General features: G+C 36.5%; 5 protein-coding genes and 2 long non-coding RNA genes across 10 annotated transcripts; 5 read left to right on the top strand and 2 right to left on the bottom strand.

Moving 5' to 3' along the window:
• Window positions 1-3,196: 3,196 nt before the first annotated feature.
• LOC145143524 (katanin p60 ATPase-containing subunit A1-like) lies at window positions 3,197-6,561 on the top strand. The gene is made up of 7 exons (XM_079074808.1): window positions 3,197-3,561; window positions 3,947-4,439; window positions 4,538-4,735; window positions 4,922-5,166; window positions 5,260-5,418; window positions 5,511-5,598; window positions 6,142-6,561. Exons 1-7 carry the CDS (start codon window positions 3,440-3,442, stop codon window positions 6,421-6,423), a joined length of 1,587 nt encoding a protein of 528 aa, XP_078930934.1. The 5' UTR covers window positions 3,197-3,439; the 3' UTR covers window positions 6,424-6,561.
• A 2,405-nt stretch (window positions 6,562-8,966) lies between these two features.
• On the top strand, window positions 8,967-10,245 carry LOC145104966 (uncharacterized). The gene is made up of 5 exons (XM_079042119.1): window positions 8,967-9,100; window positions 9,224-9,298; window positions 9,392-9,520; window positions 9,623-9,706; window positions 9,946-10,245. Exons 1-5 carry the CDS (start codon window positions 9,070-9,072, stop codon window positions 10,029-10,031), a joined length of 405 nt encoding a protein of 134 aa, XP_078898245.1. The 5' UTR covers window positions 8,967-9,069; the 3' UTR covers window positions 10,032-10,245.
• A 2,533-nt stretch (window positions 10,246-12,778) lies between these two features.
• Window positions 12,779-15,805, top strand: LOC145143503 (uncharacterized). 3 transcript variants are annotated; one of them, XR_013724545.1, is made up of 7 exons: window positions 12,779-13,251; window positions 13,335-13,895; window positions 14,008-14,099; window positions 14,184-14,260; window positions 14,805-14,841; window positions 15,176-15,455; window positions 15,527-15,805. It is a non-coding gene; the product is annotated as an uncharacterized LOC145143503 (long non-coding RNA). The 3 variants fall into 3 exon arrangements; XR_013724551.1 differs by having other exon boundaries at window positions 12,781-13,251; window positions 13,415-13,895; XR_013724539.1 differs by having other exon boundaries at window positions 12,786-13,895.
• A 1,535-nt stretch (window positions 15,806-17,340) lies between these two features.
• Window positions 17,341-21,371, bottom strand: LOC145104962 (uncharacterized). The gene is made up of 3 exons (XR_013707198.1): window positions 21,125-21,371; window positions 17,706-17,774; window positions 17,341-17,574 (listed from the first exon to the last, which is right to left on the bottom strand). It is a non-coding gene; the product is annotated as an uncharacterized LOC145104962 (long non-coding RNA).
• On the top strand, window positions 19,017-20,410 carry LOC145143411 (gibberellin 3-beta-dioxygenase 1-like). The gene is made up of 2 exons (XM_079074797.1): window positions 19,017-19,562; window positions 19,654-20,410. The coding sequence occupies exons 1-2, from the start codon at window positions 19,114-19,116 to the stop codon at window positions 20,294-20,296; spliced, it is 1,092 nt and encodes a 363-aa protein (XP_078930923.1). The 5' UTR covers window positions 19,017-19,113; the 3' UTR covers window positions 20,297-20,410.
• Window positions 21,372-25,452: 4,081 nt separating the features above from the next.
• On the top strand, window positions 25,453-27,601 carry LOC145114654 (protein FAR1-RELATED SEQUENCE 7-like). The gene is made up of 4 exons (XM_079050713.1): window positions 25,453-25,679; window positions 25,766-26,591; window positions 26,678-26,927; window positions 26,994-27,601. Exons 1-4 carry the CDS (start codon window positions 25,453-25,455, stop codon window positions 27,599-27,601), a joined length of 1,911 nt encoding a protein of 636 aa, XP_078906839.1.
• Window positions 27,602-28,975: 1,374 nt separating this feature from the next.
• On the bottom strand, window positions 28,976-36,974 carry LOC145143135 (pleiotropic drug resistance protein 1-like). 2 transcript variants are annotated; one of them, XM_079074796.1, is made up of 20 exons: window positions 36,316-36,974; window positions 35,175-35,295; window positions 34,736-34,824; window positions 34,524-34,608; window positions 33,943-34,102; window positions 33,770-33,846; window positions 33,640-33,693; window positions 33,166-33,558; window positions 32,789-33,070; window positions 32,368-32,684; window positions 32,108-32,268; window positions 31,913-32,016; window positions 31,665-31,815; window positions 31,398-31,573; window positions 30,971-31,303; window positions 30,604-30,894; window positions 30,061-30,506; window positions 29,804-29,975; window positions 29,476-29,730; window positions 28,976-29,400 (listed from the first exon to the last, which is right to left on the bottom strand). In XM_079074796.1, exons 1-20 carry the CDS (start codon window positions 36,684-36,686, stop codon window positions 29,143-29,145), a joined length of 4,296 nt encoding a protein of 1,431 aa, XP_078930922.1. In that variant the 5' UTR covers window positions 36,687-36,974; the 3' UTR covers window positions 28,976-29,142. The 2 variants fall into 2 exon arrangements, with proteins under 2 accessions (XP_078930922.1, XP_078930921.1); XM_079074795.1 differs by having other exon boundaries at window positions 28,976-29,730.
• Window positions 36,975-71,545: the final 34,571 nt, after the last annotated feature.

Below are 71,545 nucleotides of genomic sequence, written 5' to 3'. Positions count from 1 at the left end.
TCTGACAGAATAAACATACAAGAACATGACTTTACTCATGATCAATCTACGAAAACTAATTCTTACATAATGGATCGTTTATGTCTCTCTTATTCGCCGATGTTGCTACCAAAAATGTATTGTCATTGAATTTTTTAAGAATGATAAACAAAGAATCTAGACTGCCTTCTTTCTCTTTGTTTAATCAAGTTGTAGGTGGGTATCCTCCAAGACTAAGAACAACCGAACAAGAAGACAAGTTACTTAGGTGACAAACTCCATAAAATTTGGATTGTTAGTGATAAATATTGAGAAAAAACGATCAGTTTATCATCAATATGGACTGTATGATTGAAAAAAACCAGGAAATTGAACGTAATATTTGCAAGCATCTCCAAAGCAGAGGAGGACACTTCACCAGTTTCTACATCTTCCCAAACAAAAAAAATAGACACTTATGAAAACAGAAGATTGAGCCAAAGGCAAACACTGATATACAAAAATGAAGTGCTTGTACCTTAAAAAAGACATGAGATAAAGTTTCTCAATTTCAATACATTTGAATAACCACACAATTTTATAAATAAATTACTGATTTGTAATTCATAACATTATTTAATTGAATTATTATTCATAAAAAACTAAAAGATTTTAACATAAAGCTTCATAGAAACATCACAGAAAAAAAAGGAAAAAAAAAGTTTATTATCATCATATTCATGTGTAAATAGTGATAGTAAATCTTCTTTGACAATTTCTTCAATTTGATTCAAAGTCATAGAAATTTAATAATAAAAATGTATGTTATCATATTGAAAAAGATACACACATAACACAACTAAAGTACCTGCATCATGGCGGTGTAATCATTTGCATTTTAAATTGCGACGGCATCTAATTAGTGAAATATGTTAGCATTCAAACCCCGATAAAACAACTGAATCGAAAGATGGAGCCGGCATCAGTTGGAGGATTTCGTGGACGAGAGCGAATACTATATCATGAGTAGCTACAATCTAAATAATCTTTGACCTCTTCTTAACAAATGACAAAACTGTAGGACAAGGGTCGATTTGTTGATCCCTAAAATTCCATGATGGGTTGTTATGGACAGAGTCTTCATTGAAATTGTTCATCAACTATTTTAATCGAGGAATGAGAAAGGATAAGGATATAGAAGATGATGAGGTTGGGATGTTGAAGAAAAAGGTGGCGGAACGACCGGTGGAGGACCGACATTTGAGGAATCGACAGGAGGCATGAACGATGTCTCTGATTGAGTTTTTAGGGCTTCCTATGATTAAAAGATCATATATATAACGATTAAAAGTTGGATTTTTTTTTTCATTTGAAATTAATTGTTTCCATAAAAAATGGGATTATAATTAAGGATATTATTTAGAGTAAATTACTCGAATGGTCCCTATGGTTTGTGGTAATTTGCACGTTTGGTCCCTAATTTATTTTTTTAACTCGGAAGGTCCCTACAGTTTGTTTTTGTTGCGCGCTTGGTCCCTGTCTTACCTAAAAAGACTATTTTGCCCTTGATTTTTAATTTATTTAAATAAAGTGGGGTAGGTAAGGTAAGGTAAGGTAATGTGAGATGGAAGTGGGGTTGGGGTGTATTTATTTAAATAAAATAAAAAATCAAGGGCAAAGTAGTCTTTTTAGATAAGACAGAGACCAAGCGCGCAACAAAAACAAACAGTAGGGACCTTCCGAGTCAAAAAAATAAGTTAGAGATCAAACGTGCAAATTACTCCAAACCATAGGGACTATTCGTGTAATTTACTCTATTATTTACTAAATATATAAGATTACTATTATACCGTTATCTATTAAATAAACTTAAAATTAACTAAATTTGAAATTGTTGGTCCACAATGATTCCTACAACCATACAATAATTAGTTAGAATACTTGAACCTCTCTCTCTCTCTCTCTCTCTCTCTCTATATATATATATATATATATATATATATATATATATATATATATATGAGACGAAAATTGAGTTTTTAATCCAAAATGCAAGGTCCGGAATGTGTCTCCGGGACGGGAGTCTAGAACGAACCACTAGAAATAGGAGTGGTGGATTTGAACTCCGAAATTATAGAACTTTTGGAACTCCGGGATGGGAGTCAATACAAACATGCTTGAGTTTTTAATCTGAAATTTTTTCTGTTTTGGATCAGAAGTCCGGAACGAATACCGCCACTCCGTAATGATATGTTTTGGAGCATGTGGTCATTTTACCAAAAAAAAATGATAGTTATTATTATATATATATTAAAGTTATGAAAGATTTTAACAGTAAAGTGACACATTTTTTGTCAATTTTGGTCCTCCAACTTACAACATTGACCCTTCATCTTTATGCTTTTGTTCACAAACAACCCCTTCACTTTGGTTTGAATTTTTCATAACCCTCGCCTTTTATTACATATTATTAGTATTTTGTCTTTTGGCAGAAATGGTCCCTCATCATTATTATTATTATTGTTATACAAAATTACACGATTGGTCCCTGTGATTTACCAGATTTAACATTCTCTTTTTGGTTTTAATATATATATATTAAAGTTATGAAAGATTTTAACAGTAAAGTGACACCTTTTTTGTCAATTTTGGTCCTCCAACTTACAACATTGACCCTTCATCTTTATGCTTTTGTTCACAAACAACCCTTTCACTTTGGTTTGAATTTTTCATAACCCTCGCCTTTTATTACATGTTATTAGTATTTTGTCTTTTGGCAGAAATGGTCCCTCATCATTATTATTATTATTGTTAGACAAAATTACACGATTGGTCCCTGTGGTTTACCAGATTTAACATTCTCTTTTTGGTTTTAAATTAATGTTTTATTTATTAGAAAATACTCACCCAATACCATAAACCCACCCACCATCTACCATCACCACCACCACCACCGCCGCCAAAATTACATAAATGGTCCATATGGTTTACCCATTGTGACAAATTCAGTCCCTACTATCTGAAAAGACCAAATTACCCTCACATTAACGGACAAAAAGCAACCACCATGCTACTTTACTTTACAAAGCAATACCTTCCGACCCCGGCAACGTCGGAGAATCTTTTCTAGTTTTTATTAAAATGGTCTTTTATAAGGGTTAGATTCCTTAATTTCCTATTTATATATACTTTGCTAAGACACGTGGACAACTAACCACAAAGGACCGGATTGAGAAAGCGCATCTAATATTTGCCCGTTTCTCGGCCGTTTAAACGTCGCCCTCATCTTCCACAAACTCTTCTTCTTCACTCAAGTTTCTTGGATAACTTTACATTCAAATGGAGATTTGAATTTTGTTCCCGTTCATTTCAAGATCTTTGAAGTATTCTTGCTTTAATTTGAATCGATTCCTTTGAGAACTTTATCAAAAAAAACCCTAGGATATAACTTTTTGTGTGACAGCATCGCGGTTGATTATACATGGCAGGGGCGTCGCTTGCAGGATTACAAGACCATTTGAAACTAGCGAGAGAATATGCACTTGAAGGTCTCTACGATACTTCCGTTATCTTCTTCGATGGCGCAATCGCTCAGATCAACAAGTATCTACTTCTCTCTTGTTATTTAGCTCAAATATAGACTCAACAGCACGCACATTGTCGTTAGATCTTATAAAAGAGTTAGTAGGTATTAGCTATGTGAAGAATCAGAAGGTTTGTAGTTGAAATAGAACGAACTGTTGGATTTGCTTGACCGAATCGAGATGTTTTCACTTCATTTCTTTGTGGTTGAAATATGAGTTTATGCATTTTGTTTGATTTATTACATGATTAGTGTTTGTCATAGAAATTATGATTTCCACATTAGGTACTTGATCTTCTGTGACGCTTCTGTAACTTATATGCTCGAGATTTTTGTCTACTGCTTTCCTAATTTGAAACTAATCATTTGGTTGTGATTAAAAGATGTTTTTGGTTCATGTCTTAGGCACTTGAGCTCCCTTGATGATCCTCTGGTTCGATCAAAGTGGATGAATGTAAAAAAAGCTCTTTCAGAGGAGACAGAAGTTGTGAAGCAATTGGATTCTGAGAAGAGATCTTTCAAGGAGACTTCAATGGGTAGAAGGGCGTCTTCACCTCCTATATCTACCAATAAATCATCATTTGTGTTTGAACCACTGGATGAGTATCCAACTTCTTCTGGTGCTCCAATGGATGATCATGATCCTGATGTGTGGAGACCACCCAGTCGAGACACATCAAATAGAAGATCTGCAAAAGTTGGAGTAGGGGGTGCAAGGAAATCACCACAAGATGGAGCTTGGGCTCGGGGTTCTACTAGTACTACCAGAGGTGGAGCCACTGCTCGTGGAGGAAAAGCTGGTGCTTCTAGTAGGGTTAACTCAGGAGTTCGTGCATCAACTACTGGGAAAAAAGGTAGTGGCTCAGGGAAGCCAAATTCTTCAAAGGATGATTCCATGGTAAGTTTCACATTTCACTGCATAATAATTAACATTGTTGGTTTCAGTAATATTTGTTAGTGCTCTCTCTCTTATGCACATTATCTTGCAAACATCAGAATGGAGATGGTGAAGAGCACACATCAAAACGAGGGCAGTATGAGGGGCCTGATCATGACTTGGCTGCAATGCTTGAAAGGGATGTCTTAGAGAACACCCCTGGAGTAAGATTTGAAGATGTTGCAGGTTTGAACGAAGCAAAAAGACTTCTAGAGGAAGCTGTGGTTCTACCTTTATTGATGCCTGATTACTTTCAGGTATGTGATATTGTTGGATTAAGCTCTAGTAGTTGCTTTGAATGTCGTATTTTTTTTTTTTACCCTTTTAGAGTACGTACATGTCCTTGCACATAATAGTAACGCACTTACATTTGTTTACATTATAATCATAGATTCCTTGTGCTTATGTGTGGTATTTCCATTGATTGTTACTTGGAATTTTAGGGGATTAGGAGACCATGGAAAGGTGTTCTTATGTTTGGTCCACCTGGCACTGGGAAAACACTACTGGCTAAAGCGGTTGCTACTGAATGTGGGACCACATTTTTTAATGTTTCTTCAGCTACTTTGGCTTCAAAATGGCGTGGAGAGAGTGAGCGCATGGTCAGATGCTTGTTTGACCTGGCCAGAGCTTATGCCCCAAGCACAATTTTCATTGATGAGATTGATTCCCTTTGCACTTCTCGTGGGTAAGAGTGACAGTAAGACCTTTTTTTGACTTTTTATTTTCCCTTATTTAAAATAAAATTGGTCAAAATCTGTGAGAATCATTTTATTTTCAGGGCTTCAGGGGAACATGAGTCTTCCAGAAGGGTTAAATCTGAACTTCTAGTTCAGGTAGATGGTGTAAACAACGCAGGCACAAATGAAGATGGTAGTCGCAAAATAGTAATGGTTTTGGCTGCTACAAATTTTCCATGGGATATAGATGAAGCGCTAAGGTCTAAAGCTAATCATATACAAAATTACTTTTTTACCCTTATCCTGTCTTTTGCTTCTACAATAAGAGTTCTTTATTTTCTGGGGGTTTCAGGCGGCGTTTGGAAAAGCGTATATATATTCCTCTCCCAAATTTTGAGAGCAGAAAAGAGCTTATAAAGATTAATTTGAAAACCGTTGAGGTAATGTCATTTCTGTGTGTGCAAAAAAACCGAAACCAAGCTAAAAAGTGAAAAAAAAACCCAAACTGAACTGAAATACAATTATGTTTTGTATATATAAGTCTAATTGATTAAGTATGTTAAAGAACACACAATACTAAAAAGCACACAAAACACCGAAAAATGAATATGTGTAAAAGTTGTCATGTTTTATTATTAGTAAAATTATTAGTTTTTGTAAATTTTATCAACATGGTAAAAAGAAAACACAAAAAACCAAAAAAAAAAAAAAAAACGGACAGAACAGAAGTACCTAAACCTATATCGTTTTATGTATAAGTTTAATTGATTTAAGTGTATGTTAAAAATTAAAATAATTAGCTTTACAGTTTTCATTAAAAAAGTTAAAACAATAAACATGCGTACATGTCATCTTGGTATCAATCGTAGTAAATTATTTGTTTTTGTTAAATTTTATCAACATGGTTATTGTAAATGCATGTTTTTGGCAGAGTGACCACTGAATCCACTACTATGTTTTGTGTATATCATTGACATTATCAGGTAGCTGCTGATGTGGACATTGCTGACGTGGCACGTCGAACTGAGGGATATAGTGGTGATGATCTGACAAATGTATGCCGAGATGCTTCGTTAAATGGAATGCGGCGTAAGATAGCAGGAAAGACTCGTGAAGAAATTAAAAACATGTCTAAAGATGATATGTCAAAAGATCCAATTGCCATGTGTGATTTTGAAGAAGCCATTACCAAAGTCCAACCTAGTGTTTCTGCAGCTGATATCGAACGCCATGAAAAATGGTTTTCAGAATTCGGATCTGCCTAACAAAAAAACCAAAACCTTTTTTCGTGTGATGTGTATTGTATGTTATTGCCAATTGTGAAAAATTCTTTGGTTGCCATGTTGTGAAAAATGGTCTCTAAGTGTGGACATTACCTTTTGATCTGAGAATATTGTGATTTATTAGGGGTGACATGGTTGGGTTTTTGGCTACAACCAAAACCAAACAAAAAAAAAAAAAAATCGTTTCGAGTTTGAAGAAGCGTACATGCACAAAATTAATAGTGATTTTTTTTTTCCGTTAATTGGTGTATAACATGTGATTTAATGTTTGCAACCGATGATGTTTTTTTTTCCTGCTTTTGGTGTTTTTGTTTTTATTTTTCTGCTTTTTGATTTTTTGTGTTTTTAGTTAATAAAGTTAAAAGAAAAAGGTAACTTAATAAAGTTAAAACAAACCAAACTACAAATGCAATTGATTAACATGGGTTCATGGTTTCCATCAATAACTACAATATGTTATTATTAAGTTACCTTTTTCTTTTAATGTATTTAAATTAAATTAAAATCAAGCTAATATAAAAATTTGTTTTTTCTAACCAAAAACTAATTGAATTTAAAATTTCGATTTTTTGGGTTCGGTTGTTTTGCATGTCTCTATTATTTTTTGGGTACGCCAAATATGAAGTATTCTCCTTTTTAACCCACTAGATCTTGGTGATTGCTGTGTTTTTGGAACATCAAATTGACAAATTATATTAAAAACTAACAAGGTGCAAGTAAAAACACTAAAAAGTCAAAGAAGCAAAGGACAATCCAATTCAATCAATTTTTTGTCTATTACTAATCCAAGGTAAGAATTTGAGACAATATGAACCCACCGTTCTAAATATCATGCTATTGCTATGTTTCCAACGAGCCCAAAAAATAGTAATAATGACCACATCGAGAAATTTTCAAACTTTCTTATTGCCTCACAATATCCGCCAACTTGATCCTACTATCAACCAACCGAACTAGAATTGGGACATTGAATATCCTCCCATCTACCAGTGAGATGTCAAATATCGATGAGCGAGAGACTCAAAATGAAAAGATGAATCATGGTTTTGGAAGAATGATCACAAAGAGGGAGAAGTGAAAACTTGATCCTTAGCAAGTTTAACACGTGTGGAATTTGGTTAAGAGAAAATCTCCAAATCAATATATTCAACTTGATGGGAACATAACTATTTCATTTACTTCTCGTGATGAGAGCCTAGTGGTTGAGATGTGACATTTTACATAGGAGGTTCAAGGTTCAAACCTTGACATGCTCCAAATATCGCTAGTGTTTCACAACTGATCTTACACAGTGGCGGATCTAGAGAATAATTTATTGGGGTGCATTATATAATTAATATTTTTTTTAAAAATAGATAAAAATAATAAAGCACAATAATATTTGAGGTTCTTTTCATAAATTGCTAAATAAAACAAAAAATAGTGATATACGATTATATGTATCAGTTGTTTTCTTTTTGAGATTTTTTTCAACAAAGATGAGAACAAATATGTAAAAAAATAGAAATAAAAATGAAAATGATAAGAAGAAACTCTAAAAAAAAATTCAATTTTTAGTGGGCCCAAACTTGAACTTTTTTTTCTTCTTCATTCTTATGTATAATATAGATGATTGGCCAATTCAAGTGCCACTGCTTACACGTGATTCTTGAGGCGGGTTGACATGGGCCGCTCAGATGTTTATGTTTACCAGTTTCTTACTTGTTCCCTTTCCGGTTGAAACATTAACTCACCAGAGGGATCTAAAAACCATCCAACTGATCTTGACAATCCGAAAACATAAAACTCTGCAAAAGCATTTTTAATTCAACCCATTGAAAAAAAACACACACAAAAAAATCACTGGTTCATTGCAACATCTGCCGTTAAGGTAATCTTGCTATTGGTGCATAACGTACAAATATGTGATGCAATAAAATTCCATGTGTAATGGTTCTAATGGTGGGAAACATAAACATGGAATTCTGTCTTGTTTTTTTTTTCTTTGTGAATTTGTTAATTTGTGTTTGGTTTGGAATCTTGAACTGCCTAGCTAAATGTTGTGATTATGAGAATGTCTGAATCGACATTAAAAAATCAGAAAAGTTTAAACTCATGGCTAGCCCCGCCCAAGTCCATTCTTGGTGAACCTTACAATGATGTTGTCATTATCTTTGGGTATAAAACTAATCAACAACCGGTCTTAAATCTTAATTAATGTCAATTACTTGTTGATTCAGTCTGAGAAGTAGTTACACAAGTTTGATTGTTAGTTTTATTTCGATGACCTCAAACTCAAACTCGTGTTTCTTACTTCTTTTATGCCTCTCCGCCTTCTTTTCCTACTCTCTTCAAGGTATCACCACGACTATAAATGTTTTACTCTTAAACTAATTATATATCACATAAATGTTTGAGCGTCTCAAAAACTTTATATTACGTTTTCAATGCCAACTTATCATGCTACTAATTAATATATACAAAGCAATTTTTAAATAAGGTAAGATAATGTGGTTGTGGTGTGTTTGATAAAAAACAGATGCGTGTACAAACGTAACCTGTGGAGAAGGGACGTGTGTACCTGATCTATTAGGGCTACTATTTCATTGCGACTGTAATCCTGGCTGGAAGACCATCCAAGTCGGACCTATGTCCTTTGGCGCCTGCATCATCCCTAACTGTTAGTCTCCCTCATTTACAAATAAATAAATCACTGAAATCACCTAATAATCGATCATCTCTTGTTTAGTATATGATTAATTATTGCTGATCTGATAGTTCATAAGTTTGATTTGACATGCAGGTACTCTGGACTTCTCATGCGGTGGTACACAACCTCCGACGCCGCCTTTTCCACCACCGATTAACTTCACCAGCCGTAAGCATCGATCAATTGATTCTCATCCTTCATCTTTCTATTTTCCGATGACTTTAATTAATTAATAAATCTCGACGCATGATTTGATTACAGCTTGTAACTTAGTTTGGTGTGGCGATGGCGACTGTGTGGTGAACTCAACCGGAACCGGACACTATTGTCAATGTCACGATCGTGCTGCTAATTTGTTCAACAATCCGGAATTCGTTTGCATGAAACAATGTAACCGAATAATTCCGAATCGTCATTTAATTTTCCCCCTGTTTCTATTTTTGGGATTCAAAGTCTGAAATCTGAAATTTGCTCTCGTTTTCGTTTTCGCAGGCTATTTGGATGGAGACTGTAACCGCCTCGGTCTCGGCCCACCGCCGTCGCCCCCTAGCAGTGTCGCCTCACCTGGACCTGGTGGTAAGTAGTTTTAAATGCATTTTTTTAGTAATTATAAGAAAATATTTTCACAATTATTATTGGTTGATTTTTAAAATGTTCGTAGGTTTTATTTTAAGCTAAAAAATTTATTTGACTAATTTGATATTGTAGAAATAAAACATAGTCCACGTATATATAAATAATGGGTTGGAAATATACTTTTGATGTACCACCAATTTTTCATTTTGCTACATAATAATGTGACATTTTTGTGATAGGGAAAAACGAGGCTGCGTATTCATTGGCAAAACTTCCTACAATTCTTGTTGCAATTTTCACAACATTGTTTCTATCGAGGATTTAGTGATATTCAGAAGATAAAACAGAATGATGATTTAAAGAAACAAGATAAAGATGCCAATTGTATACGTATTGCTACTGATTTAAGCTAATAAGTTGGAAGGCTTACACACGATAATGATGTCTTCTATTACGAATTATGACTGATTTAAGAATGATGTCTTCTATTACGAATTATGACTGATTTAAGGCTAATAAGTTTTAAGGTTTACAAATGATGCCTACTAGTTCTAAAAATTGAGTTATATTTTTAAACTTGGGTTGCATGTATATATTTATACTTTTATAAGCATAATGTATTTTATTATATTAATTATAGTAAATTGCACGTATAGTCAATTTCCATTTAGTAATATACTTTCAAAATCAACATCTAAATGTCTATGTTCTAATTTATAATTAATCTAGGGATATTATTCCCGCTTTATGTGGATCGTAATCTATAAATTTTCTATTAGGTAATGACCATTTTTGTAATTTTTTTTAACATTTGGACCGATTCTATAATTTTTTTTGCACAAAGATCTTGTTTGTAAATTATAGGATCAGTTTTTGTAATTTATTTTCTACAGAGGACCAAACCTTCCAACATACGAAAGAAACATATGGACCGTTTTTATAAAAAAAATCTACACAAGGACCTGTTCTGTAAATGATAGAAATAGTTTTTATAAATTATTTTTTACACATAGATCGAACTTTCAAACATACAAAAGTCTTGTTGCCAAAGACTCAAACCCAAATAGTATACCATTTATTTACAAATTGCAATTAGATATATACATAGTATAATAATAATAAGACCAACCACATCAATTAATCCAAATAGGAATGACAATAGGGCGGGAATAATTTACCAAACCCTCACCAATATCATTCAAGTATCTTATCGGGACGCCTCAATGGGTTTATGATATCTTATCGAGTTTACAAAAAGTCGTAACGAAAGCTTTATTCCGGTTCCACGTATTCAATGTCTTATAAAAAAAATTACATTATTAGCCTCCCTTTTAATAAATATTATGCATCATTTCATTAAGATAAAATGGTCATTCACATTACATTGCAAATTATTTGATGTAAGTTTAACGTAATGTTATAACATAAAAAAACCATTCACAACAGATTGTTAAAAATTAAAAAAATCGTGTTCACAGTAGGTATTTTATCTTTGAATGGTTGCAATTAACATTAAAATGATTCAAACATCATATATGTAAGAGTTCATTTGAAATGGACATACTTTTGTGAGACCGTGAGATAGGGATGAGATTTGGAACCGGAAAACCGGACTGGAACCGGAACCGTTAGAACCGGAATATATAGAACCGGTTCCGATTCCGGTTCTGGGTTTGAAAATTGACTTTATCCGGGTTTCGGGTAATCCGGGTTTGGGTCCATCGGGTTTGGGTAAACCGGGTCTAAGAACCGGAACCGGTTTTTGTGAAACGTTTAAAAAATACATATCTCATTCGTTTCAAGTCGGATTGACATGCGGTTTTTCCAACGTGTTGTTTAGAGTTTGTACATGAGTTTAGACTATAAATTTGTCATTTTTGGATTTATATTCATTGACTTACAATCCCCCGAAATCAAGATATCAAAGCTGAAATATTATAATATTCTAGTCTTGGTAAAAAATATAATATGTATAATATTCTAACATTATATGTTTTTAGAATATTTCAATGTAATATGTGTTAAAAATATTGTTTTAGAATATCATAATATTACATATATTATATTATTTTGAATAACAGAATATTATAATATTTCATTAGAAAAAAGTGGTCTCACGGTCTCAGAACATTCGACCCATCTCAAATATATATATATATATATATATATATATATATATATATATATATATATATATATATATATATATATATATAGGTTTATTTGAGACCATGTTAATTTTGTGAGACCGTGAGAAGCAATCTAAAAATAAATTTAAAATGCTAAATAAAAGGAAAAATCCGAAAATTCTTTTTTTAATTATTAATTTCGTCATTTTATTTACCTAAAAAAATAAATAAATAAATAAATAAAAATTATCGTTTTTTTTTTTTGAAAAATACGTGAAATATTCTAATAGAATATTACACTGTAAATATTTTAATGTGATTTTTAGAATGTTAGAATATTCTAATATTCTAGTAGATTTGTCAGATATATAAAATATTCTAATATTCTACTAGAATATTTCACAGATATTTCAAAAAAATGGTAATTTTATTTATTTTTTTTTTGGAAAATATAAATGACGAAAAAAATATTTAAAAACAATTTTTTTGAAAATTTTCAATTATTTTGCATTTTAAAATGTTTTTTTTATCTACAAAATGAATGGCTAGGATTGCGCCTTCCCGTCTCATAAAATACAGTGGTCTCACATGAACTTAACCATATATATATATATATATATATATATATATATATATATATATATATATATATATATATATATATATATATAAACCACCTTTCTTAAATGAAGAGGAAAGTGGGCTTTGACAATTAATCAGGGATTTTGAAAGATTTTTGAAGAATTTTAGATGAATATTGTGGAATTTTGGAGGTTTTATGTCGTCCTTTTATTGGGTTTCTGGATCATTTTACGGGTCAAGTATAAATGGTCGATATTTCATGGGTTGGGTCCAGTTGAGTCTTATTATCCCTTTATCAAATTAGATGCCAGCACATCCAACCGCCCTTGTAACCCAATCAAAAGCCATCGGCCGCCTATCTTTTCTCTTTCTCCCTTTGCCGACCGAAATTGGCGAGTCACTAATTAAACAAACGTGTCATTGCTTTGGGCGACACCTGGTCTTCCATTTCCAATACACTGCCATTGAATTCCTTCTTCCCCCGTTGACTAAAATTTATTTTCTTTTCTCTTCCTTCCCATCTCTCTCTAGAAAACAAAGGTGAATGAAATAAAGAGGACTGATCCATCTTCCTCTCATGCCACATTTCATTTTACAAAACCAACCCTTTTGCCAGTTGATTTGCTTCGGAGACGCCATTCCGGCACAGTTGACGTCCCTCCGTCGTACCCAGAATCATGAGAAATCGTTTTGTCCCTTCTGTTACCCTTCTTTTCCACTTTTTGTTTCTAGAAACACGATTTGGGCGTTTTTTCTGTGGAATCTGATTATTTTGCTATGAATTCTAGGTTTTGAGTGGTATGGCAGATTAATGTGACGAAACTGAGCAAGGAGGTGAGTCGTTTATGGAATATGGATAACAATATTCTTCTCGATTTCTAAATGAAATTAATCTCTATTCTCTTTGTGGAATTAAGGATGGTTTTTCTTCATTTTTACCCCTCAAAGAGGTTGCGTGTATCTCACTTAGGGGTTTTTTTTTTTTTGGTCGTGCAAGCCACTGTTCCTCCACTCTCACCGCCTAAATGATCCAATCCATTTGCTCCAACTCTACAGAACACGTGTATTCGTCTGCTTCTTCACCGCTAGGTCTGCCAATGGTTTTCTCCCTCCGGTTTCCTTCTTCCATTTAGACGGGTGAATCATGCGTGTAGCCTTGCCACCGTCTCATTCTAGCTGGCCACATGCATCGATACCAGAGAGATTAAACTGTTTACTTTCTTTTTTCCTTTCCCAATATACGGCCATACACGACTTTCTTTTCTTCGATCGTTTCATTCTCTCATTTCTCACCGCTTACCCCTTTTCTTTCCACTACTTCAAAGAACAAACCGATCTGCCATCCATTTTTTTTCCACAACTGGTCGTCTTTTGCATCTCTACTTTAATTTTACGGTTTTTGGGCTCTTGGCTAAAGATTGAAGAACAGTTCCATACCGTGATTAGGGGAACTAGCGATGGGTTCTTTAATCATAGAGGTAAAGTAATTTTGTGATTTCGTTTGATGGGGTTTTAGACTACTCCCTAAAGCTTCTGAACAGTTTTTACTACTTCTATCTTTTCTTTGTCTCCATTGGTTTTGTTATTTAGATTTCAAACAATGAAATGGGTCGGTCTAGAGGTGATGCAAGAAAATATGGTACCAAGTACAGTTTGATCAACACTGTATTTCATACATTGATGTAAGAAAATGTTCATTTGTCTTCTACATTCAATTTCTACTTTTATTTTTGACATTTTGATGTTTCTTTTTGGTTTCTCACAAGCTGGAAAGTCACCAAGAAGCTCCATGGTGTCTATCGCAAAAGAAGAGCTTATTTGTTTTCCTATTTTTGTTGAACAGGTCGTTTCTTTATCCATTTCACCTCTCATATTTCATTTTTTTTAGAAAATGAGGGCTTGCCAATTGTACAATGAGATTCCTAAGAAAAAAATTACAACGAAAATTGGATTTTGATGCCATTTTAAATACTTCAACTAACTAAAAGCTTGGTTATTAATGGGACCTTACGTTTTCTTCTTTGATTGTTTGTTATTTTTCTAATGAAATGATTGTTGGCCTCAAATATGGCCTCAAACATTCCTTTTAGGATAACTTTTTGACCATAAACCCACAAATGTCCAGGTACTTATCTGTTCAAAACATATATTCTTGTCGATGAACTTCTCAAGCAATATATATTCCACCACTTAAGTGCCAAAATACGTTGTTTTGCACCTCAGAAAGAGAAACAACACCTCATTAACTTTTTTTTTTCTTTCATCACTAATTACTTTTGGTTTATAACAATGCTAAAGAGTAAAGAGCATGTGCATTAGGTATCAAGTTTGAAGTTTCCTACCTTCTAACCTTCTATTTTGATTTTTTTATACTTTGTTGATTGCAGCTCACGTTATGGGTTTTTGTTCAAATTAGTTCTCAAGGTATAATCTTTTATTGAGATTTTGTTTTTATTTGATGGGTTTCGTTGTAGAGTCAACTCAGGGGGTTGTTGGTGACGATCAATTATGTGTTGTTGATGTGTATTAAGTTATTAACTAATTGAAGCTCTTATAAAAAATCTTGAAAGCCTCACTCCTTTATTCTCAACTTCTTTTAGCTCTTGAAATTAATCACCCGTTTTATTGACTATTCTCAAAAGGAAATATAGAAAAAGGCACCACTTGTAAATGCCAATTGCTAAATTTATAGCTTCTTACAAAATGATTATTTTTCAGCACCTATGCACCTGTATTTAATTTTTCTTCCTTTATTTAGTATCGAGATCCTAAAAGCACAACAAAGAAGAATGATAGCAGCAACATGGGTACCATATGTAGAAGAATCCTTAACAGATGCAATCGACTGGCTAATTGGTGGTGATCATCAAGTGATACAACCAATCAAATACCATGATGGTCTCGACTGTTGAGGACTTCTCACTTTAGGACGAATGCTGATGTCTTTCATTTCCATCTCAGGAATCATGTTCTGTTACTTCACCCACTTGGAGGCTGATGATGTTCTGCATTGTTGGTGCTTGAAGCAACATCACAAGGTTAGAGAACATTTACATTATTCTTTTTGGTAATAAAACGATGAACTGTTTTGAATTATTGACGTTTTTAGGTGCTTGAAGATGGTGTTCTTGATCCAGAAAACCCTAGGCAGTGGTGTTAATCTTTCCATCTCCAATGCATTATGTGGGTCTCACGCGCAAGCTCAGTGAAAACTAACCCCGTATTCCGAACCCGCCAGATAGTTTGGCTGCAAATGACCAACATTTTAATCAGTAATCGATGAATATTAATGATTTCAAATGATGTTTGTTTGTTCTCATTTTGCAAAGTCGTGATATTAGTATTAATTAATGGTTTTTAACCAATGAAGATGTTCAGCCATTTCAAATTCCCTGTGACCATTTTCCCATTATAATCATCATTTTGACAACTATTATCAGGAATTTTTATGCATGATCTTTTTTAGTTCAAGTGATTTAAATAGGGTAGATATGCAACAAAGTGACTTTTTTTTTGTAGCATCCTCTTTATTTATTCTTATCATCACATAACATCAAAATAACCATGTACCATGTATGTGAAAGCGTCATAATGCAACAATCAATGTTATAGGCTGGAAAATTCTTATATGATCCTTACATTAAGGGATAAATGCAACAAGTAGCAATGCACTTTTATTTTCTTGTTTATTATATTATCATATTTGCATTTTTTCCTCTAGTTATATCACTAAATTTTCATTTATTTTTTAATTAAGCCATCGTACTTTGAGTGTTATGCTCCAAATATGTACTTCTAAGAATGGAAATTGTTTGTGTTAGTAGATTTACGATCTTTAGCTATTGCCATGGGTCGTGCTTAGCACGGCCCAAAGAACCCTCCTAGGGCAGGCTGGTCACTTTATGTACTAAGATGCTCCATATTACATGGTTGTGCATATTAAAACATATCACTAGGCTAAAAAAAGACTTCATTATAAATCACTTAGTCTATATAGACATTATTTATCCATTCACTTTAGATATACAAAACATAATGAGGAAAAAAGAAACAACTTCTAAGTCGATGGCTTATGAGAATATTATTTTTGGCTTGTCATTATCGGCCAACATCGTTTTATCAAAAAAAAACATCAAAAAGTAAGAGGAAAATTCAAAAACAATTACATATGTGATAAGAAGAATATTATTTTGTCGTTCGTATGACGACAATAGGGTTTTTGGTCGCTTATAAACACCAGAAAAATAGAACCTTGGTGTCGAAAAAGAAAGCTGTGTGATCATACATAACACATCATAAGATTGAATATATATATATATATATATATATATATATATATATATATATATATATATATATATACACACACACTATTCATTATAGTTAAAGAGACATTCAAGATTAGTGTTTTTGATGCAAAAACTAGTGATTTATTTTGTAATCCAAATTTAAGTCTAATTACCTAAGAAAAATAATAACTTTGGCTATATTTATCTCTAACAAGTGAAATTGGTAAAATAGAAAAACTTACTAAAAAAGAACATGTCACTATGGTTAAAAGTTGTGAGAAGTGTATTCACATGCGCTTACAGCCTACTAGGACGTTCTAATAACAAATAAAGCTCATTTAATACATTTATTATTTACAAAATTAAAAATATAGACAAGAAAATGTTGACAGATTGACTTGACCCGACCCATTTTAACTTACTTAGAGTTATCCGTTTTGATCCATTGCCCAACTTACCGACTCACGGTTTCTGTCAAAAGTGAAGTCTAGTAGGAAAAATCCATGTATGGTTGCCTTTTGGCTCATGCAAATTATAATAAAAAAATATTTTTATTTCTTTATGAGGTGAAAGGTCATGCATCCAAATTATTATTATATTTTTAATTAATACTTGAAAGAGATGGAATAGGGCATAACATGGAAAGGGGTATGTGACAAAATAGAAATTATAAACAAGTGATAATAGGCCTTGTTTTTTCTATTGGAGGTGATTGCTAGGAGCCCACTTGGGTTATGAGACAAAAAGACTCCAATCAATCCTCTAATACCAACCAAAAAAAACTTTTTAACTTTTCATGCATATCAAGACAAGAATACCCTTACCCATATTTTCCAACTTGGTCCTATTGTCTTTGCCCACTCTTTCCCTAAAAAACAATAACATGCATGCAAGTCTTTGTTCAGATCTTATTTTTGGGCATATTCTTAATATAGTAGTGAAGGGCATGTGAAATTCACAAAATGATTATAATTACACAAGTTAAAGAGATGACCATACCTGCTACCAGGGAATCGGGTCTCATGGAAACATCCGTTTTTGGGAAGGTCAACACGCGACACAAATGATCTGAAATTATGATATAAATAAATGTTATAAGGATAAATTAACTTTTTTTAAAGATTAAAGAATCCTGTTTGAAAACAAACTCTTTGACGTACAGTACTTGGTCAAATATATTGTGATCCACGAGGAAATTATGATAAGTTAACATGCTGGATAAAGATACAAATACCAATCGGTGCTATGGAATTTCCCTTATTGCCCTTTTGACATTATTCACCCAGTTATATTATTCAAATGAATGATATGAGAAATCTAATCAGCAATGTGTGGTTGCTGTATTCCTATGACAATTTAACAATGTCATATGTCATATTCAGGATAAGAGAGAATAACGAGGAGAATTATGGATCCTCTCAATGATTAGTAGAGACATGTTTCTTTACACTAAATCACCAACCTTGTCTTGTTATAAGAGATTAAATTAAAAAACCAAAGATATGTTTCTGACTGAAGACAAGACAAAAGGCACATGAATTAAAACGAGAAGCTTTCTCATTTCAATCACAAGCTAAATTGCAATTTTGAGACTCAAGCAACTATCTTCCAGGAAAAAGGCTTTAGAATCCAATGTCTAGAATTCGGAGAAGTCATAATGGACACATGCAATTGTATATTGGATTATTTTAATCCCAATACATAAGAAGCTGTTTTCTAGTTTTTTAGCAAATAGAATTCCTGATTTTGGAAGAAAAGTTGTTAGTATTGGACTGAAATTCTAGTCATTAATATGTTTCTGTAGATGGATTTTTACTCGATGAAGGAGGTGATCTTCATGAAAGACAACAAAGGATAAGGAACAAGAGTTTTTGATGTTGTCATCACACCCTAAATCCTACAAGCCATTTGTGAGACTATGTTGACACGTAGGACTAGCTTAACACTTTAAGATTTGCTTAAGGCGATGCAGGATAATGAAATAATGGCTCAGGATGATAGCTTCTCAAATGAAAAGGTATGCTAGTCACAACGCTTTTGAAAGAAGAGAAAGAACTTAAATTCATATGGAAGATATCAAACTATGCAGGATATGAAATAATTGCCACAAAATATTGTTGTGTCGTTTTTATTATTTGTTTGTTATTGTTGTGTTGATTCCTTATCGAGGTATCCGATCACAACAAAAGTAACATAAAAATCTCTTAAAACCCATTCTACACCATTCTCTTTTTATTATATATACCCCACAATTTTTGTCCCTTTTACCCTCAATCCTTTATATATATAGCACACAATTACATATATCAAATTTCCATCACATCTTCCTCATTCTTCCATTACAAGCATTATTGATACATACTATCATTTCTCTTCTCCACACTATAGCCATTAGACACAACTCGATATGTCTTTACAACAACTAGATGCTTTCAGAGAAAAGTATTTGGACTTAAACTCAATAAAAGAACTACCCGAATCATATGCATGGTCATCAGAGAATAATTTCCCTTCCTCCAGCAGTTCAGAGCCAGTTCCAGTGATCAACCTCAAAGATTCAAACGCCATGAAGCATGTAGGCTATGCATGCAAAACATGGGGTGTGTTTCAAGTCACCAACCATGGCATCCCTACAACTCTTCTTAACAACATGGAAGCTTCTGGAAGAAAGCTATTCTCTCTTCCCTTCCAACAAAAACTAAAAGCAGCTCGCTCTCCGGATGGTGTTTCTGGATATGGTGTTGCTCGGATATCTTCTTTTTTCCCAAAACTCATGTGGTCTGAAGGCTTCACTCTAATTGACTCACCACACCAACATGCTCAGAAGCTTTGGCCCCAAGGTTCCGGAAACTTCTGGTAAGAATCTTTCAAGATTCATGCACGTAAAAGGTAAACGATTGAGTATCATAGTTGAGACTGACTGACACCCTTTTTGGTGATTTTTCAGCGATGTAATCGAAGAGTACAATAAGGAAATGAATAAATTATCCAATAGGGTGATGTGGCTAATACTTGGATCATTGGGTATAAAAAAGGGAGATATAAAATGGGCTAATCAAGAAGGAGAGATAAAAGAAGCATGTGCAGCCTTACAATTAAATTCTTACCCATCTTGTCCAGATCCGGATCGAGCCATGGGTCTTGCAGCTCATACGGATTCAACCCTCCTCACAATCCTACACCAAAGCAACACAAGTGGGTTGCAGGTTCAAAGAGGAGGAGTTGGTTGGGTTACAGTGGAACCCATAGCAGGGGCACTTGTGGTAAATGTAGGTGACTTGATCCAAATACTCTCTAATGGATTGTATTCAAGTGTTCTTCATCGAGCCATGGTTAATCGAACCCAACATCGTCTCTCTGTAGCTTATCTCTATGGCCCACCATCAAATGTTAGAATTGCACCACTATCAAAATTAACAGATAATGTTCATCCTCCTCTTTATCGCCCAGTGACATGGAGTGAATATCTTGGTACTAAGGCAAAGCACTTCAATAAGGCACTTTCGTTTGTTCGTTTGTGTGCACCTATCACTATGAGTGGTTTTGTAGATGCAAGTACTGATAATCATAACAGTGTCCTTGTTGGTTGAACATGTTTATGGATCTAATTATTTCACTTACTAATAGGTTGTTGTGTTTACATGAAAACAAAATAAGAGTGGATGAAGTTATATCACATGGTCATATCATTATCAGTCTATCACTAAGAGTATAAAGAAACAAACAAATCATTGTTGTCCTTTTTGTCTTTACCTATAGAGCTCAAGGAAGATCTTCCTAAATTTGTGGCCCAAACATGAAGGAATATCTTCCTTCAAAGAAAATGAGAGTGTTGATGAAGATAGATATGGCTAAATCGATGCATCTAATAGTCAGAAAAAGATGCATGAAAACATCACCTATTATACATGTGTATGCCTGGATAGAAATGCTAAGCTTAAGAAGAACGTATTTTGGCCAATTAATTGTGTGGATAAACCGACAAACTATCAGTAGAACTCATTAAGATGTCACTAAGTTCCCTAACAACCAACAACAGTAATGATGCCTATTAGTACCCTCCCAATTTCTTGTGAAGGATCCAAGCAATCAGTGAGTCAATTTGGTTATATATTAGCAAAAAGGAGAACTGAATCTATAGATGTGGTGTAATTTTCTCACAAATTTAATTAGATCGTTATTGTACATAATCTACTCCAAAATGGCAATGGCATGGGAACAAACAAAAAGACAAACGAATCTATTTGTTTTAATTCCAAAAAAAAAAAAATTAAATCGCCGATCCAAAATCCTCTTTGGATTCTTGTATGACTCATTACAAATGAATCATTATATTAGATTGCATATGCACAATTCTTATAATACAAACAAATTTAGGTCACAATCAGATTAAAATCCAACCACAATGACGATAGTACCTGGAAAACGAATCGACATTCGATCTCCACCGGCCACGTGTTGTTGTCTTCTACAGAAAATTTTGATTTCAAGGTATGCCCTATGATCATCACGTCACCTTCCACTATCGAAGCAATTTCTGATTTTTATTGCAGTCGGAGGCTGTGCCGGCTACAAAGGTTGGTCTCCTCCAAATCCGGCGACCAATGCGCCACCTGATTTTTTTTTCTTCCGAGTGTGACAGAACTTCATAATCGCCCGATTGACATCACCTCGCTGACAGAAACAGATAATGAGCGGCAAAAGATATCGGTTGGAAAAGGGTTAATCTCATAATCAATTTTGTCCAAATTTGAATTTTATGTCCGTTTTTACCCTAACATTTTCGAAAAAATGTTCGGTTTTACCCTTTTACCGATGATAACAGGTTTTACAGGTTACCATTATATTAAATTCGCAAAAAAAACCTTAAGTTTACCATTTTTTTTGCGTGTTTACCCTTAAGTTTATAATTTTTTTTACACTTTTAGTCTAAATATTTTTTTTTCATAATATACGTATTCATGCAGAAAAATCGTATTTATAAACAAAAAAATGTTTAATTAAATATTGTATTTTTTTTAATGTTATATATATATATATATATATATATATATATATATATATATATATATATATATATATTTGTTTGTTTGTGTGTGTGTGTTTTTGCATGGTTATATCATTTAAAAAGATAAATAATATTTTTAGAATTATAAATACGTGTTTTATAGATATAGTTTTTAGAAGTATAAATACATATTTTTACATTTTTATATATTAATATGTATCTATACTTCTAAAAATATATTATACATTAAAAAAAACATATATCAAAATACATATTTATACTTCTAAAAATATATATATATACTTATATAAACATGTTTATGATTGAACAAGTTTTTTTTTTTAATTTTATTATTGATATGTATACTTTTAAATACATAAAAATACGTATTTGTAGTTCTAAAAACATATTAATTTTTTTTACATCTTATATGGTTTATCCAAGAAAAAACCTACACACACACACACACACATATATATATATATATATATATATATATATATATATATATATATATATATATATATATATATATATATAAGAAATAACATTAAAAAATGTAAATACAATATTTAATTACATTTTTTTCGTATATAAATATGATTTTTCTGCATGAATACGTATAATATGAAAAAAAAATACATAGGGTAAAAGTGTAAAAAATCATAGACTTAAGGGAAAAAACATAAAAAAACTGTAAACTTAAGGGGTTTTTGCGAAGTTAATATGATGGTAACCTGTTATCAACGGTAAAAGGTAAAAACCGAACATTTTTTGGAAAATGTTAGGGTAAAAACGGACATAAAATTTAACTTTGGGCAAAACCGACAAAATCCTGAAAACTTAAGGGTTTTTATGACATTAGCCCGTTGGAAAAAAGATAACCCATCTTATTTCTGTGAGGGTTAAAACTTAAAAGAAGGTTATTGAATATTTGAATTTATGTCTATTTAGTCAGTAAGTTTTATTTAATTTATGAAACGTTATTTATTTATATAATTTAAAATGATAATTGAATCTATTATAAAGGTCATAAAAACCACTTTCAATAAAAAAAACATTAAGGTAATTTTTTATAATTTAAAAATAGTTTAGTGATTAAATTTTCATAAATCAATACTTTAGTATCTAATTTGAATCTTAATCTTCTGTATTTGTTACGTTTTAGATTTTTTTTCTATACATTGTAGATCATGTCGATAGTCAATGATCATATTTTTTTTAATGCGTATATATAACATTAATATATCTATTTAAACAAAACATTAACAAATTTAATAGCCGGAATGTATGTTTAAAGATTTATAAAAGAAATGGGAGAGTGTGAAAGAATGGATTATTTCATGTAGGTTTCTAGGACATGTCATTTTGTGTAGGTTTTTTAGGAAACTGTGATAATGAATCATGAATACTAATTTTTAGAAGTGTTGGTCAAAAGAAATGTGATGTCAATTGGTGAACATACAAGAAAAAAAAGTTTGATGACCAGAAAAAAAACATAAAATTAGTTGATTTTATTTTCATTTAAAGTTAAAACTTAAAACCATTAAATGTCATAGTACTTTCAGATCGACAACCTTGATCATATCTCTCCTTTTTTAACATCAACTCTTTAAATACAAAAATTGAAATATAAATAAGAATTCAAACTCGTGATCTCGATACATTGCTTTCTAAAAAACTCATGAACATTCAACATTTGAAAATTAAGAACTAGTATTTAAGTCATTCTGCGTGTTGTAGCGGAAAACTCGTTTGTAAATAATAAAAACGAAAACTACAAAAAAAAAATTATGAACTTACAGAATTTTAATACGCATGGTAACTCCTTTGCAAATCGGATATAAAATGTGAATAAAAATGTCAACAATCGCTATACAATATAGAATGACGTCGATTATATCATATTAAGTGAATCACAAAAGTATCAAAATAAAATTTTGTCAAAACAATTATGTATGGAAGATACATACGAAAATAAAGCTTGAATATGTAACAAAAACTATAAAAAAAGAAATTTAAAAAATATATAAAAAAGACAAAAAAAAAACTAGAATTTATAAAATATCAATAATTTAACTTTAAAATAAAAAATAAAAATATTATATTTATAATGGAAAATATAAATATAAAAATATACATGGGACAAAATTGCTATTTCTAAAAGGAAACTTGTTTGGCATATTGTATCATTAGAAAGGTATAATATATTCTGGTTAGACAAAATTGCAAAAATGGTCCTTGTGGTATGCATTTTTTGGGGTTTTGGTCCAATCCACGAGTTTTTAGGTTTTGTGTTCCTTTTGGACTGGTTTGTTTGTGATAATGGTCCCTATACTTAACACCCGTTAAAAAGAATCCGTTAACCCCCTCATGTGCCTTGCACGTGAGGGTATTTCTGTCTTTTTACTTATAGGGACCATTTTTGCATACGAATGTCAACGCTTCCTTCTACCTTTTATCCCTCATTTACAATCCCAAACACCCGTCAACTCCCCACCTCCCTCCTTCTTCCTTCTGCTCCATTAAACCTGCAAAAAAACATCCTTCGTTATCAAAAGAACCTAATCGAAGCAAAAGGAGACAAGGTCATACGTTAAAGTCGAAATGGTGTACGTAATGTGGCAAATCATATCAAAAAATAAAGTTGTCGACGTATCATCCTTATATGGTAAGTTGCTCTGTTTTCTTAAACATTCCTATTTTTCATTTTACCCTTGATTTATACTAAAATCCGCCAAATTTTGACTTTGTTATCATGTACAATTTTGACTTGTAGCGGGTGCACCCACATGGTTTAGTACTAAGCTTCATCATGGTGGGAAGTTTACTAAGTTACCTGATATAAAGTATACTGGAGGTGAAGTGCGTTATGTTGATTATGTGGACATAGATGAGTTTTTTGTACATGAACTTGATGCCATAATGCTTGACCCAGGTTACCCAGACCCACAGATGATTGAATTGACTGATGAATCCCCAGTGATATACTACCATTTCAGGATACCCAATGGTGACTTTCAATTTGGTCTTAGAGCTTTAGGGAATGATCAGGATGTTATCAATCTTTCTAAATTCATTCAAAATAACAAGTTGATTGAGGTGTACACAGAACATGGGAAGACAAATCTACTCACTTACTTCATGTCTCCAAATGCAAAGGGTAAAGTTGTCATTGAGGAATTACCAGAAAATGATGATCAAGGGGCTGAATATGAGGCTGAAGTTCATGTAGAATCTCCATTGAGAAATATGAACCATGTCAATGATGAGCCAATTGGTGAGTACATGTCTTTAATTCTTTTTGGGAGTAAAAGTGATGCATTCTCACAAGAGTATAGAAGGGGTAGAGTTGGGAATTCAAAAAGAGGGGAAGGTTCTTGTAGCAAGAGGCTCATTTTAGAGGATATTGATGATTTAAAAGAGAAGGAAAACACTAATGAGGGTGTTAAGGAGGTTCATGAGGCTGCAACTGTTGTTAATGTAGGGGATGAGATGATTGGGGTTCATGATAATGACCATATTGATGGATGCTACAACACCCCACTTATTAATGATGATGAACAATATAATGAGCTTTTTGATAACCTTATGGAAAATTTAATTGGAAGTGATGAGGATGTTGAAGAGTATGAAGGGGATGATGAATCTGAAGAGAGTGATGGAGAGTATGAAAAGGATGAAGGTGATGATCATGATGGGAAACAATCAGAAAATGAAGATTAAGTGGATGACATAATGGATGAGGAGAACAATATAGAAGATGTTGATGTGGACATGACAGACTTCTTTCTAAATGTTGAAAGTGATGTTGAAGGAGCATGTATTAATGATGGTCATGAACCTGAAGATATGGAAGTGATCAACAATGAGGAGTTCGAATCATTGGATGAAGGATCAGACCAAGACAGAGAAAGAAGAGCTCTTATAAAAAATTTGGGAAAAGAAAAAAGGTGTAGCCTTGGGTCAGTACATATACAATCATTCTCAGTGGGACAAAAGTTTAAAAGTAAAAAAGAATTAAAGGAGTTAATTGATGTGCATGCACTAGAAACAAGAAGGAATCTATTCTTCAAAAAAATGACAATCAAAGGCTTAGGGCACAGTGCAGAGGTGTTGTACCTGTCATCAATAAAGGTCAAGTGGGGACTCAACCTACCACTTCAAAAAGTAAGGGCAAAGAAGTAAAGACACAAAAAGAAGCATGTGGTTGGTATATACATGCATCTAGGTCAAACCCCGAATCTGACTGGTTTATAAGGACCTTAAACCAAACTCATACATGCTTACAAACAAGAAAACTCAGAGCTTGTACTGCTTCTTTAATCTGCAAGAAAATCATAGATCAAGTTGAGGCAGATCCGAAGATTCCTTTGAGAGCCATACAATATCACTTTCAAAAGACCTACCAGGTGGGTATTTCGATGGATAAGGTGTTTAGGGAAAAAGATATGGCAAGAAAGCATGTAACTGGGGACTACACAAAACAGTTTGAATTGTTGAGGGACTATGCTCTTGAACTTCAAGCTACAAACCCAGACACAACAGTCAAAATAGATGTGTGTCCTAATGGAAACCCTACATCCCCAACAAGGCAGTTTAGAAGGATTTATGTATGCTTGGGTCCACTGAAAAAAGGTTTCAAGGCATGTCTTAGAGACTTAGTAGGTTTGGATGGTGCCTTCATGAAAGGCCCATTCCCTGGTCAGGTTCTTACAGCAGTTGGTCTAGATTCCAACAATGGAATTTATCCCTTGGCCTATGCAATTGTTGAGTCTGAAAACACAGCTAGCTGGAAGTGGTTTTTAGAATACCTTGGGGATGACTTGGAGCTTGGGAGCAACTCAAACTATACTTTCATAAGTGACAGGCAAAAGGTAAATTGCAGTTCATCAATTGATCATTTAGATTGTGTTTTTTTACCAAGAAATTAATTCTAATTATTGTTTGTTGAGTCATGTAGGGATTACAAATTGCAGTTGATCAATTGTTTCCCAATGCTGAGCATAGGTATTGTATTAGACATATTCATGACAATATGAGAAAGAAGTGGGGGCAAACTGAGTACAGGGACCATTTATGGAGGTGTGCATCAGCAACCACCATTCCTGAGTTTGAGCATTTGATGAAGGAGTTTAGTGAGTATGATAAGGAGGATTGTCAATGGTTGAAGCAGATTCCTCCTGTACATTGGGCAAGGAGTCATTTCTCAGGTAATTGTATATCTTTGCATAAGGTAATGATTATCAGCATTAATTGTATGTTATTGTAATGTGCAGGAAGAGCTGTTTCTGATGTGTTGATTTCAAACATGTGTGAAGTGTTTAATGGGAAGATAGAGAAAGGCAGGGACAAACCTGTAATTTCATGTTTAGAGTTCATTAGGGAGTATCTAATGAAGAGGATATGCAATGTTATGAAGGCAATGAAGAAGGCTAAAGGTCCACTAACACCTACAGCAACAGACATCCTAGATGCAAGGAAAAAAGGTGCTTCACAATATATTGCTAGGTGGAATGGGGCAAACAAGTATCAAGTCACTAGAGCATTGCAAGATCAGCATGTGGTGAATGTTAGGAACCAAACTTGCACTTGCAGAAAGTGGGAGTTAATGGGAATACCTTGCAGGCATGCAATTGCAACTTTGAATGAAATGAGCAAAGACCCTGAGGCTGAGCTTGACATTTACAAGTGGGTACACAAGGTGTATTGGCTAGAGACATGGCAAAAAGCTTATTCATTTAAGGTGGAACCAATTAAAGGGAGACCCATGTGGCCTAAAAGTAATTGTCCAACAAAGCTAATCCCTCCTCCACATCGCACTCAGGTGGGAAGGCCTAAGAAAAAAAGAAGACAAAGTGAGGGTGAAAGGTTAAGCAAAAGGTAGAAGGCAAGTCAAGGTGATGGAGTCAATGAGATGCAAGGAGAACATTCCCAAGGGCCAACAAATGATGGAGTGCAGAAGCTATCAAGGAAACATATCAGTGTTACTTGTAGCAAATGCAAGAATAAAGGACACAACTCTAGGACATGTAAAGGGCAAGGTGGGAATCAATCCAAGAAGTGATTTTGGTTGTTTGCTTGTTGTTAAAAACTGTTTGTTTTTGAAAACTTTAGTTATGGTTTGATGATGTGGTTATGTATGGTGCACAGACACTTGTATGCTTAACTTGGTAATGGTTTTTGGTTCCACTCATGTGGTTAATGGAATGTGTATTTTGGTCAATTTATGACACGTATTTTGGTAATGTACTTTTGTTACATTTTGGTTCTATTTATGTGCTTATATTTGACAATTGATACACATTTTGAACACATTTTCACACTTGAATATCATTTATATCATTAACAACATTGGAATTCATTACAAACATAATGAAGTCAACTTACAACAAAATTATACCATTTTTACCCTGCATCACTTGATCAACAAAAACCCTGTCTAACCCTATCCCTTACATAGATCAAATACTAAATATAACAATCACAAACATAAACCAGCTTGCACATAAATACATCTTTAGCTTGAAACCTTCATCCTTCAATGCATCACACCTTGCCTCCAACATGTTGTTCCTGCTCAAAATTCCATTGCACTGTTCCTGTAACATATTGATACTTCTTACCAGCCCATTACATCTTTCCTCCAACGTATTTATGTTTCTTAGAAGACCAGGTATGATGGTTTTACTCCTAGGACACATAGGCGGGTCAAACCCACCCGATAAACCCACAAACAGAATCCTTAGTAAGGCAAGCATAAAACCTTCTTCCGGGATTCAGTGGTGTCCAAGACGTTTTCACCAAAGTGAGCTTTCCACAAAAACAAACCACCATTGTTCGATTGCAAGTCAGGAAGGAGAAATGGAAGAAAATAGCCGTTGGGGAAGAACAGTTAAGAACGTTGGGGAAGAAGATTCGTTGGGGAAGAACCTGGGAAAAGAAAACGATATATAAAGGATGTTTTATTTTTCCATATGCAAAAATGGTCCCTATAAGTAAAAAGACAGAAATACCCTCACGTGCAAGGCACACGAGGGGGTTAACGGATTCTTTTTAACGGGTGTTAAGTACAGGGACCATTCTCACAAACAAACCAGTCCAAAATGACTACAAAACCAAAAAACTCGTGGTTTGGACCAAAACCCCAAAAAATTGCATACCATATGACCATTTTTGCAATTAAGTCTTCTGGTTATAGTAAGTTTTGGTCTACATATAGTAAATCAAATTAATAGTAGTTTCTACCCGCACACCAAAGTGCAAATTAATATATGTATGTATAATGTTTCTTTGGGCCAAATAACAAATTTTTATACATACATCTTACGAGTTACGACCGTTTAAAGCAAAATCTCATTTATACCACACCTAATTTCTAACTTAAAAATTATCAAAAAGCTATCGTACATGCTTGCTCATGTGATCTTATCTCTTCTGGAAATTGAAGGATCTGATGGAGTAGGCAAAGATAAACGCGAAAAACAAAACCAGTCCGATATGCACTCCAGCGATGGCGCCCAGGAAATCATGCTTGAAACCAAAATACCGACGCAAGTAACCTTTCACGGTCTCACCACTCGTAAGCTCGGTGTCGAAGTCGCCAAACTGCGATGCAACCATGCCGTAAAGGGTCCAAGCCAATGGGTTCCCCCAGTAGTACCATCTCCACCACACCGGAATCCTCTGTAAAAAGAGCATCGAAGTTACAATTGAACAATAACGAATGTAAAACAACAATGGGGCTTTTGAGGAACTTACGGGTCGTGGGATAATGAATCCTGAAAAGAGATTGAAGAGTCCATAAAACGAGGCGGCGATGATGGCAGCGATGTTGGCGTTGGGAGTAATGGCGACCGTCATCATACCGTAGTAAGTCATGTAGAGTAAACAGCAGAACTGGAAGAACAAGTACCAGAAGAATTTGGCTGCTGTCCAATCAAACCCAATCATGGCGTACACTATAACACTGTACACCGCGCTTTGTGCAAAAACGTAAGGGACTTCAACCAGAACCTGTAAATTTTACAAGGATGTAAGAATATCTGGAAGTGTATGTATAATGAATGATGTTCGATTTAGTAAGTACCTGAGCAAAGGCGTATGGCAAAGCGGAATACATTCCGGCAGCTCGTTCTCTGTAAAAGACGGTGCGTTCTACGTCTACAACTGGTTGCACCGCCGATGCGTTTTGGACTCCGAGGAAGAGGGTTGCGGCGTACATTGAGCCCATTGCGTTTATCAGATCCCGTTGGGTCGTCCTGAAATAATGACTTCAAAATTAGTACAACAGAAGATGGGATCAATTTCATATGTTTAAGTTTAGGGAATTAATTAGGGTTTTACTTTTTGCTACCGAGATCCCAGAACATGGTACCGAATATGATGGCAATGAAGGTGGTGAAGACGAAACGGACTGCAGTGTAAGGCGGGTTTCTCCAGTACGACCAACGTTGTTTCCACAGGCAAGCCATACATTGAACAATGAACGACTGCGAGTATTGTGTCGGGAAATACAGATCGTTTGTTCCGGGACGTGGGACACTCAATTCAGCGATGAGTGCTTTGTTTCTCCTGTAAAGATCAGAGTTCCTGTAGATTTCTGTGAAATCCACTCCTAAAGCAATTTCTTGCGCTGAGGTACTGACTTCCAACATCCATGTCGCAGGGTTGTATCCGTCTTTTATCTTACTTACCCCATTGACATCCTCGAAATACTTGATCAACTCGCAAGAATGGCGACCCACGGGTCCCACGTATAATTCTTGTCCTCCTCGTTTCATCAAGAACAGCTGCAATTAAACCGATTGTTGTTTTAAGTTATGAACAACTAACCGAATAGTAATCATTTGTAATAACGAATTATGTGAACATGATTTTCTTTCTTACCTCATCAAAAGCTTCAAAGATGTCAATGCTGGGTTGATGAATGGTGCAGACGACTGTTCTTCCTGTGTCCACAGTGTTCCTAACAGTTCTCATGACAATAGCAGCAGCTCGAGCATCAAGTCCTGAAGTTGGCTCATCCATGAAGATTATAGACGGATTGGCTACAAGCTCAACAGCAATAGTCAACCGCTTTCTTTGTTCAGTCGATAGCCCATTGACACCTGGCAACCCGACCAACGCGTCTTTTAATGGGTTCAGCTCGACCAGATCCATAACCTCATCAACAAAACTCTGTAAACAACATCAAACTTTTTAAATGGAATTCAACTGAAGTATCAAGACAAAATGTATGTTGTATTATACGAACCTTTCGGGTATTTTCATTAACATCTGTAGCCAGCCTTAACCAGGCTGAATAGAGCAAAGACTCATAAACAGTGACATGTGGCGAGTGGATGTCGTTTTGCTCACAGTAACCAGAAATTCGGGCAAAAGTTTCTTGTTTCTTTGGATACCCGGAAATCCTAACATCACCTTCAATATAACCACCGGTTTTTCTTCCAGCCAAAACATCCATCAGAGTTGTTTTTCCAGCACCACTGACTCCCATGAGAGCTGTAAGAACACCAGGTCGGAAAGCTCCACTCACACCTTTAAGTAAAAGTAATCTGTCTTCACTCACCCCTTGCTCTTTCATTTCCTACAACATTTATCATCATCATATTAGTTTTATTAACACAATCACATTCCACTCAAAACAGTTTTCTGAGTGTTGATAGTAAAGGGTTCTCTACCTGTGGCATATCAACGGAGTATTTGACATCATTAAAGGTGATTGAATGTGGTTCAAATGGAAGAATCATCCCTTTCTTCTTGGTCTGAGTGGCATCATTTCCGGTTGTCATGGCTGACAATTCAACTTCTGTGTCATTATCAGCCTGTGCTGCATTCGACTGAGTTTTCCCAAATGCTGTAGGGTTTAAAAAATGTTACAAAAGAAGCATTTAAAATAATAATCTGAAAATCAAAAAGTCAAAAAAGTCCAAGATGGAGATACTCACGGCCAAGGATAGCCAGAGACAAAGCAAAACACAGGTTGAAGACAAGAATAAATCCCACCAAGGCCGCAATTGCAATCCAGTACCAATAAGCTTCCGCATAGAACCCTCCAGATGTGATAATAATTTTCCCTAATGTGGTACCATTCAATGGCTATAACACCAAAAAAGATTTATAAACATAAGCCTCAGTATACATACGTATTTATATATCAATATATAAAAACATACAAAAGCATTGTTTGACTTACTCGTTTCCATTGATTCCCAAGAAACTCGTTCACAGCAATTCCATTCATGGCGTACATCATAGGAGATGACCAGTATCCCCACAACCACCACTTCTTTACATCCTCTTTTGGAAAAAAAAAAAAAAAAAAAAAAACGTTAGTTGACCAAAAAAAAAAAAAGCCGATGGAAGGTCATGTTTTGAACTAAATTAGTACCTCGAACAAGAACAAAGCCACCCAAAGCAAAGACTAAGAGAAGTGCGAATGACCCAAATGTGTTTGCCACAATCATATTTCGACCCAATGCTCCAATGAAACGAAACAATCCTGAAGACATTTGGTTAACGAGCAAAAGCAGAAGATATTGCTTGAAGAATCTGCAAAACAAGAAAGATCCCGTAAATAAACATATGCAAATAAGAAAACATGTTTTTGAAGCTTTCAATCTGTGATTTTGAAATGTAATACGTAATTACTTTGCAATATTAGGATCGAAACCCACTACGTAATAAGTGAGAATCACCCAAACAGCAGCTTCAAGAAATGAAACAGGAATCTTGATGACCCATGAGGGTAAAGCATACGCCCATGAAGGGTAAAACAGGTAGTCTCTTTGTTTGTAGTATACGGGAAGCTTTGCAATTGTCATTGATATTTCAGACATCCCATTGAACATGATCATAACAACACCAAAGAAAAGAGCACCCACATACATCCCACCATCTTCAGTTGTACGCCTATGCATCTCGGTTCGGAAAAACACAGTCAAAGTGATGAGCGACATCACAAGTAGCTGAAACAAAGCAAAACAACATAAAGTTTGTTAGAATTTTAAGCTAAATACTCAAGTTCAATACTTTGTCAAACACAGTATAATTGTATAAACACGATACTCACCTGGAATAACTTGAAGATATAAACAAATGAATTTCTCTTCATGAGCAATATTTCTCTATCAGTACAAGCCTTCAAGAGCTCCTTTTTGTTTAAACCGTAATTTTCAGTTGTGAGAGCAGCCGGGTGGCTTTTTGTTTTGTCATAAGCTGTTGCGATATCTTGTCCCATTTTTCTTCCAACATGAAACGATTGGTACGCCTCAGCAAATTCTTTAGCAGTCACAAATCTATAAGCCTGGTCTCTTCTCATCCAATATTGTTGTTGATCTTTCTTTGATGTAACCTGTAACCCAAATCCCAACATAAATACCGAATGCAACAACTCATTGAGATTATAATTATTAATAAAAAAAATCACGAGAAATCGAGTGTACTAACTTCTTGCAAGAAATCAGCAATGCCTTTCCTCTCGGGACATTTGAACCCCATTGATTCGAAAAACTCGAGCACGTGTTCACGTGGGCCTTGATACACAATCTTCCCATCAGTCAGGAGGATAATGTCATCGAACAAGTCATATGTTTCGGGTGCCGGCTGAAGGAGAGAAATGACGGCTGTTCCTTCTAGAATGTGCAGCATCTGCTTAAGCGATTTCACGATTTGGAAAGTTGTAGAACTGTCCAAACCAGTAGATATCTCGTCCATGAGAAGAACCTTTGATGGTCCCACAATCATTTCACCTGTTGTGACACGCTTCTTTTGTCCACCAGAGATACCCCTTATCATTTGATCCCCAACCATGGTATCAGCACAGATGTCCAACCCCAATAACTGTAATCATTAAAAAATTCATATCAGACCTTAACTCGTTTTCTTTCTCATTTCCTATATGTAATTATATAATTATTATACCTTTAGAGTATAATCTGTGACCACACTAGCTTCTTGTCCTGCTGTTGCAGCAGCCTAAATAATAAAACAACTATCATAAGATTTTGATAATATTCATGATAAAAGAAATTCTCAGAAACTCGTTATTTACCTTCATGTAAATATCGATGTCAGGATCAGGCTTAATATTTGCGTCTTTTTCTCTTCTTGATAACTCCGCCAACATCTCTGTAATTCATATGATAAAACATTATTAACCTTTTGTGAAATATGATTTATTTTTATATAGTGTCACACCATGGAAGATGAAGTCATGAAACTAACCATAACGTGATCCAACCCCTTGGCATCTTGCTGAGAAAGCCAAGGTTTCTCTGACTGTCATTTCTCCAATATGAACATCGTTTTGACTGATATAAGCAGCCGTTCTTTCGGGTACAAACTCATGCAATTCATGCCCATTATATGTCACTTTCCCCGAGGTCTACATTTATAAATGGTAACTTTAGGATCAAATACAAGACTCAAATTGTAACTTTAGGATAAAATGTCTGCTAAAGTGCATTCAAATGCTTACAACCTCCTAACTCGTTTTATTAAAAAAAATATTAGATTATTATTTTAATAACATGAGTTTTGTATACGTTAAATATGATAATAATTTATTAAGTTAGAAAAATCGGACAAAAAATGTTGGTGGGTTAACCACAACTTCCTAGAAAGTTCTATTATAAAAATGGATTATTATTTTAATACTATAGTTTACGTAATCATATTTAATAAACTAATTATTAAAAAATTGAAGAAAAAAGACAACCAAATTGTTCTTGGTAATTAAAGCTAAGTAGCTAACCTAACCCAATCTGTTTTAACCCATTTAGACGCCTCTAGGGTTGAGAATTTACCTTAAGCTCCTTTGCAAGCTTCCCACCCAAGGCTAACAAGAGTGTTGTCTTCCCGGAACTTGGAGGACCCAAAAGTAATGTCATTCTACAAACACATTTACATCAAATTAATTTTGAGTACAAAAATTGGATCTTGATACTAATAAAGCAATCAAAATGTAGCTATATTAATGGATGATTAATTGATTATGTGTTCTTCATTCTAATCTCACCTGCTAGGTTTAACAACACCACTAACATCATCAAGGATAGTTATATGCTTTTTCGAATTCGGAAGTACACGGAACATGCTCAATAACCCCTATGCAAACATGAACATGAAAACAGAATTAGGAATGATTTTGTAATACCTGGACAGCATTTGTGCAATTCAAATGTAGTAACATGCATATGTTAAAACACAATTTGAATAACTGCTCAGGACTTTTTTTTGGTAGTTTTCAAACTTTGATGACCAAATTAGAAATTCGGATAAAGTTGGTTGCTATTCTTGGTCCAAATTCAGTCTAATGCAAATAATAACAACCAAATTCGTCCGTATTGCTCTAAATAGAGCTCTTTACAAAGTTCAATCTTCTTAGTGATAATATAAAATAAATGTTAAAAATGCACATAATAAATAAATGAACTTTTAAAATTCTTGTTGCTTACCTCAATGAAATCAATGTGGAAGTTAATGAAACTAGGTAAAGCTCTGCTTCCTGTATTGACATCTGCCTCCACAGTCAAATGTTCATATTTGACTTCAATTGTAGGCAAGTCAATCCCAACTCTGTAATATTACACAAAAGTAGTTTATTATTTATTTATTTATAAAAAAAACAAATTAAATAAGTCAAAAGATAAAATTAATTAGTGTAGCTAAAAGTTAAAAAAACAATACGATAATGGAGGCGTAAGTGATAAGTCATGGAAAAAACAATAAATTCCTGATTTTGGTCTATGGGTACATTGAATGCTTACGATATGAAAAGAAACAAAAAATCGATATATTTAGATGGGCCCACATGGAAGAAAAAACGCGAATAGTAGACAATACGTGAGAGTAAAAAGTAAAAACGCTACTATTAATAGAAAACTTAAGTATCAATAATTTTTTTTTATAATAAGTCAACGCCACCTTAGAATGTCTTATTTAGCAATATTGGATTCTTTATTTTACAAATTTTGCTATAATCATAATTATTTGTGAGGCTGAAAAAAATAATTTTGTTTTGGTCAGTCCCAAGTGCTTTGATCTAAACTCATCCATTCATCTAAATTAACCGAATTTTATTGTTATTTTTATCTAATATGTTAAATAGATAAAATATAAAAAGTTTATAAAAGATAAGGAATACGGATGTATTCATATTTTTTGGAACTCTTATATTGTTAAATTAACCGATTTATGTTGTAATCTTTACTTGCCAACTCTTATGTTCTTTTATTAAAATTAAATAACCATATTCGTAATCAAATTTAATTTATTAATACTTAAAAACTTAAAAAATAATTAAGGAAAATACAGATGAACCAACCCATCTAAACCAGATTAATTTAACCCAAACCCATGTTAACTCGTTTCCCAAAAGATCTACCACCCGTTTTACCACCTCTCATACAAACCCATTTTGACCTTATTCAAACCCGTACAAATTAGCATTAATAATTTTTGTTGCCCTTTTTGTTCTTATTGTGATTTTGATAGTCGATATATATATATATATATATATATATATATATATATATATATATATATATATATATATATATATATATATATATATATTTAAAGAGAGATTAATAATACCTGTCAATTCTGTTCCTGAGCTTCAACAAGAACTTCTCGTTATCTTCATCCGCCACCTTCACAAGTCTATCAAGTAAATGTTGTCTCTGTTCAAATCCAAGATTATTGATATCAACTTCATTGGAAGGTCCTGTTGATCCAAACAGCAAACCTTTCCTCAATCGATCAAAAGTCGGTAGCTTCTCAAGTGAAGCCCATTTAAGAGCCTCTTCGTCATCTTCTTCACGAGAAGATCTCGAAAACACATCCATACCAGAGTTCCTCCATACAGAAGTACTTCCAGATCTTAAACTTGGTGTTTTTCCACTTGCTGCCCTTAAACTCCCTAACCTTATACTACTACTAGCTTTGTATATATCACTCCCGTCCATTTCCAGGCACGAAATCAACTGACCCTAATCAAAACCCTCAACTTTTTGCAAAAACTATCCAAAATTTTTAACTTTTTAAAGGAAATCCTTGAATCCCTAAAAACCGATAAGCTGTATTGAGCTACTTCCGAAGAAATGAACTCGACTTCCCCAAAAACAACTGAAAATCGAAATAGGTTTTGACGATATCGTAAAGAAGAGTAAGGTGTCTGAAATGAAATGTGTTTTTTTAGGGTTTTTACAGACGGGTGTTGGAAGAACGGTTTCGAGTATGATTTAGGGTGCAAAGAAACAAGGGGTTGTTTATATATGAGGAGGGATGGCAAAATGGCGTTGAAAATAAATTTTATTTAATTGACGAGGGGTTGAATTTTGAACGTAGTTGAGGCGGCTGATCACAAATGTCGTTCAACGTGCGTCACAATATTTCAGGCTCGACTATATTATAACATACCTTATCTCGATGAATTATGAACTATGAAAGACGAAAAGATTTTAATCTTCCAAAAATATTATTATATAACTGTTATATGATAAGATTGTCTTATTTTATCTAGACAAAACTGTAAATGAGCTCTATATGTTTCTCCTAAAAAAAAAAAAAAGATTGGGATTCGAGTTCTTAAAACTCAAATTTTTACTAGGATGTCCTTATATTTGATTCTGGTTTTTATCCATGTATTTAAAGGATGTGTTTTACTTATTTGCCTCTCACATAAGGCTACTCGGTGTGGACTCGGGAATGAACTCGGTGACTTCGGCGAACATCGAGCCGAAGCCTCGGCATGCCGAGCTCGGCTCGGCAACTCGGCGATGGTTCACCAATGAGAGAGAGTGAATTGTTGGTATTCTTTTTTTACCCATTTATTACTACGTTGCCAGGAATTTTTTTTATCTTGTACTAAAGCTCAAAAACTAAAACTTTAAAGTACACACCTTTTTTATTAAAATACTGTGGAAGCTTTGTTACAATGGTGGTGGTGGTGATTGTAGGTGAATGGATTCGATGATTCCAAACTTAGAACTTATGCCCTTATATAGATGAGCTTACAAACTAATAGACAAGAATAAAACTCCTTTTTCAAAACTTATTTTTTTCCAAAAAAAATACCCAATTTCAAAAATATAACCGTTTTTTTTTTCTTTCAAAATTTCAAATTTTAAACCTTCAATCTTCAATTATAAATACACTCATCCTTATTCACTCTTTACCCCATTCAAATCTCTTTAATTCTATTATCTTAATTTTTTATTTTTCCATCATTTTCTACACCTCATCACTAAAAATTGTTATTGTTTGGTCGACTGAATAAGAGATCTTACTCGCTCGTTCATGGATTGATGTAGCAGAAGATCCAACCCACAATGACAGCCCTACGACTACTTTTTTGAGGAGAGTCGCCGACATATACAACCGCCAAGCCCTTCAACCTCGAATAAAATATCTACTCTACGCCAAATGGAGAAACACACACACACTCGCAACTCGGTTTACCATTGTGTTTTGTAGGGTGATGCATGAAGCCGGAAATGGTGAAAACGAAAATACTTGGTTAGAGAATGCTCTTGAGGCTTACCGTGTTGAAACTGACAAATATTTCAAGTTTGTTGAGTTTTGGCAAATTGTGAGGCAAGCCCCAAATGGCGTCGAATTTGAAGTCTTTGTCTTCTAATTTCTAGTGGGTTGTGTGTTTGAGTTTCTAGTGCGATGTTTCTGAATTTCTAGTAGTCTTGTGATGTTTTTAATTTTTTTGAATTCCTATGTTTTTTTTTGAATTTCTATGTTTTTTTTTGAATTTCTATGTTTTTTATGGAATTTAAGTTTTTTAAAAAAATAATATGTTTGCAATATTTATTTTCTAAATTAATTAAAAAAATATTTAGCATGATAAATGTGGCAACACGCGCCACGCAAATTAGGGGTGTTCACGGTTCGGTTTGAAACCGTGAAACCGGCCAAACCGGACATTGGTTTGGTTTCGCAGTTTGTATTTGTTTTTATGGTTTGACTTGCGGTTTCAAACTTTCGAAACCGTAGTGAACGGTTTGGTTTGCAGTTTCAATATTTTTAAACGTATAAAATCGGACGCGGCCGTAGGATTTATATAAATATATGTTAATTAACTGTTTTACATATAATTGTATATATTTTTATTATATATTAATTTTTATGTATAAGTAATAAAAAGTTATAACCCAACAACTTAATAAGTTACTTGCCCAATCCTTTTTGTGTGAAGCCCGTTCCCTTTAATCCAATAAGGGAACAAGCAATAGGGGTGTAAACGAGCCGAGCCGAGCCCGAGTCTAACCAAGCTCGAGCTTGGTTCGTTTAATTTTGAAGAAGCTCGAGCTCGAGCTCGATTCGAGCCTTAAAATGAAGCTCGAGTTCGGCTCGTGAACAATTTAGTGAGCTCGCGAGCCTAAACGAGCTTATATATATATATATATATATATATATATATATATATATATATATATATATACACACACACACACACACACACACACACACACACACACACATATATATATATATATATATATATATATATATATATATATATATATATATATATATATATATATATAGGCTCCGTTTAGGCTCGCGAGCCCACTAACTGAAGCTCGGCTCGAGCTCGTTTAATAAACGAGCCTCATATTTAGGCTCGAGCTCGGCTCGGACTCGTTTAATTCGATATCGAGTCGAGCTTTTAACGAGTCGATCTCGAGTAGCTCGCGAGTAGCTCGGCTCACTTACACCCCTAATAAGCAACAACCCTAATCAACACAAATACGTAAATCGGAAATCGCATATTTGCATGTATTGGACAATATTTGATATTTTTTATTTACTGTTTTGGACAGCTTATTAGTTGCATGTATTGGACAATATTTGACAGATTTTAAGATTTTTTTGGTAGATTTTATGATTGTTTTGCAATTTTTATTTAACAATTTTTTTTGAGAAAACTAGTCTAATGGACTCGATTAAAATGGGCCTAAAAAGCCCAAGCCATGAAACCAAACCGGAGCCAAACCGTTAGTAACGGTTCGGTTTGATTCGATTTTCATTTTTTAACGGTTCGGCTTCGGTTTTTGATAAACAAAAACCGTTACTAACGGTTTGGCTTCGGTTTGACCTAAAAACCGAAAAAAGCGGACCGTGAACACCCCTAATGCAAATGACAAGTTTTGGCTAAAGTGTGGCAAAAATGACATAGCGTCTACGTGGACCATGGTAAATATGGCATCACACTCACTAGCCTAAAAGCAATTTTTTTCTTTTTATAGGGAAATATGCATAAAAGTCCTTATATGTTGGTTATTGATAAAAAGTCATCCCTATTTATTATTATTATTATTATTATTATTATTATTATTATTATTATTATTTCAATTTAACCACTGCAACAGGCTATTACTTGTAATTTGACTCAATATTCAGGTTACCATAAACAATAGCCAGTTTCGATGGTTAAAGTGTAGACAAAATATCAATGGTGCCTTTTTTTTTCAATAGGCCAGAATATAGGTACTTTTTTTTAATTCATAATAATTTTGAACCTCAAGTCTTATATATTTTAAGATGGTGTTTGTGATTTCATTTTGAACCTCAAAAGAACTTTTAGGCAAAATGAGTTACTGACTTATGGTGGTGATAAAATGAGTTTTTAACAAAGTGTTTGGATTCGCTTTTGTGGTGGTAAAAGTCAATAAGTTGTTTTTTAAAAGGTGTTTGTCTTAACTTATACTATGTTTTAAGAGTATTTGACTTTTACAACCCAAAAAATAATGAGTTTTGAAAAGTTTGAAATCATAACTTATTAAAATCTTTTTTTTAAACACCCTCTAAATTATAATCTATTTTTGTTGAAACAACCATTACAATTTGTTTGATTTCTAATATATGATACTAAATACTGGATGCATTGATTATGCAAATTGAAAAAGAAACGATGAACTACAAATTGTGGCTCATTCTTAGTTGGGTTTTGTTTCTGCGACTTATGTTAGGTTGGAATTAGTGTCAATTGCAATTAGGGTTACGGATTTGTGGATGTAGAATATGTTTTTGTGGTCTTCTAAAGTTGTAGTTCTTTATTGCAAAATTGACCTATAGTCACATGTAAATGTCATTATGCAGTATTTTGTTTTATTAAGTAATGAGAAAGTTCTATGATGACAAAAACTTATATTCATTGTGCATTATATGGTGCTTCAAGATTAGTGGTAAATAACTACAAGCATTGCAACAAAATCACCACAACGAACTATTAAGACAATTTATTCATTATGTATCATTTGGTACTTCAAGCATAGCCATTTCATATAATTTCATTTAAAATAAGGGTACCACATGCCCTGTTTTAACAAAAAAAATGGAACCATCAAAATGTTTGGCAAAGCACATGACAAACAAATCATAACTACTAACGTAGTACTCAGTAAAACAAACACCAACACTACCAAACCATGTTCTTGAAAAACCAAGTCAATTCCTTTACTTCCACCTTGACCCTTACAAATCTTGACATTGTGGCTTTTGTTCTTTCATTTACACAACCACAACAAACAAATAAGATAACTCATTCATTATGCACGATTTGGTACTTCAATCGTAGTGTTAAAAAAACATACCATTACATTTTAAAAAAAGCATACATGGATCTTAGTATCAAATATGTTATAAAGCATCAACAACCTGAGGTAAAGTAGTCAAGGAACATAGTAAGTATCTATTAAATGCATACATAATTTTTTCCACAAAAACATAATAACATCTTTAATAGACTAGTTCCAAAATACTTATGTGTATCAATATAAATCTTTTGATCCTTTTTTTCTTCCCAAACCTTAAAATGGCATCATCAATGGATCTCTTCAAATCAGTGTCACTCCTATTCTATTCATAAAATAAAACATTTCAGAAATTCTTACTTGACTCGCAAGACCCCCTGTAAATCTTGCAATTGTTTAGCCATTTTTCTTAATATGCAGAAAGTAAAAGTCTTTTCAAGTTTAAGATCTCAATTTCATTATGTACGTTTATTAATTTTATCATTAGCATACAATGCAATTTGTGTATTGTACTCTTTAAGATTTGGATTAGGGTTGTTCTTGTTGAAGGAGAACTTGGATAATGAAAAAGACAATATGAGATACATGAAATGTCTATGCTCTGATAATGAGATACAAGCTTAGTAAACGTACAAAATATATAAATAATTTTCTTTTTATAAGATTTAAAAAATATAAAAGGTTATATAAATAGTTTTATTAGATTTTAAAATATACTAATATAATAGTCTATCTTGGCTAGGTATGTATGCATTAAAGATTAACTCCCCTCGTAAAACAACCAACATTAATTGGAAAACAGTGATTAACTCCTCTCATGAAATAAGAAGCAACCAAAGGGCCCTTACGGTGTCATGGTGATAATGGGGTATTGAACTTGATTATTTTTATAAAAAACGAAACCAAAGATTACCAATATCATTCATAGAAAAACCATTAAAAATCTCACATTTGTAAAAAGAACCCATGCCAAGAACGACTGAAGACAACGACCAACTCATTAGTCAAATAAAGCAGGGTAGGATTTTAAGTAAGGGAAATATTTATGGGTGTCTAGGTGGAAATCATAACAGGGCATGAAAGGAAGGAAATAATATCCAAACAACTATATTGTTTCCTTTACTACAGAAGAAGGTGCATAACATAACTTTACCTAAGTGACTCTATAAGTTAAAAATATATAAAATCTTGTCGCCTTAAACAATATCATTGTGGGTTCTTGATCAAAGATTGTAGAAGAAAAAGGCATTGCTGACAAACTCACGGATGGGTGAATGTTTTGTTTTGAAAAAGGTTTAAGCTTTATAATCTAAGTACTTTGTTTTGAAAAATGTTAAGATTTAAAATTTTAATATAATCGATAGTTTACCTTAATGCTTGTTTTGCTTCTAATCATCATGAAGGAAACAAAAAATCGATTCTCGAATCTTGTTTGGTGTAACGCCCGTATTTCTAGGCTAGATATTAATGATGATGTAATAGTCTAGGCCAACCTTTGTAACTTGTTTTGAAATAATAAAATGTATTATTTGATTATTATGTGTTTTATGCTTAATTAATAAGTTAAGGATAAAAATAAGCGTCGAAAATAAATGTTAAATAAAGCTGATATCTATGAAGAAAGTTGTAATGGTTGAAATAAGAATTCCGGAGATATTAAGAATACCGAAATCCGAGTTATAACGAAGAAGTTATGACTTGTCGAAGTTTCGCGACAGAACCGACACGACGCTAGGTGACGTAAAAAGTAAATTTACGATAAAGTGCTTTTTAGCATTAGTGATCTAAACGAAGGTCGTAGTATACGTTAAACCGAGAGCGTGCATAAAAAAATGTCCAAATCTGACTTTGTATGAGGAAGTTATGAATTTTCTAAGATTTAGCATAACAGGATGCAGCCCGAAACTCGAATTTTAAATCGAGTGATTTTTAGCCAAAACAACCTAAACGAGAATCGAAGATCTTGTTGATAGTAGTTCAACGGTAAAAAGACAGACGAAAACGGACGTCGAATTACGAAGTTATGATTTTTTAACGGACTTTTCCTGTCCCGGCCTTTTAAAAATATAATATTAAAAATGAAGTCAAAATTAGCCAACGGAGTCTAAACGAAAGTTGTAGAGTATAATTTCACCTACGCGTGGATATAAAGAACGTCAAAAATGGAGCCCGTAAGCGAAATATTTGAATTTTTGAAGTTCGGAGCACAAACTTCGAGACCTGACCAAGCTCACGACGTGAGAAAGTATGGTTCACGACGTGAGGTAGTCCATTGACACCTCTCAAGCCTAGAGCACATGCGGAAAGCCTGCGAGCTGATCAGGACTGGGCTCACGATGTGAGATTGTATGGCTCACGACGTGAGAGTCAGATTTTCCACCTATAAATAGAAGTGTGAGGCATCCGATTTTTGTTTACAAAATTTTCACTCTTACACCTTCTACTTTCTTTTTACCTACAAAAAATACCCATAACCCTAAAATACCATCCTAGCATCATAAGCAAGCCCCGGAGAGCCCGAAGATCCCGAGAAAAAGAGTTATCAAGCCGAAACTCTGTCCGCGTGAAGCCCGGTTTTTGGGAAAACATCCCGGTTTTTCCGGAAACGAGCGTTTTAAGAAACGAAGTGCTGCCCGATTATCGTTAAATCAAGTGAGTGTGTAGTCATTTTTCATCTGACACATAGATATGAAGTATTTTCTATAAAATACGTGATATGTGTAATTATATTGTTTGTTTATTGAGATGGGTGTTGAATAGATGTTTTATACAAGTTTTAAATTGTATATGTATTTTTATCTACAAATATGTTGGGTAAAACATGGGTAGATGAAATAGTTGATGTGTGTTAAAATGATGAGAAGCCTCGATGTTGTTGTTGTTGATGATGTTGTAGTCATCTAGCGGAGTATAGATGACGACTACAAACCTTTCTAGATAGTCTAGTGGAACGCTAGCAAGTTCGCAACCTGTAGGTGTTGGTGAACTATATGTTCATTGGTGCACTCCATCCCCCTCATGGTTGCCTTAAGGACATGTATGGCTGAGGAATCCCCTTAGCAGTAGTGTTCATCCCGATGATGATCCTTAGGCTAGGTCCCTTGTGTTAGGTGTTTAGGGACGTAAAGTGAGGATAACGGGAACAGGTAATCAGGGTTATTGTTAGTTGATGAAATTAATAAATTTATTGTTGGGTAATGAAAGTAATAAATTTGTTATTTGTGGGTTGAAAACTCTATATGCTCACCAGGCTCCCAAGCCTGACCCACTCAGCTTTTTATATTACAGGTAGTGGACCAGAGCATAGTTGGATGACGACGAGAGATTTTTGGATTATAGGCGAGTAGTTGTAAATAACCGTTGTAAGGCTTATAATAATATACTGTTTATGCTTTTGGTCTGTATCGAAACATGATATCCCGAGGTTTTGTTATATAATGAAAATACATTTCTTTAAGAAATGCTTTGATAAATTTCTTTTTATCATATTTTGTTTTGGGGACAAATTCCGCAACATCTTTTGGAAGATTACTTTGATTTTATTTTAAAAGCATAAACTAAATCGGTCTTTTCTGGCCAAGAAATTTGGGGATGTCACAATTGGTATCAGAGCATTAGTTTAAGCGAACTAGGAATTTGTAGGATTTCTAGAGTTAAACTTAGAATGCTAAGTGATGATCGTGAGATGAGTGTCTACCATATTTGTGACACGAGCACTAGTATATTTTAGGAAAGATGCATAAAATGCTCTTATGTGTTAAATTCTATATGTTTGCCATATATGCCATTAATTGTTCGGATCTATGGTCTGTTGCCGACCGGATCTAGAAACCTTATGTGGTCAGGATTCTAAGCGTACGACTACGATATTAGAACTAGCATGTAACGTTTCAGAGTGATAAGGAGAATTTAAATATCTATCATGAATAAAGATCTAAATTCGCCTAAAATTTGGTGTATATATCAAAATGGCAAGAACTCGAAGTGGAGCTGGAAATGCAAATAGAAACCAACAACCTCAACCCCAAGTGATGGAACAGGTGCCTATAGCAGAAGCTGCACCAGAACCGATCACAATGGCTGGAGTACAAGCCATGATTCAGACGATGATGGCTGAACAAAGGGAAGAAATGAGACAAATATTGCTAAACAACAGGAGTGAACCTTCAATGCATTTTGAACAACCAGAATTAAATGACGATCAGTCAGAGGAAGGAAATTATAGATCTGTTGGTCAAACTGAACCGCTTGTGAATAGAAGGAATAACCAAGAGGAAGGAGTTGAGAAAAATGGATGCAAGTACAAAGATTTTATGACTTGCAAGCCATCAACTTTCACTGGAAAAGTAGATCCCGTCGGAGTAATGGACTGGATCTCGGAAATGGAATTAGCCTTTATGACATGTGGTTGCAAAGGGAAGTTACAAACCATATTTGCAGTGCGTCAGTTCAGAGGTGGCGTTGTTCGCTAGTGGAACACTTTGGGGAAGACTCTAAGCCCTAATGAGCCACTGCAACTGACTTGGGCAGAGTTCTTGGTGCAATTCAAGCGCAAGTACTGCTCGGCCCAAAATGTGCTTGAGCTAGAAAACCAATTTCTGACACTGAAGAAGGGAAGAATGTCCATTGATGAATACACCAATAACTTCACAGACAAAATGGAGTTTGCTTTGCGTATTGTCCCAGATGAGCTGACGAAAATTGACGGGTACGCAAAGGGACTTCCATGGGAGTATGCGGTGCCAGTGCGTCAGGCATTTACTTTGGAGGCAACTATCTGGGCTGCCAAGTCTATTGAAGATATGAGTAAGGGGAGAGCCGCCAGCAAGGTTGAAGTTGGCGAAAAGAGAAAGTTTGAAGGAACTTCAGGTTCCAACAAGAAGATTAAGTTCTCGAAGTCTAGTTCGAGGAAATTCGGAGGAGGATCCGAAGCAAAATGGTGTGGCAAGTGTAAGAAGAAACATGTTGGGAGGTGTAGCGAGGAAGTCACTTGTTACAAATGTGGAAAGCTTGGGCATTATGCCAAGGGATGCACCTTCAATAAGAAAGTCTGTTATGGGTGCAATGAAGAGGGGCACATCTTCAGGGACTGCCCGAAGAAGAAAGAGGCGGCGAAGCCCAATCTTCCACCAAAGCCAAAAGCCAGAGCTTTCCAAATGACATTGGAAGCCGCAAAGGATGCAAAGGATGTCGCTTCAGGTACCTTTCTTTTAAATGGATTGCCTGCCAAATTATTGTTTGATTCCGGAGCAAATTACTCCTTTATATCACATAAATTTGATGAAAGACTAGCATTGCCTATAGAAAAGCTTGATGATGCCCTAATTGTAGAAGTTGCTAGTGGCAAATTCATACCTGTTAGCGATTGTATTAGGAATATCGTCATCGACCTGAATGGAATCGAATTCCTTGAGAAGTTGTTACCCATTGAGTTGAATGGTTTCGACATCGTTTTAGGAATGGATTGTCTTAGCGCCAACGACATCGAAATACTGTGCAAGAAAAAGATAGTAAGGGTAAACCCGCCTGGAAAAGAGTCATTTATGGTATACGGAGATAAGCGCATAGTAAATTCTGGAATCATTTCCCTAATGAAAGCCATAAAATGTTTATCTAAAGGATGAACCTCATACTTGGCATTCGTGATCGATGCTAAGAAGGAGAAAAAGGATATGCAAAGTATACCAGTCGTGTGTGACTATTCAGAAGTTTTTCCCGAAAATCTTCCTGGATTGCCCCCTAATAGACAAGTGGAGTTTAGAATAGACTTGTTACCAGGAACAACACCGATAGCAAAAGCCCCATATCGATTAGCACCGAAAGAGATGAAGGAGCTTATAACGCAACTTCAGGAGTTGTTGGACAACGGTTTCATTAGACCTAGTTCATCGCCCTGGGGAGCTCCGGTGTTATTCGTGAAGAAGAAAGATGGGAGCATGAGAATGTGCATAGATTACAGAGAGCTGAATAAGGCAACAATAAAGAACAAGTACCCGTTGCCAAGGATTGATGACTTGTTCGATCAGTTGCAAGGTTCGAGCTATTTCTCGAAGATCGATCTTAGGTCAGGATATCATCAGCTAAAGGTAAGAGAGCAGGATATTGAGAAGACTGCGTTCAGAACAAGATATGGACACTATGAGTTTTTGGTTATGTCGTTTGGACTAACCAATGCTCCAGCAACATTCATGGATTTGATGAATAGGGTTTGTAAACCATTTCTCGATAAATCCGTGATAGTGTTCATAGATGATATTTTGATTTATTCAAAAAGCAAGCAGGAGCATGACAAGCATCTGTGTGAAGTTCTAGAAGTTCTGAAAAAGGAGAAGTTGTAGGAAAAGTTCTCCAAATGTGATTTTTGGATTCAAGAAGTCCAATTTTTGGGTCATGTGGTTAACCAAGGAAGGATTATGGTTGACCCAGCTAAGATTGAAGCTATAACAAAGTGGGAACAACCAAAGAGTCCTACGGAGATCCGAAGCTTTCTAGGATTAGCTAGATATTACTGAAGGTTTATCCAAGGCTTTTCATCGATAGCTGCTCCATTGACAGCTTTGACCCACAAAGGAGCTACTTATACTTGGAGTGAGAAGCATAAGGAAGCATTCAAGAAGCTAAAGAAGAAATTATGTGAAGCACCAATTCTTTCTTTGCCCGATGGAGTTGAAGACTTCGCAGTGTATAACGATGCGTCGGGAGTCGGGTTGGGATGTGTTCTAACTCAAAGAGAAAAGGTGATAGCATATGCATCTCGACAATTGAAAGAGCATGAAAAGAACTACCCCACTCATGATCTGGAGTTGGCAGCGGTAGTATTTGCCCTAAAGATATGGAGGCATTATCTTTATGGCACAAAGTGCAAACTTTTCACTGATCATAAGAGTCTTCAATATCTCTTTAATCAGAAAGGATTGAACATGAGGCAACGACGCTGGCTAGAGTTACTCAAGGACTACGACTGTGAGATACTTTACCACCCTGGTAAAGCAAATGTTGTCGCTGATGCTCTCAGTCGAAAGGTAAACCTTGAAAAGAAAAGGCCAAGAGCGTTGAGAATTGACGTTGTCTCGACAATTGTGGAAAGTATAAAGAAAGCTCAAGAGGAAGCTTCAGAGAAAAATGACCGAAAGGATGAACGTTTGGGCAAAACGTCAGTGTTCGGTACAAACAACCAAGGGTTGAAGGTATTCCAAGACAGGATTTGGGTACCTAAGACGGGAGGATGAAGAGATCTTCTGATGGAAGAAGCTCACAAGACCATGTACTCGATTCATCTCGGCAGCACAAAAATGTATAGGGATCTGAAACCCTACTACTGGTGGCCGACGATGAAGCTCGATGTTGCAAAGTATGTGGCCGAATGTGTGACATGTGCGAGGGTTAAGGCACAACATCAGAAACTGTATGGGAGTTTAGAACCTTTACCTGTACCCATGGGTAAATGGGAAGACATCACTATAGATTTTGTGACTAAACTGCCCAGAACGAAAAGCGGTCACGACATGATTTGGGTGGTCGTTGATCGATTCACAAAAAGTACACATTTCATAGCAAACAATGAGAAGTGGTATATGGAAAAGCTTGCAAAGGTTTACGTGAAAGAGATAGTGAAAGCTCATGGTGTTCCCCTGACGATCGTGTCAGATCGCGATAGTCGTTTCACGTCGAGGTTTTGGAGAAGTCTACAAGAGGAATTGGGTACGAAATTGTGTCTAAGTACAGCTTACCATCCGCAAACATATGATCAGAGCGAACGAACGATTCAAACATTGGAGGATATGCTACGAGCATGTACCCTGGAATTCCAAGGTAACTGGGATGAACATTTACCTCTGGTAGAATTTTCCTACAATAATAGTTTTCACTCGAGCATCAAGATGGCACCTTATCAAGCTTTGTATGGACAAAAGTGTCGAACGCCATCATGTTGGCTTGAAGCTGGGGAAAAGCAGTTTATGGGACCCGAGATAGTTCATCAAACTGCTGAAAAGCTAAAAGTGATTAGGGAAAGGATGTTAGTAGCTCAGGATCATCAAAAGAGCTATGCTGACAAGAAAAGACAACCAATAACATTCAAAGTTTGAGATTCGGTTTTACTTAAACTCTCGCCGTGGAAGGGACTTATAAGATTTGGTAAAAGGGGAAAATTGAGTCCAAGGTTTATTGGAGCGTTTAAAGTTCTTCAGAGGATTGGGACCCAAGCTTACAAGCTAAAGTTACCAGAAGAACTAGATGATATTCATAACACTTTCCATGTGTGTTATTTGAGGAAGTTCACGGGAGATGTTCCCGACATAATTCCAATTTCTGAATTAAGGTTGGATGAAAGCAAGAGGTTAATCGAAGAACCAGAAGCAATCGTTGACCGTAAGACTAAGAAGTTACGATGCAAGATGGTCGATTTAGTTCTTGTGCGATGGAAACATACGAATGGGCCAAATCTCACCTGGGAAACGGAGAGTGACATGATGAGTCGCTATCCGCATTTGTTTGCTGATGTGTGATTCCGAGGACAAAATCATCCTAAGGGGGATAGAATTGTAACGCCCGTATTTCTAGGCTAGACATTAATGATGATGTAATAGTCTAGGCCAACCTTTGTAACTTGTTTTGAAACAATAAAATGTATTATTTGATAATTATGTGTTTTATGCTTAATTAATAAGTTAAGGATAAAAATAAGCGTCGAAAATAAATGTTAAATAAAGTCGATATCTATGAAGAAAGTTGTAGTGGTTGAAATAAGGATTTCGGAGATATTAAGAATACCGAAATCCGAGTTAAAACGAAGAAGTTATGACCTGTCGAAGTTTCGCGACAGAACCGCCACGACGCTAGGTGACGTAAAAAGTGAATTTACGATAAAGTGCTTTTTAGCATTAGTGATCTAAACGAAGGTCGTAGTATACGTTAGACCGAGAGCGTGCATAAAAAGAATGTCCAAATCTGACTTCGTATGAGGAGTTATGAATTTTCTAAGATTTGGCATAACAGTATGCAGCCCGAAACTCGAATTTTAAATCGAGTGATTTTTAGCCAAAACAACCTAAACGAGAATCGAAGATCTTGTTGATAGTAGTTCAACGGTAAAAAGACAGACGAAAACGGACGTCGAATTACGAAGTTATGATTTTTTAACGGACTTTTCCTGTCCCGGCCTTTTAAAAATATAATATTAAAAATGAAGTCAAAATTAGCCAACGGAGTCTAAACGAAAGTTGTAGAGTATAATTTCACCTAGGCGTGGATATAAAGAACGTCAAAAATGGAGCCCGTAAGCGAAATATTTGAATTTTTGAAGTTCGGAGCACAAACTTCGAGACCTGACCAAGCTCACGACGTGAGAAAGTATGGTTCACGACGTGAGGTAGTCCATTGACACCTCTCAAGCCTAGAGCACATGCGGAAAGCCTGCGAGCTGATCAGGACTGGGCTCACGATGTGAGATTGTATGGCTCACGACGTGAGAGTCAGATTTTCCACCTATAAATAGAAGTGTGAGGCATCCGATTTTTGTTTACAAAATTTTCACTCTTACACCTTCTACTTTCTTTTTACCTACAAAAAATACCCATAACCCTAAAATACTATCCTAGCATCATAAGCAAGCCCCGGAGAGCCCGAAGATCCCGAGAAAAAGAGTTATCAAGCCGAAACTCTGTCCGCATGAAGCCCGGTTTTTGGGAAAACATCCCGGTTTTTCCGGAAACGAGCGTTTTAAGAAACGAAGTGCTGCCCGATTATCGTTAAATCAAGTGAGTGTGTAGTTATTTTTCATCTTACACATAGATATGAAGTATTTTCTATAAAATACGTGATATATGTAATTATATTGTTTGTTTATTGAGATGGGTGTTGAATAGATGTTTTGTACAAGTTTTAAATTGTATATGTATTTTTATCTACAAATATGTTGGGTAAAACATGGGTAGATGAAATAGTTGATGTGTGTTAAAATGATGAGAGACCTCGATGTTGTTGTTGTTGTTGATGTTGTAGTCATCTAGCGGAGTATAGATGACGACTACAGACCTCTCTAGACAGTCTAGTGGAACGATAGCAGGTTCGCAACCTGTAGTTGTTGGTGAACTATATGTTCATTGGTGTACTCCATCCCCCTCTTGGTTGCCTTAAGGACATGTTTAGGGACGTAAAGTGAGGATAACGGGAACGGGTAATCAGAGTTATTGTTGGTTGATGAAATTAATAAATTTATTGTTGGGTAATGAAAGTAATAAATTTATTATTTGTGGGTTGAAAACTCTATATGCTCACCAGGCTCCCAAGCCTGACCCACTCAGCTTTTTATATTACAGGTAGTGGACTAGATCATAGTTGGACGACGACGAGGGATTTTTGGATTATAGGCGAGTAGTTGTAAATAACCGTTGTAAGGCTTATAATATACTGTTTATGCTTTTGGTCTGTATCGGAACATGACATCCCGAGGTTTTGTTATATAATGAAAATACATTTCTTTAAGAAATGCTTTGATAAATTTCTTTTTATCATATTTTGTTTTGGGGACAAATTCCGCAACATCTTTTAGGAGATTACTCTGATTTTATTTTAAAAGCATAAACTAAATCGGTCTTTTCTGGCCGAGAAATTTGGGGATGTCACCTTTGGCTTCCGTTTTCATATTCAAATATGCAAAGGAAAAATTAAATACAACCGATGTGAGTTGTACATTAGATTTGAAGAGGATGTTATCTCAAAATGAAACCTTCTTAAATCCTGCTCAACTTGCTAATGAAGCATTATGAAAACAACTCCTTGAAGCCTTCTGATAGCAGTTCCACAAAGGTCAAATATGAAGTCTTCTGAAAACAAGAAAATAGGTGATAAATTTGTCCGCATGTGAGAGGCACATGAAGCAACTAAAAACTAAAATTAGACGGGTGTTAAATGCAGGGACCAAAACCATAACAAAACATGCTTATAAGGGCATTTTGTGTAAAATTTGAACTTTAGGGACTTAGACCCAAAAAAATTGACAAACACATGGACCAATTGGAAAAAAATATGAGTTAGAATGTTGCAAATTAAACCGGTTTCATATATTGTTGACATTTCAAAGGAAGCGTAACAAGACGCAAGTCTTTGAGAAAATATTAAGAAATATAAGTTATGTCACACCCCAAAACCGGAACGGCGGAAACGTTCTGGGGTGGAGGACGTCATGTACAGTATCATAACAATGCATATAGTAAAGACAAGCAACAACATACATTGCATTAATATAATAATTGTAATACAAGTGTTCTGTATAGTTTGTAAGACACCCAAAAGTATAATCAAAATAAAAGATGAGTCTTGTATGTGCTCCATCTTCTCAAAAGCTTCATCGGTACCTGTCTACGGATGACCTGAGAATACAAGTTATTTTGAAAGAGTTTATCAGCATAAAGCTGGTGAGTTCATAAGTATTTTGTGTCATTGCTTGTATGAAAATGTTTGTAACAACTTAATGTAGTAACTGATTTCAAATGTTTGTAAATAGTATACTCCCTAGAAAATCCTATATTTTCCAGTAAAATGTAGTCTTCTACCAAGACCCGATTGTTTATATGTTTGTTCTTTCGTAATAGTAAGAGTTTTCCCCAATGAAACTATCAGTATGAAAATATAGTTGTAGACTTCACTCATGAAAGGTGATTACAAAATAAGTGTATTAAGAGAAAATAATGTTTTTCCTCAGCAGTGACACTGCTGGTCATAAAGTGATAAAATACAGACTCCAAGTAGTACTAAATGTACAGTACACCTCGGGGAGTCTAAGGAAATGAAAATATAGACTCCAGGTAGTATTAAATGAACAATACGGCTCGGAGAGTCTATTTTGCCTTTAATTCTTAATTGGTTAATTAAAGGTTTGAATGTGAACTCGTATGTAACCATGCTGATCGACGGCTGAATAACTGATGACCCTCCAGGTCGTATGTAGTGAGGTAACATTCTGTCACCCCTTGGCCTTATCGGCAGGGACTATAGCTAGCAGTCGGGATGTGGGAGTGTCTGTCCCGTATAGATCTATACACATAATGCCCGCTCTCCCTCCAGGAGACTCTGGTTACAAAGTGATACCACGATGAAGTGTCGTATCGAGAGGTAGTATGTCACATTCGGTTTATAGTATTCAAAAGGTTGTATAGTATGTCATAGTGTAGTGATGTTTTCTAGTATATAGTATGTTCCTGTATAGTGTATAGTATGTTCTCTTGTATAGTGTATAGTATGTTTTGTTTCTCACTGTAGTACTCATGTAGCGACTCGTAAATGTACCGACTCTTGTATGTATCTTTGTAATAGTAGTAGCGAGTAGTAATCCCTTAACTATACCTATTATAGTTAAATAGTAAAGTGGTTTGTATGCCTTCGTCACACAAAGGCATTGAATTGAAGTGAAAGCTTTTATATCCAACACATATATATATATATATATATATATATATATATATATATATATATGATATATAACTAAGAGTTCAACGACCTTCGGACAAATAACAGGATACCCTAAGTCCACAACCAAACAAGGAACAGAAAATAAGGTGAGCTATCAGTCCTAAGTCCTTCAAGTCTTACTTATATAAATATATTAGTATAGATATGAGTTTGAAAACAACGCAAGTTTAAAAGAGTTTGGAAACGGTTTTAGTATCTAAAAGTTTAATAAAAGGTTTTGAAACGCTTGAAAACCATAATTTTGATAGTAACTTGAAAGTAGTAGTAAATCTTTCTGTTTGTTCTAGTCATTAATCACATGTGATTAAGACAATAACTAGAATATTTCAACTTGTATTCCCCCCATAAAAGCATTTTATAATAATTTCAAAGGTTGATTAAGGGGTATGAACTCACCTGAAAATGAGTGATGAGAATGTAAGATCGGAAAAAGGATGCTAAGTGTCAAGTGAAATCCTGAGCAAACGTACAGATCCTATTTAGCATATAATGACATGTATATGCATCTGATTAGTGTTTAGACAACCAGTTAAGCAAGTAGGGACACCCTAGGACATGGAAAACACCTTGATTCAAGTGTTAGAAGCACATAGGGTTGCACCTTAGGGTTGTTGGGCCTCTTATTGGAGTTTACGGCCCAAATGGTAAAGCCCATGAGTTTACGACCCATGGGTTTACGGCCCATGGTGTTTACGGCCCATGGGTTTACGACCCATGGTGTTTACGGCCGTAAACTCATGTCTTCATGCTTCATTTTTGTATGTTTTAAGGTCCTACAAGTTTCCAGGAAGGGTTCTAGACTAAAGACCAAGCCTTATGAAGAAGTTAGGGACCATATGCATACAACATTAGGGTTTACGGCCAAGGGAGATTGCCTTGGCCGTAAACTCTCTTCTGGGCATGATTTCTTGGTGTTCAAAGAGTGTTTCTAGTATATAACAAGATAGGGGTAGTGTACTTACGTAGTAGAAGCTTGAAAGAGTGGTTAGAACCCAAAACACTAGTGTGTGTTCTTGGTGAAATGAAGAACACTTGAAGATCTACCCAAAAGAAGAGATTTCATGGATGAAATCAAGGGTGAATCAAGAAGAAAAGATGTATTAACTCGTTTATGGAAGGATTCACTTACCGGTTTGAAGATTTGGAGCAAAAACTTCAAGATCCTTGAGAGAGAATTCGAGTTTTAGGCTTAGAGAAGTGAAAAATGTCTGAAAATGACTAAGGGTCGAATATATATGAGGGAGTTTACGGCCAGCCTGAGTTTACGGCCGTAAACCCATGACCTTGGCCGTAAACTCCTCTTTTGAGGGTTTATGGCAAGGTTGATGGTTTACAACCCCTATTGGCACTTCCATTCACTTATTCCCTTAATGTACTAAGCCCGGAATGCTCAAACATACTCTAATTAGTGCTAAAAGTTAGTAGAAACGAGTCTAACTTTTGATTGGATTGAATGGTGTGTACAAGATTGAAATTTCGGGTTGTCACAAGTTAGGAATATAGATAATCTTTAGGTTGATTAAAATGAATTATAGACTTTCCAAGGCCAAATTTGGGTACCTTTTTATGGCGATATATGAAAGGTATGTTCATCCCATAAGTACGCTGGGCGTATGTCTGGTACGCGCAACGTACCTGGCCTGATCCATGGGCTTTGTGGTTTGGGTCGTTTTTAGGCTATTGAGAGTTGTGGGCCTTGTTGGGTCACTAGCCTTATGACTTTGGGCCATTGTTAGGCTTTGAGCCTCCCTGGATTACGGCCCATTATGGGTTTTGGTCATCATTTAGCATTTTGGGCCATATTGGGCTTTTGGAGCCATTAGATTGGACCTCGGTTATTAGGCCATGTATGGAAGGGGTAAAATGGTCTTTTACCATAGGAGTTAGATAAATGAAGTAGAATCATATTTATGGTTTATGGCCCAATTATTAATTAGGTTTTATTGATTATTTAGTGTGGGGACTTTCCGGATCACCAGTCCGGGCATTTATCTGATTTTCAGCAGTTTGAGGTGAGTCTCCTCACAGTGTTTAGCGGGTCGAAGGTACCAATTTTGGCCCATGATTTATTATGATTAGGATGCTAGTTGTTTGTGTGACTCTTGCATTTGTAGTATGTAATATGTATATCGGGCAGGGTCCGATGCCAGGCGGGGGCTAATGAGTGTATTGTATGCTATTTGTCTTAGTGATTCTTGCATGTGTTTTATGTGTCTGTATGAATGTCGGGCGGGGCCTGATAAATGTGATGATGCGGGGCCCATATCATGTTATTAGCAGATCTATTTCGAGCGGGGCTCTATGCCGGGAAGGGCCCGATGGTTGTCGGGCATGTCCCATTGTATGTTTGATATGTATGGTATGAGGTATTTTGGGGAACTCACTAAGCTTCATGCTTACGATTTTCAGGTTATGTTTCATGTACTTCCGGATCGAAGGGGAAGAGCTCGGGATGATCGCATCGCACACACCATATTGTTCTGCATTTTATTTGACTCTGATATATTTGGATGATTATTGACATACTTTGATTTCATTATGGTTTTATGAAAACATTTTGGATGATGGTTTATTTATTATAAAATGAAATTTTTGGTCTTAAATTTTGGGATGTTACAAGTTGGTATCAGATCCTTGGTTTTAGGGATTCAGGCACACCCTCGAGTGTGTGTGAACTCAAACTGAGGATTTGATAGATTTTTTATGAAAATGAATGTTTTATAAAAAGAATTATCTAACAAAAGAAAGGGGTGTGGTGCATGCAATCGACCGAGCTCAAGTAAGTTTTCCCAAAATACCCATACATGTTTTGTGATTATGCTTTGAATTGTGAATCTGTGAATCACATGCTAGATTAGGGCTAAGGATCTAGGATAGATGCCTTTGTATGCCTGTTGTATAAGCTTGTATACTTGCATGCTAGTGCTGACCAGTGAGTGATAGGATGGTCGGAGTAGGTTATGCTTGTTTTCAATTACTCGATGCTCGAATGTTGCTTGCTTTGTGCTTTTAGGAGTTCCCATTAACTTCAGCTAACTAGTAAGCGAATATGATAAGTTGCATATTATTGAGACTAAATAATTTTAGAAGGTTAGGTTTTAACTTCATTGCACAACTCTTGTTTGAGTCCAACCATTGTAGTGTGAGACCTTTCATTCGAAGAATTATCTAGTGTCAACAATATGTAATTGTATTTTGTGAGCTAGTTAGAGGGTGTTAGGGGGAGTTTCTTCTGCAGCTATTGGCGAAGAGTAGTGTGGGGGTTGCCCTAGGAAAACCTAGGAAGAGATTCAGTGCTGGGAGCATTGTCTTGTTGAGGTTTGTATGCATAGTTAAGGAATAACTTAGAGGATTCGGGGCGATCCTTGAGGAAAGTACGGATAGATGTGGAAGGTAGTATGGGTCCGTACTACTGGAAGTAGAGGATCCGTACTCGAATCAAGGAAAGCCACGATGAAACCAGGAAGCTTGTAGAGTGTGCGATTCCTTGATGTTTATATATCTATGTGTTCTGATGGTTTGAATGGTCTATTTTCAGTATGGTGGTCACTCGAGGGGGATCTGGTAGTGGTTCTGGTGCTGGTGAGGGTTTAGGTCCGGGCTCTGGAGCCGGAAATTTGGATGATCAGATGCGGGATTTTATTTCAACAAAGATTACCCATAGTATTCTTGAGAAGACTCCTGTGGTCTTCGGAACGATCAAGGAGGGTATCATGTAGATTCTGGATGAGCGCATGAGCGCTTTTCATTCTGAGATGGTGGCGATGATTGGAGCTTACACTTTAACTTTCCGTGAGTTTCGGGCATGTGGAGCCCCGAAGTTCTTCGGGAAAAAGGACCCGATTTCGAGCTGGCGTTGGTTAGCAGATGTCGGGAATGCCTTCCGATCTAGCGTTTGTCCTGAGGAGGCGAAGGTACGATTATCATCCTGTCTTCTGAAGGACAAAGTTCAATACTGGTGGGAGGAGGTTGGGCACACCTTGGGAGGCGAGGTGATTGAGTCGATGACTTGGGAGGATTTTGTGACGAGATTTCGAGTTGAGTTCGCACCTGTGATTGAGGTCCAACAGTTGAAGAGGGAGTTCCAGGTGCTTCGCCAGACTACTGAGATGGTAGCGGAGATCATTGCTATGTTCCGTGATAGGGAGTTATTGGTTCCGAAGTATGTGGTGGACGAGGAGATGAAGATGGCGAGGTACCATGAGATGTTGAGGAGCGATATCTGACAGTTTGTGAGCCGAACTAGCTGCAGGAAAATAGATGATATGATAGCGAGAGCCAGAGAGAGAGAGAGATAGATAGAGAGAGAGAGAGAGAGATTGAATTGGAGATGGAGAGGAAGAGGAAACCGGATTAGTTTCAAGGTTCAGAGGGTTCAGGAAAGAGTCCCAAGTGTTTTTACTTGAGATCGAGAGGCCGGCAGGGTCGGGGCCGTTGTGGCAAGTGCGGCAAGGCGCATGATGGAGCATGCAGGGTGGGTGGTTATGGCTGCTTCAAGTGTGGCAGGACTGGTCATATCAGCGGGGATTGCACTGCCACCACCACCACCCAAGTATCTGATCTGATTTTCTTTCATTGCAATCAGAGGGGACATAAGAAAGCCAATTGCCCGAGTTTAGCAGCAACTGGACCAGTGGTAGCACCTGCTCCGACGACTTTGAGGATCATGGATAGCCACCAGGGCAAGGCGTATGCGCATGTTGTGAGGAGCAGGGCTTTTCAACTGACGGTCGAGGAGGATCGTGCAGCGCCTGATGTGGTGACGCGTATGTATCTTATCCTTAACTCTTTATTTAATTTGATTTTTCTTCTTATACTTGTGTGTTTTGTTTTAGGATCGTTCCTTGTGAATGGTATCTCTGCCTTGGTATTGTTTGATTCGGGCACTACCTAATCTTTTGTATCTCTTGCGCTCAGCAAGAGGTTTGCTAATGCTCCAGGGGAGCTGGATTGTCCACTAGAGGTTGAGATTTCTGACGATCGTCATGTGCGAGTATCTAAGGTTCATCGGGGTTGTGTTCTGGAGTTGTTCAGCGAGCGGTATCTGATCGATTTGGTTCCTATTCCCCTGCGCGAGAGCAAGGTTATAGTGGGGATGGATTGGCTGAGCCCTAATGGGGAAATGATTGATTGCGAGCAGTAGTTGGTGCGTATCTAATCCCCAAGTGGAGGATAGTTGGTGATTCAGGGCGAGGATGTTCAACGCAGGCCGATTTTATGATCAGCAGCTAGGGTCAGACGCTATCTTCAATAGGGTTGTTCCGGATTTGTCACCTATGTTATGGATACCCAGGAGAAGGGTAAGGCGACTGTGGATGATGTACTAGTTGTTTGGGAATATCCGGATGTGTTCTCCGATGACTTGCCTAGAGTGCCTCCGGAGAGACAAGTAGAGTTTCGGATTGACTTGGTTCCCGGTGCGACTCTGATAGCCAAAACACCTTATTGGTTAGCACCTCCAGATATGCAGGAGTTGTCTACATAGTTTGAGGAGCTGTTAGACAAGGGATTTATTCGGCCAAGTATTTCGCCATGTGGAGCGTCGATCCTATTTGTGAAGAAGGATGGGTCACATCGGATGTGTATCGACTACCGGGAGTTGATTAAGCTAATGGTGAAGAACCATTATCTACTTCCGAAGATTGACAATTTATTTGACCAACTTCAGGGTGCATCTTGGTCTTCCAAGATTGATCTGCATTCGGGTTATCATCAGATGAGGGTAAGAGAGGAGGATACACAAAAGACGACCTTCCAAACTCGTTATGGTCATTACGAGTTCGTGGTGATGCCCTTCGGGATCACTAATTCTCTAGACGCATTCATGGACCTCATGAATCGCGTATGCATACCCATGTTGGATCGGTCTGTGATTGTGTTTATCGATGATATCCTGGTCTATTATTAGAACCAGGAGGTGAATGAGGAGCATCTGAGGGAGGTATTGGAGACCTTGAGGTGGGAGAGACTGTATTCGAAGTTCTTTAAGTGTGAGTTCTGGTTGTGCGAGGTGTAGTTTGCGGGGCACATTGTCAACCAGAACGGTATTCTGGTCGATCCGGCCAAGGTCGAGGTGGTGATGAGATGGGAGGTTTCAAAGTCTCCATCTGATATTTGGATTTTCCTTGGTTTGGCAGGCTACTATCGAATATTTATTTAAGATTTCTCCAAGATAGTGGTTCCTTTGACTCGGTTGACGAAGAAGACTATCACTTTCCGTTGGGGGCCTGAGCAGCAGGTAACTTTTGAGACCTTGAAGCAGAAATTGTATGAGGCGCCGATTCTGACCCTGCCAGAGGGTGTTGAGGATTTTGTGGTTTATTGTGACACGTCAATCACATGTTTGGGTACAGTTATGATGTAAAGGGGACACATTATTGCTTACACTTTGAGGAAGCTGAAGCCTCATGAGGCGAACTATCCTACGCATGATTTGGAGCTGGGGGGCTGTGGTGTTCGCCCTCAATATTTGACGGCATTAACTTTATGGGGTCCATTGTACTATCTACACGGATCACAAGTGTAACGTCTGGTTCCTGGTATGTATTTAACTTATAATTTATTCCATTTATAGAGCAACTCGACGAGTTGGGAGCCCCAAACTCGTCCAGTAGAGATCGTAAGGGCCGCGTATTTTAAGTAACCTACTCAACGAGTTAGGAGGCCTCAACTCGACGAGTAGGCTGGCATATATGAAACCATAATTTCCAGGTTTTGCACTCTATTTAAACACCTTAACCCCAAGGTATTGGCCTCATTTCCAGCCTCCAAGTCCCTAACCCTAGATCTCGAAACCCTAATGCTATTGTGAGAGTTTGTGAGCCATTTTAAGTGTTTTATTGTGTGCTTGAAGCCATTGGAAGAAGGAAAAGCTTGAGGACACAAGAAGGAGTTTATAGATCTAGAATCATTGCCTCGTCCACGACATTTTGCTGGTATAAAGCTTGAACCTTGCTTTGTAGTTGGTTAGATCTTCTTTTGGGGTTATTTTGCTTAGTTCTGGTCCAAATATCATGGTGCTTGGGAGTTGGACGTCCCACATGGGTTAACATGTGACAACCGTCAATTTCTGGTCAAGTCAAAGTCAAATAAAGTCAACAAGTCAAACCGGTCAACTCAATTAACCTTGTATATTAGGGTTGACATTATGTTACTACTGTACAAATCGCTATATTAATAAGAAGTTATCACTTGAAAAATCCATATGTTCAAAATTCTCAAACCCTAATCAAGGTAAGTGATGAAACTACTTGGTAAAACACTATCCCGTATCCCTCGGGGGCGTATAACATTCATAACGAGGCTTAACGAGGTTTACAAACCTTGTGTGTCGAAGCTAAACATCCAAAAAGGTCACAAACGAAGTCTCTCTCAAATCTCTCTTGCTCTATCTCTCTCTATCCCAAATCTCTCTAAGTATGAGAAATCTCTCCAAGTATGTGAAATCTCTCCCAAATCTCTCTAAGTATGTGAAATCTCTCCCACATCTCTCTAAGTATGAGAAATCTCTCCAAGTATGTGAAATCTTTTCCAAATCTCTCTAAGTATGTGAAATCTCTCCCAAATCTCTCTAAGTATGAGAAATCTCTCCAAGTATGTGAAATCTCTCCCAAATCTCTCTAAGTATGAGAAATCTCTCCAAGTATGTGAAATCTCTCCCAAATCTCTCTAAGTATGTGAAATCTCTCCCAAATCTCTCTAAGTATGAGAAATCTCTCCCAAATCTCTCTAAATATGAGAAATCTCTCCAAGTATGTGAAATCTCTCCCAAATCTCTCTAAGTATGTGAAATCTCTCCCAAATCTCTCTAAATATGAGAAATCTCTCCAAGTATGTGAAATCTCTCCCAAATCTCTCTAAAAATCTCTCTCAACTTTTTATAATCACTCGGGGCATCCCGACCCTTAATTAAGTCAAAAACAACTCGAAAACGGAAGTTTATGCGAAAAACCCTCTTAAGGAGCCAAACCCTCTTAAGGAGCCGAACCCTCTTAGGAACCGAACATAGCCTTAAGAACCGAACCATATGGGACCGAACTCACCCTTCGGTTCGGATTAAGTCCTCTCGGTCCGAAACAAGCACTTCGGTTCAGTACACCTTTGGTCCCTCTTCTGATGTGTTCGCCTGCGAGACTGCTCGTACCGAGCCCTCCTCTCAGTTCTAATCCATCGGTCGAGCCCTCCCTTCGGTTCTAAGCTCCTAAGACCGAACATCGCCTCCTGACTTCGGCTGTTCGCAACTTCTTCCCGGTTTTTTGACCCCAACTCCGTTTTAAACCCGTTTTTCGTGATTTTAATGCGGGATTTTCACACAAACTCACATTTTGGCATATAAGACCCTAAATATTCATAAATTAATCAGTTTTGAGGGAAAATCTTAGTCTAAGAATAAAATCTATTGGATAAGATTTTTAAGAAGAGTGTTGACTTTTCCATAAATCTATGACACAAGCAACCTCCCATACCCACTCCATGTCACTATTCATGCTTTATGTTACTATTCCTATCATCCCTAGTCAACTATTTGTCCTTTCACCCTCTTTCTCCAGCAAAGATCTTGATTCCAGAGCTGAAGATCTTCATCACTACTCCCACATTATTCACTCCTTCACCAAAGAACAAACCCATTTCTCTCTCTCTCACTCACTATCTCTAAACTCGAAATTCAAGGTTGTTCTTAAGCATTCTCCTTCACTTTTGGGTAAGTAATTTCATCTTTCACTTGATTATCTTACACTCTTTCACTCAAATCTTGGACTCCTTACACAAATATCATCATATTTGTTCATAGAATCTTTGAATCTTCGAGCATCTCCCAAGTGTTCTTCACTTGGAAACTCCTTTTCTTCATCATCCATCTACTAAACTCAGTCAAGGTGAGTTCATACCCCCATATTTTCATGTTTTCTTCAAGTTTTAGGGGGAGAATACAAGTTAAAATACCAAAAATTAACTAAACTCAAACAACAGTTTTCATCAGAAAAGTTGAGTCTTATTCACGGACTATTTTGACCATCTTAAACTTAATATCTTTCAAAACTGTGTAATATGCAAATAGTTCAGGTTCATACCTTTAAAATGACTACTTGCACATCTCCATACGATTTTTCTACAATTTATGGTGATTTTTACAAAACTGCCTATCATTTCAGAAACGAATTCGGACCAGTCTGTGGATATGAACATTTTCACACAAGTTAGAGACTTCTAAAAATCATAATAAAAATTATGAATAAACTAGACACATTTTCTAAACTCTCAGAGTTTACGGATTTAGTTTTCGACTTCGTATCATTTTTCTATGATGTTTTTAAAACAGTGTAGAAGGGTTAAAAACTAGTTACATAGCTTACAATATTAACAACACTTTGTAGTATGTCGAGCAAAGTGCATAACAATAAGTTTCTAAATGTTGAATGTATTGCTTGTTAGTTCATCATCATAAACATAAATTATTCATTCATGATAAGGTTTTCCATTCATTTCGAACGCATATAATAAACTACGATAAGTATAGTTTATGTATTTTACGATAAAAGCATACTACATGAAAAATGTTTTACTCTCAAAACAAATGGCTTTTTCAAACACTACATGATAAACTATAATAGTAATAGTTTATGGATTTCATATCACTAATTTATTCATAAAAGGTGATTTCATTTCCACCACAGAAGAGGTTTTATACTCAAACTATATGTAAACTAGTTAACGTAAGTTGTGAGACAATTCTTCCATCGTACTTTTAAAGTACGGGTTCAAATTCCTGTAAGTTATAACCAGAGTCTCTTGTAGGGAGAGCGTGATAATTGTGTATAGATCTATATTGGGATTGACACCCCACACCTCGCTGCTAGCTACAGCCGGACCAACAGGTCTACGGGTGACAAGAGTCATAGGATCTTGACGTCTGAAAAACGTTGTTGCAGGTTATTTATCGTCATAGTATGGTTATAACGACTCACATAGGGAGTTAACAATCTTTCCAGTTTACAGGGAACATTCTACTTTAAAAAGGGGTTTTATCTATTTAAAACTACAAACACGTTATAAGTATAAAACACACTCATACTCTCGGTCGTGGGATTTAGGACTACATGACTTTTATAAGGAAAATATTGGATTTTCTTTAGGAACACATTTCTATTAAAACTACGTTTCATCTAGAATTGTTAGACTTCAGCTATAATTGCTAAGTGTATGTGTTAGAGTTATATAAGAATCTAGTTACAATCGACTTAGAAGTGGTGGGCCCGTCTTACTTCCTGTTCCTTGTTTGGTTGTGGACCTAAGGCAGACCTATTATATTCGACGGTTTATTTAACTTAAATTTTATATAACTTATATACACTGGGTGATTATGAAAGGAATCTACGGGTATTTCTAGGGTACAGTATTGCATAACATAGGAGCTTTCATTTCACACTTAATAAAGAAAATATTGGATTTTCTAGAAATCATACTCTGTCGCTTTTACAAGGAAAACGACTTCTTCCTCAAATAAAACGCTTATGAACTCACCAACTTAATTGTTGACACTTTTCAAAACTACTTGTATTCTCAGGAAATCAGTGAGACAGGAAATCAACAGCATTTTGAGGATGGGACGTTAAATCGTCAAACAGTTCATTTTGTCATCATAATGTAATTGATTTTGAAACATGTAAACATATACTATGGTGTAACCTTTTCAATTATATTTATGATGGTTGTATTTACTTTAAGCACTATTATACTCGTTGTTGTGATACTATACATGAAGTCCTCCACCCCCGGACGTTTCCGCCATCCTTGGTTTGGGGGTGTGACATAACACTTCAGATCTAAGGTCTTGAGGGGTTTTCATGGCATAAAGGTGCCAACTTTATGGCCATGGAAGTCCCATGCAACCTTTGGACCATCATTTTGGCCTTTTGGAGCTTCTAATGGCCATGCATGTAGAGAAAGCTGGGACTTTACTTGATCTTTTTGTCCCTAGAGTCCAGATCTATGACCTCATGGTCTATCTTTTAGTTTTGATGGTGTTTAGATTAAGACTTTGGCCTTTTTGGGTTAGGATTTGAGCTTACCCTTTAGGAAAGGTATTAATGGGTAAAGTTGGAAACTTTACCCTTCTAGAGGCATTTCCAGTCTAGATCTGGAGTGTAGGGTGTAGATCTGAAGAATAAGGGCTTAATGCATTAAGATGGGTTAACAGACTGAAAAACTCGACGAGTTCATGGAGGAACTCGACGAGTTGGGTCGAAGTGTCCCGATTTTGTTTAAAAGGAAGAACTCGGCGAGTTGGAGGAAAACTCGACGAGTTGGATCGTGATTTCATGATTCTGTGATTTATGGGAACTCGGCGAGTTAAAGAGTAAAATCGACGATTTGAGTCAACTCAGAGCGTTGAATTTGACTCTGACCTAGACTTGACTTTGACCATGGTTGACCCTAAAGAGTTATGAGTATGAAATGGCAGCTAAGGGATTGTTTTGGTTCGGGGATTGAGTAGAGCCAATTTCGAGGCAGAGATGTTTCAGCTATCATCCAACATTTGAGGTGAGTTTCCTCCTGGATTGAACGGGTCGAAGGCACCAACGCCGGACCGTGTATAGTATGTGTGCTGATTAGTAGCTAAGTGTGGGCAGGGCCTGTATCTTAGCATTACTTGAGTACGGATATGGAATGGTAGGTTTTGGTGATACTTGTTGTTTGTGTGATACATGTATGTGTCTATTAGTTAGCTGAGTGTGGGCGGGGCCCGAATCTCACTATTAGCTGAGTGTGGGCGGGGCCCGTATCTCCTAGTTAGCCGAGTATGGGCGGGGCCCGTATCTCCAAGTTAGCCGAGTGTGGGCGAGGCTCGTATCTCCTAGTTATCCGAGTGTGGGCGGGGCCCGTATCTCCTAGTTATCTGAGTATGGGCGGGGCCCGTATCTCCTAGTTAGTTGAGTGTGGGTGGGGCCTGTATGTCACTAAGTGTGGGCGGGGATCGTATTTCATAGGGCGGGGCCCGTTATCCGAGTGTGGGCGGGACTCCTAGTTGCATGTTATGTGTATGTATGTGGTAGTTTGGGGGAAATTCACTAAGCTTCATGCTTACGGTTTTCAGTTTTGGTTTTAGGTACTTCCGGTAGCAAAGGGAAGAGCTCGAGATGACTGCATTGCAAACACCATGATGTTTAGCCTGGGATGTTTACTCTGATATATTTGACATATGTTTTGATATGGATATACCGTTTACGATGTTTCGAGATACTATGAATTATGTTTTGATGAGATGGTTTTAATAACTATGGTTTATTTATGATTCAAAAATGAAATTTTTGGGACCGTATTTTATGAGTGTAACAAGTTGGTATCAGAGCCTTGGTTTGAGGGATTCGGGCGCACCCTCGGGTGTGTCTGAACTCAAATTAAGGACTTGGTATGAAAGTTTTCAAAAGAAATTCATTTTTGTAAAAAGGTTTTTTTTTAAAAAGAGAAAAGGGTGTGGTGCATGCAATCAGCTGAGCTCAAGTAAGTTCTCCCAAATTACCCATACGCGTTTATGTTACGATATGATTTGTGAATTTGTGAACTGCATGACAGATTAGGGCTAAGGATCTAGGAAGGATGCCTTTTATGCCTACTGTATGTGCTTATTGAACTGCATGCTAGTACTGTTTAGTCTGTGATATGATGGCCTGATTAGGATATGCTCAATTTTTGTTACTGAATGCTCGAATGTTGCTTGCTTTGTGCTTTTAGGAGTTCTAAATATCTTTAACTAACTAGTAAACATATATGCTAAAGAAGGTTAGGATTAGCCCTATTGCGCAGCTCTCGTTTGAGTCCAACCGTTGTAGGGAGAGACCTCTCATTCGAAGAATTATCTGGTATTAGTAATATGTAATGGTATTCGTGAGTTAGCTAGGGAAAGGTAGCAGGGACTTCTTATGTAGCTGATGACGGAGAGTGGGTCGGAGATTACTCTAGGGTAAGCGTTGGATGAGAATAACATAGAGAGCAGTAGTAGTGAAAGGGACTTGGTGGAGTCAAGGAAATTCTTGAGGAAAGTATGGATAGATATGGAAGGTAGTATGGGCTCGTACTACTGAAAGCAGAGGATCCGTACTCGAGAAAAGGAAAGCTGAGATAAAACTAGGGAACTCGTAGTGTGTGTGATTCCTCGAGTTATGATGAGTATTCTGATGATTGTTGTGGTGTATTTTCAGAATGGTGACACTACGTACTAGACCAATTAACAGTTCTGGCACCGGCGAGGGATCAGGCTCGGGCTCTGGAGCCGGGCAGTTCGATGACCAGATAAGGGAGTTCATTTCATCTGAGATCATGCGCAGTATCATGGACCAGACTCCTGTGATCTTCGGTACAGTCAAGGAGGGCATTTTGGAGATTCTTGACGAGAGGCTGAGTGCATTCCGCACCGAGATGGCATCCATGATGGGGACGCGTACGTTGACATTCCAGGAGTTCCGCGCTTACAGAGCTCCAGAATATCATGGGGCTAGGGACCCCATTGCTAGCAACAGGTGGTTGGCGGATGTTGCCAACGCCTTTCACACCAGCCATTGTCTTGAAGGGGACAAGGTCCGATTTGCTTCCTACCTCGTGAAGGACAGGGGACAGGATTGGTGGGAGGAGGTTGGACGAGCTATTGGAGATGATGCCGCTATTGATGCGATGACCTGGAGTGATTTCTCGACCAGGTTCAGGGTCGAGTTTGCACCTGTGATCAAGGTGCAACAGTTTGTGCGGGAGTTCCAGGACCTCCAGCAGACTACTGAGACGGTGGCTGAGATCACCGCTAAGTTCAGGGAGAGGGCCCTTCTTGTTCCGCAGTATGTGGAGGACGAGGAGATGAAAAAGGACCGGTACCATGAGATGTTGAGGTGCGACATTTGGCAGTTTGTGAGCCGATCCAGCTGCATTACGCTGGAGGATATGATAGCGAGGGATCGGGAGAGGGAGGTTGATTTAGAGATGGAGAGGAAGAGGAAACCAGATGTGGCGTCTGGTATGGAGGGTTCGGGCAAGAAGCCCAAAGTGGATTCCCGAGGGAAGATCCAGTAGGGTCGAGGCCGCTGCGGCAAGTGTGGTAGGATGCACGAGGGGACGTGCAGGGTGGGTAGTTCGGGCTGCTTTAAGTGCAGACGAATTGGTCATGTCAGCATGGATTGTACTATTACCATCACCACCACCGTATCTGATATGATTTGCTTTCAATGTAATCAGAGGGGCCACAAGAGGTCCCAGTGTCCGAGTTTAGCAGCAGTAGGACAGGTGGCGGTACCCGCTCCTGCTACATTGAGGATTACTGATGGCCGTCAGGGCCGGACAGAGGCGCCTGTGGCGAAGAGCAGAGCCTTCTAGGTGACCGCAGAGGAGGCACGTGTAGCTCCCGATGTTGTGACGGGTATGTACCTTCTCCTTATCTCTTAATTTATATTGATTATTGCTTATGTTTATGTGTTTCGTTATAGGATCGTTCTTAGTGAACGACATATCTGCTCTGGTAGTATTCGATTCGGGGGCTACCCAATCTTTTGTATCGCTCGCGCTTAGCAAGCGATTTGTTGGAGCTCCAGGGGAGCCGGACTGTCCACTTGCTGTGGAGATTGCGGATGATAGGACCGTTCGGGTCACGAGGGTTCACCGGGGATGTACACTGCAGTTGTTCGATGGGCACTATTCCGTGGATTTAGTCTCCATTCCCCTGCGAGGGAATAAGGTTATCATGGATATGGACTGGTTGAGTCCCAACGGGGCAGTGTTCGACTGCGAGCAGCAGCTAGTGCGAGTTCGGACCCCAAGTGGAGGAGGGTTGGTGATTCAGGGCGAGAGGTCGTAGTGTGGGTCGGCCGTGTGTTCAGCAGCGAGGGCTAGGCGCTACCTTCAGCAAGGCTGCACAGGTTATGTCGCCTATTGTTAGGTGCAATTTGTGCACCTTTTTGCACACCTTTTAGTCCTTTTTCATACATCTATTTAGCATAATTGTTCTTCCTTTTTCTTGCATTTCATCATATTCATGTTAGTCTCTAGAACAACCTTATTTGCACAATTTTATGTCTTTTTCAGGTAAACCGGAGGTTGGAACGCGCTTTGGGAAGTGCCAGGAAGCATTGGTGAAGATTTCGGGATGATCGGGCGAAGAACGGAAAAATTGAAAAAAATCAAGTTTGGAATTGGAGTCAGAGAGGTACACGGGACGTGTTGAATTTACACTGAAAAGTGGGCACGGGTGTGTTTGACCAAGAAGAAGCTGTTGACCATGCTGAACATGGGCCATGTCAGTTTAGTGCAAATCAACACGGACCGTGTTGGCTGCTGAACACGACCCGTGTCAGTTTAGCCTATTTTGACACGGGCCGTGGTCGACCCAAAAACTGCCTTTTGAAAGTTTTTCCTATCTTTCATATTACGGGATGAAGGCCATTTTTACACACACACACACACACATCATATCAGAGCATTATTAGAGAGGGGATTTCGAAGGTTTTTGCAAGGATTTGACCATTTATCATTTGGAAACATTATTTCTCCTATTTGTAAGTTGTAATTGTGAATTATTTCCATCTTTTAACTTTTGATCTTGTTCTATCCATGTGTGGCTAGAACCCTCATTTCTCCAACTTCATGTCTTGACTTCTTAGTTGTGATTTCAATCATATGACTTGATGTTTGCTTTTAATTTCTATTTAGTGATTTTGATTTTACTTTAATCGAATGTTTGATTCTAAGTGTGATTCTTATTGGCCATTTGAATTAGGGTTAGGTCATTCAAGTTATCTCTTTTACAAAATCCATAATTGTTTTGTGAAATTGAACAAGTAACAAGCACTAAACTGATTTCCATTGAATGAATTTAGTGTAAATCTTATTCACACACTCTTACGCTCCCGAGCTTGTGAGGAGTATTGGGTGTTGTTGGGAACATTCACATAAAGTTTAATGCAATCTTTCAATCTAATTCTAAGAGCGTGTTTAGATTAGGTTAGTAAGGTTAGGGTTAATCACAGAGCTTGTTTTGGTTAATTAATGTGGTGAATGGGAAGTGTTAGAGCTTGTTAACACTTTCAAGTACCAACTTAGAAAGAATTGAGCAAATATCATGTTATCTTGGAATCGCATTGCTAAGTTGTCATACATAGAGTTGGAGTCCTTACAAATTCTGAATTTAATTCACTCATTTAGTTGATTACTTATGTTTTTAATTGTTTGTTTAATCATTGCATTCTAAACCCCCCTCTCTTTACTATTGGTGACCATAGTACCTTGTGCAAAGAGGTATAGACCAATTGTCCCGTGTCTCTGTGGATCGACCCTACTTGCCTTGTACTACCTTTTAGTGCAATATAGTAGTGTTATTTTGGAGTATATCGTACCCCTTTATTTGTTGGGTCTGACACGCCTAACAAATTGGCGCCGTTGCCAGGGACACGGTGTTACTAATTGTTTTATGCCAATATCTTTTCGTACAGGTACGCCATTGCCAATTGACTCGGAGATAGAAAAGACTGCAAAGAGGTAACCGGGTTCCGGGACTTCTTTATCATCTATCCCTCTGGTCATTAACATTTGGGAGGATATACACCTCTCAAGTGTGTCCGCATCTGAAACAGAAACTCTCTCACTCTCACCACAACCATCCTCACCCATAAATACCACTCCACCCTCTTCACCTACTCATAACATCCCGAACTCTACACCCACAGAAACTTCAACCACTACTCATACCATGGCAGATAACCATGAAGGGAACCCACCTCCAAATCCACCACCCGAGCAAACCATTCGCCAATAGGTGAGGCAAGAGGTTACTCAACAACCTCTTTGCATCATATATCCGGCAGCCACCAACTTAGAACTAAAATTCGGGCTCATCCACTTACTCCCAACCTTTAGAGGCCTGGAAAATGAAGATCCTCACAAGTTCCTCACCGAATTCCATGGTGTGTGTGTGTGGGAATGAAACCACACAATATCACGGAGGATCAAATCAAGCTTAGGGCATTCCCCTTCGCATTGCAAGATGCAACAAAAGACTGGCTCTATGACCTCCAACCAGGGACGGTTACTACTTGGGTAGATCTTGCACGGTTATTTTTGGATAAATAATTTCCCTATATGAAAGCTTCAGCCCTACGGAGGGAAATCATTGGAATCAAGCAACATAATATAGAGGCTTTTCACACATATTGGGAGAGATTCAAGAAACTTTGAGCCCGTTGTCCAAAGCACGGAATCACCGAGTACCAACTCCTCCAATATTTCATTGAAGGAATGACTCCAATGGAAAGAAGGCTTCTTAATGCTTCAAGTGGCGGATCTTTACCCGACAATACTCCAACCGTAATCCGCAACTTAATCAAGAACATGGATGAAAATTCTAAGCATTCAAGCCATGATGAAGAATCGTACACCCCGAGGTGTAAAGGAAGTGCAAACTCCTCAAATTGAAGCTCAATTGTACGAGCTTAAAAATGTTGTAATGATGTTGGATAAAGACAAGGGTGTGCAACCCACACCCCGCCCTTGCAGTATTTGTACTCAAGTGGGGCATCCAACTGACATGTGCCCTCAACTTCAAGATGAGGATTATGAAGAAGCAAAAGCCATGGGAGGATATTCCGGGTCAAACCAAAGGGGATTTGAGAAGCCACAGAATGACCAAAGATGGAACAACAATCAAGGTTAGGGAGGAAATCAATAGGGAAGTTATCAACCAATTCAACCCCATCAATACCATCAAAGACCACCTTTTTCCAACATAGAACTTTCAGCCAAGGTAGCCACAACACCCTCCTCAACAAGCGGGTTCA

The sequence above is a fragment of the Lactuca virosa genome, chromosome 1 (assembly GCF_052849685.1).
Source record: "Lactuca virosa cultivar CGN04683 chromosome 1, Lactuca_virosa_CGN04683_v6, whole genome shotgun sequence".
NCBI classification, from domain to species: Eukaryota; Viridiplantae; Streptophyta; class Magnoliopsida; order Asterales; family Asteraceae; genus Lactuca; species Lactuca virosa.
This window is presented reverse-complemented; position numbering and strand designations above follow the sequence as displayed.

Bases quoted from the DNA above. Each gene is read 5' to 3' on its own strand.
- LOC145143524 (XM_079074808.1), top strand. From the start codon at position 3,440: ATGGCAGGGGCGTCGCTTGCAGGATTACAAGACCATTTGAAACTAGCG. The intron at 4,440-4,537 runs GTAAGTTTCACA...TGCAAACATCAG, and splicing joins CTTCAAAGGATGATTCCATG to AATGGAGATGGTGAAGAGCA. The intron at 5,167-5,259 runs GTAAGAGTGACA...TTTTATTTTCAG, and splicing joins TCCCTTTGCACTTCTCGTGG to GGCTTCAGGGGAACATGAGT.
- LOC145143135 (XM_079074795.1), bottom strand. From the start codon at position 36,686: ATGGACGGGAGTGATATATACAAAGCTAGTAGTAGTATAAGGTTAGGG. The intron at 33,071-33,165 runs GTTAGTACACTC...TTTGGGTTACAG, and splicing joins TTGCTGATTTCTTGCAAGAA to GTTACATCAAAGAAAGATCA. The intron at 32,269-32,367 runs GTAATTACGTAT...CTTGTTTTGCAG, and splicing joins TTCGATCCTAATATTGCAAA to ATTCTTCAAGCAATATCTTC.
- LOC145143411 (XM_079074797.1), top strand. From the start codon at position 19,114: ATGTCTTTACAACAACTAGATGCTTTCAGAGAAAAGTATTTGGACTTA. The intron at 19,563-19,653 runs GTAAGAATCTTT...GTGATTTTTCAG, and splicing joins CAAGGTTCCGGAAACTTCTG to CGATGTAATCGAAGAGTACA.
- LOC145114654 (XM_079050713.1), top strand. From the start codon at position 25,453: ATGGATGAGGAGAACAATATAGAAGATGTTGATGTGGACATGACAGAC. The intron at 25,680-25,765 runs GTCAGTACATAT...TGCATGCACTAG, and splicing joins GAAAAAAGGTGTAGCCTTGG to AAACAAGAAGGAATCTATTC. The intron at 26,928-26,993 runs GTAATTGTATAT...TGTAATGTGCAG, and splicing joins GGCAAGGAGTCATTTCTCAG to GAAGAGCTGTTTCTGATGTG.
- LOC145104966 (XM_079042119.1), top strand. From the start codon at position 9,070: ATGTCCTTTGGCGCCTGCATCATCCCTAACT. The intron at 9,101-9,223 runs GTTAGTCTCCCT...TTTGACATGCAG, and splicing joins CGCCTGCATCATCCCTAACT to GTACTCTGGACTTCTCATGC. The intron at 9,299-9,391 runs GTAAGCATCGAT...ATTTGATTACAG, and splicing joins ACCGATTAACTTCACCAGCC to CTTGTAACTTAGTTTGGTGT.